At 33.7% G+C, this 72,089-nt stretch overlaps 6 protein-coding genes across 9 annotated transcripts in view; 5 read left to right on the top strand and 1 right to left on the bottom strand.

Moving 5' to 3' along the window:
* Positions 1 to 6,335, top strand: part of LOC109343261 (conserved oligomeric Golgi complex subunit 8) — a 7,897-nt gene extending 1,562 nt beyond the window's left edge. The window contains exons 3-12 of the mRNA XM_019581481.1: positions 650 to 798; positions 927 to 1,004; positions 1,136 to 1,229; positions 1,332 to 1,406; positions 1,551 to 1,847; positions 2,141 to 2,208; positions 2,292 to 2,346; positions 2,524 to 2,662; positions 5,308 to 5,492; positions 5,764 to 6,335. Of these exons, the coding sequence (XP_019437026.1) occupies positions 650 to 798; positions 927 to 1,004; positions 1,136 to 1,229; positions 1,332 to 1,406; positions 1,551 to 1,847; positions 2,141 to 2,208; positions 2,292 to 2,346; positions 2,524 to 2,662; positions 5,308 to 5,492; positions 5,764 to 6,078 (1,455 nt within the window). The 3' untranslated portion in view covers positions 6,079 to 6,335. The remainder of the gene's footprint in view (positions 1 to 649; positions 799 to 926; positions 1,005 to 1,135; positions 1,230 to 1,331; positions 1,407 to 1,550; positions 1,848 to 2,140; positions 2,209 to 2,291; positions 2,347 to 2,523; positions 2,663 to 5,307; positions 5,493 to 5,763) is intronic.
* On the top strand, positions 7,217 to 11,611 carry LOC109343260 (eukaryotic initiation factor 4A-15-like). The gene is made up of 5 exons (XM_019581480.1): positions 7,217 to 7,359; positions 8,280 to 8,356; positions 8,514 to 8,620; positions 9,550 to 9,980; positions 10,614 to 11,611. Exons 2-5 carry the CDS (start codon positions 8,289 to 8,291, stop codon positions 11,247 to 11,249), a joined length of 1,242 nt encoding a protein of 413 aa, XP_019437025.1. The 5' UTR covers positions 7,217 to 7,359; positions 8,280 to 8,288; the 3' UTR covers positions 11,250 to 11,611.
* LOC109342552 lies at positions 16,397 to 17,055 on the top strand. The gene has a single exon (XM_019580519.1). The coding sequence runs from the start codon at positions 16,478 to 16,480 to the stop codon at positions 16,802 to 16,804; it is 327 nt and encodes a 108-aa protein (XP_019436064.1). The 5' UTR covers positions 16,397 to 16,477; the 3' UTR covers positions 16,805 to 17,055.
* On the top strand, positions 30,842 to 36,410 carry LOC109343259 (probable magnesium transporter NIPA9). Of its 2 annotated transcripts, none has more exons than XM_019581478.1 (9): positions 30,842 to 31,121; positions 31,430 to 31,528; positions 31,658 to 31,787; positions 32,223 to 32,311; positions 33,319 to 33,375; positions 33,521 to 33,579; positions 34,392 to 34,512; positions 34,724 to 34,872; positions 34,999 to 36,047. In XM_019581478.1, the coding sequence occupies exons 1-9, from the start codon at positions 31,011 to 31,013 to the stop codon at positions 35,123 to 35,125; spliced, it is 942 nt and encodes a 313-aa protein (XP_019437023.1). In that variant the 5' UTR covers positions 30,842 to 31,010; the 3' UTR covers positions 35,126 to 36,047. The 2 variants fall into 2 exon arrangements, with proteins under 2 accessions (XP_019437023.1, XP_019437024.1); XM_019581479.1 differs by lacking the exon at positions 34,999 to 36,047 and adding an exon at positions 36,054 to 36,410 and having other exon boundaries at positions 30,846 to 31,121.
* On the top strand, positions 37,958 to 44,646 carry LOC109343256 (ATP-dependent zinc metalloprotease FTSH 4, mitochondrial-like). Of its 2 annotated transcripts, XM_019581472.1 has the most exons (8): positions 37,958 to 38,113; positions 39,430 to 39,517; positions 39,724 to 39,738; positions 39,806 to 40,072; positions 41,050 to 41,286; positions 41,387 to 41,511; positions 42,431 to 42,907; positions 43,473 to 44,646. In XM_019581472.1, the coding sequence occupies exons 1-8, from the start codon at positions 38,087 to 38,089 to the stop codon at positions 44,397 to 44,399; spliced, it is 2,163 nt and encodes a 720-aa protein (XP_019437017.1). In that variant the 5' UTR covers positions 37,958 to 38,086; the 3' UTR covers positions 44,400 to 44,646. The 2 variants fall into 2 exon arrangements, with proteins under 2 accessions (XP_019437017.1, XP_019437019.1); XM_019581474.1 differs by lacking the exon at positions 39,724 to 39,738 and having other exon boundaries at positions 39,809 to 40,072.
* Positions 57,188 to 58,230, bottom strand: LOC109343257 (myb-like protein AA). Of its 2 annotated transcripts, XM_019581476.1 has the most exons (2): positions 57,965 to 58,230; positions 57,188 to 57,817 (listed from the first exon to the last, which is right to left on the bottom strand). In XM_019581476.1, exons 1-2 carry the CDS (start codon positions 58,139 to 58,141, stop codon positions 57,221 to 57,223), a joined length of 774 nt encoding a protein of 257 aa, XP_019437021.1. In that variant the 5' UTR covers positions 58,142 to 58,230; the 3' UTR covers positions 57,188 to 57,220. The 2 variants fall into 2 exon arrangements, with proteins under 2 accessions (XP_019437021.1, XP_019437020.1); XM_019581475.1 differs by having other exon boundaries at positions 57,189 to 58,230.

The following is a 72,089-nucleotide window of genomic DNA, read 5'->3' as shown; positions in this document are numbered from 1 at the left end:
CTGATTATAGAGTAATATAGATACATCTCTGCTAATGTTGCAAACAACCTTAGTACATGTTTCTCTCTATAAGAGTTTGTGTTTGATTTGTTGGACTTTAAGATGTGGAAGTTCTTAGAAGTTAGAACTACCACGGCTGAAATGTTATCCTACCAGGTGGGGCTGACTTCATGGATCATTTGTTGCTATTGGCCTTTATCAAAAACCAAGTCCTGGAACTGCCTGATATTTTTATCCATACAAATTATATGGTTAACACAAGTCGTCCTTCTGTCTCTATATGGAATACATTGTTTGCCATTTTGATGATGCTGGCAGTGTGGCCAAGGCCTTTGGGTCAACTTTTCGTGGCTTTGGTGGTTTTTATGGAAGGAAAGAGGTCAATTTTTACTGCAAGTGTACAATCTATGCTAGTATTGGTGCACTTTGTTGGAGTGTAATGCTCATATTTTTAATAACATTTCATTTGCTCAAAAGCTGATTTTGGGATAAGATTAGATGATTGGATTCTTTCAATTTTGTTTTTTTCTTCTCTTTTTAGAGGATCTCTTACCCTCTAAATTTCTTGTAACCCTCTCCCCTTTGTGTTATTGAATTTCTATTTGTGTGTGTATTTAAACATCATTCTGGCATCCTTTTTCCTTTGCAGATAAATGAGATCCCAAAACTGACTTCTGGATGCACCGAGTTCATAGAATCTGCAGAACAAATTTTGGAAAAGAGGAAAATGAACCAAACAATGCTAGCCAACCATAGCACTTTGCTTGACTTGCTAGAAATTCCTCAACTCATGGACACGTATGTTAAAAAGATAAATTCTTTGGCTCTCTTGTTTGTTGTCAAATTTTGACGTAGTAATGACCTGACATGCTGTATGCCAAACACACTCTTTCTGAGAAGCTTTGTACTTTTTTATGTTTTTGCAGATGTGTACGGAATGGGAATTACGATGAAGCCTTAGATTTGGAAGCATTTGTTGGTAAACTTTCAACTATGCATCCAAAGTAAGTTATATACCTCTTCCAGATGTTTAACTGTAATTTATGTTGTAGAATTTTGTTCTTCCCTCTGTATTCTGAGAAAATGCTTATTGAAGTTTTCCCCACCTTTTTACTAAATGTTTCCCCCCGAAAAGGTTACCAGTTATTCAAGCCTTGGCTGGTGAAGTTAGGCTGACTACCCAATCACTTCTTTCTCAGCTTCTTCAGAAACTTCGCTCAAATATTCAGGTTCTTGCACTGATAATATTTAATATAATAACAAATGTCACTAAAGTCATCTGGAAATGTGTTTGGATATCTACTTTCCTATTAATTTGTTTCCTTTGCTAGTTACCTGAATGTCTGCGCATTATTGGATATTTACGGCGAATTGGAGCATTTAGTGAGTATGGAATGCGTTTGCTGGTGAGGTTCAATGTTCCCCCGTAGAATTTGCGTTTTCCCTTGTTGATTGTATTTTACTTTTAAATTTTCAGATTGGTTGCAGCTCCTTGCTACTTCTTGTTTTCTTTCTGCTTCTATCTGACTAAGGCAGTTTTTTATTGTCAGTTCTTAAGATGCCGAGAGGCATGGCTTACTGGTATACTTGAGGACCTGGACCAGGCAAATCCATATGAATACTTGAAAGGGATGATTAATTGTCACAGAATGCATCTTTTTGACGTTGTTAATCAATACCGAGCAATATTTGCCGATGACACCTCAGGAAGTGAGGAAAATTATGATGGTGGGCTTCTTTTTAGTTGGGCAATGCATCAAATTACCTCACACCTTCAAACTCTGAAAGTTATGCTTCCAAAGATAACTGAAGGTGGATCACTGTCAAATATTTTAGATCAGTGCATGGTGAGCTTTTTCCATCACACTGCACTACACTTGTGATTTTGAAATTATAAGTTATCATAGTAATTGTGTAGACTTAAAACAGGTGGTTCAGAAATGTGGGTTATATTAATGTTGATGCTAATTAATTTCTAGAACCCCCTCTCTCCCGGAAAAAAAGTGTGTGGCTGCCATGCCTGTGGAAAATAGGAAAAACTTATGATGATCTGCTTAGTATGGTGAAAATGCATTTAGCTGTATATTTAATTTATATTACAAACATAACATTTTTCTACTTTCTTATTTTGTTTTGACAGTACTGTGCCATGGGACTTGGTTGGGTTGGACTGGATTTTCGAGGCTTGCTCCCATCACTCTTTGAAGAGTAAAACATGTTCCTTTTTATGATTTATTCAGGTTAAATCATTGTTAAAGCATGTTATAATATATGGGATGGCTTCTTTGCAGGGCAGTTCTAAACTTATTCTCCAAAAATATGGGTACTGCAGTAGAGAATTTTCAGGTAATTGCAGTGAGGTTTAAATATCAAACATGATAGTTGCCTGAAATTGATTTTATGCATTGTAATTCTCATTCACTCAAACAAGTCAAAGTCCTGGGGATCCTTTTCTTTCTTCTCCTCAGGAAGTTGCATAAACCATGTACTCATGTAGTGATTAAATAATTGATTTGTGCTCAGTTGGTCTTGGATTCACATCGGTGGGTTCCCCTGCCAGCAGTTGGCTTTTCTGCAAATACTGTTCGTGAAGAAAGTCAGGAAGATGTCACTCCACCCTCTTATTTGATGGAGCATCCACCTCTTGCCGTATTCATCAATGGTAAATCTAGTTTTCTCTATATTTCTTTAAGAAATTGCTTGTTCATTTTCTTTTTCCTATCTTAAATCACAAATTATTGTAGCACATCCACGTTGACACCCTCATTTTAATAAGAAAAGAATATAAAATTGGGTTAAGATCTGTTTTTTTTGGGTACTACCAACAGTATCTCTTCACCCTATGGGTAAGGAACTAATCCCCTTTCAAGGTACGTGACTGCCCTTCCTAACAAGTCTCTCTCTCTCAGGAATCGAACCCTTGACCTTTTGGTCATCCTGGGAATCTAACAGGGCTTTACACCACTATACCAACGCCTTATTGATAGGTTAAGATCGGTTGACAGTAGTGTAAATAAAATCAACTTTGCACCTGAATGATTTATTTTTCTAACAATTTTTCAACTGTTTGATTGACAATGTTATCAGGCTCATAAAATTCAACAGTTGGATTAATTTCTAACGCCTTTGGCAATGCACTCCATTGCAATGTTTTAAAATTAATTTATAATATTTTTAAACCAAAAAAAAACCATATGACTACATACTAAGTGTTGTTCAAAATTTGAAATTTGATGTGCAGTATCTCATATCAATAAGCTAAAACTCAACAGTTGGATTAATCAACACCAATTTCTATAAGTTATTGAGTGGTCTGAATCTTTTAATTTTTACATCAATTTTAACTCCTAACGGCTAAAGACTAAATAGGATGACCAAAATTATACATTTTATCTCAAAACTCGGGAGATGGAGGTGAAAGAAGCTTTGAAAAAGATGAAGAAGACAAAGCAGTCGAACCAGATAATATACCTATGAAAGCCTCAAAAGTTCTAGGAGAACTGGGTGTTAGTTGGCATCAGTGTATCAAATTGCGGACCGCATCACGTGATGTGGCCGCAATATTGCGGTGACCGCCGTAACCGCATCATGCTGCAATTGCAGTGTGATACCGATTCACAGTGATGCGACTGCAACAGACCGCAATGCAACCGCATTAGACTGCATTTGGACCGCATCAATGTCAAAAATATGTTTTTACTCAAAATAATTCACACCGCAACGGCCGCAATCCGCATCACAACGGCCGCAATGACCGCAATCACAGTATCCGTTACTGCAATCGCAATTTAAAACACTGGTTGACACACAAAATTGTTTAATGAGATTATGACGTCTAAGAATATATCGGACGGGTGGAATAGAAATGTTTTAATCCCTATTTATAAGAATAAGGAGATATACAGAATTGTGCCAACTATAAGTGGTTAAGCTAATAATGAAGTTGCTGGGGAAGATATTTGAGCAGAGGTTGAGACAACTTGCATGTATAATTGAAAATTGAATTGGTTTTATATGGGGGAGGTTGACCATAGAGGCTATATACTTACTACAACGATTGATAAAGAGATACCGAAGGACTCAAACATGGTTTTCATTGATTTGGAGAATGCTTATGATAAAGTGCCTAGAGAGGTATTATGAAAAGCTCTATAGAAGAAAGAAATTTGGATTGTCTAAATTCGAGTAATCAAGGATATGCATGATGGGATGAAGATCGACATGATAATACTAGATGGGGTTGTATAGGATTTCCTTATTGCTCTAGGACTACACCAAGGGCCAACAACATTGAGCCCATACTTATTTACATTAGTCTTGGATGTGCTTACCGAACATATATAAGAATAGATCACACAATGCATGCTTTTTGCGGATGATTTTGTCCTAGTTGGAAACTCGAGAGAGAAATTAAATGAGAAGTTAGAAATGTGAGACACGTTTTAGAAGCACATGACTTTCATATAAGTCGAAGTAAGATGAAGTATATGGAATGTAAGTTTAGCAAGGTGTGGACAAACCCTACATAGAGGTAAAGATTGAAGATCATGTCATGCCACAAGTCACTAGATTTAAGTATCTTTGGTCAATCATACAATACAATGGAGAAATTGACGGAGATATAAACTATAAGATTCAAGCGAGGTGATGAAATTGTAAAGTGCTTCATGTGTCATATGTGATAGAAATGTGCCACTCAAATTTATGAGGAAATTTAACCGCTCAACTATAAAGGTCCGCAATGTTGCATGAGATGAGACTGAATGTTCGAATATACAATGTCAACAAGAGAATAAGTTACATGTAGCAAAGATGAGAATCTTGTGTTGGATTAGTGAACTCATTAGATAAGATTGATTAGAAATAAATGCACGAGGGAGAAAGTTGGAGTATCTCCTATAGTAGAAAAGATGGCAAATCACGTATTAAGATGTTTGGACATGTGTGGAGGAGATCGTTAAAAGTCCCAATAAGGAGAGTAGATCAAATAGATGTTCACTCAATTTCTTGAGACAAATGGAGGCCAAAGAGAAATCAATGCTTTGTTAGTATAATAATATTATTGTTTCATTCGTTTTATGAATGTGACCCACATAGTGGGACTAATGTTTGCTTGTTAAATGTTAATGGGAGCACATATTCATGGTTGATGAGTTCTTTTTGTAGGAAGTTTCGGGAATGACACTTAAATGCTTGCTGCCAGTTACTTTATGCCATAATGATTTAATGGATGCCTCATTGCTTATTCCTCCTTCCTCTATTCAAGCCTCTTATCCATTTGCATTGATATATCTTTGGTGGCTGCAGGTGTATCGGCTGCAATGAATGAGCTACGCCCGTGCGCCCCGATAAGTCTAAAACATGTACTTGCCCAAGAATTGATCAAGGGATTACAGGCTGTTTCTGATTCATTGTTACTGTACAATACAACTCGGGTTCTCAGAGCTAACGAATCAGGACTCTTCCTCTCACTCTGCCGGGCATTTATAGAGGTATTTTATATCTGCAACACAATAGAACTTGATTGTTGTTTCTATTTTGAGCTGCTGATCTGCAGTTCTTGATAAATGACTCTATATGGATTACCTTTGTAGCACCAATACTTCAAAATGGTTGTCTTATTGGTATCCAATACTATTGTATCATATATTTTGATACTTTTAAATACTTTCCGTCTATATACCTTTCAGTTATTTATTAATTTTCGTCAATTTCAATATCTGTATCTGTGCTTCCTGGCTGATTAGTGAATTCATTTTATAGGTGGCTTATCCTCATTGCGCAACATGTTTTGGGCGTTGCTATCCCGGCGGAGCAACTCTTATTATGGATGCAAAGAATTTGTATGATGGAATAAGCCGCCTATTGGAGGCCTCCTCTGCAAGAGAAGTTCCAAAACCAGTGAATAATGGAGAAGCCAAGAGCGTAGCTGACAATGGTGAAGTGCCAACAATGGAAAACGGTGAAACGCCTACAGCAACTGAATCTGAAGCCATCAATGCTGATGGGGCGAACAAAGGTGCTACTACTTCAGAGACAAACGAGGAAGACACTAATACTGAAAAACTGCTTGAATAGTGACATTTTAGTGAACACATTGATGTATTTTATTTCTTAAAATATTGCTCCCTGTTTCAGTTTTTTATAAGTCTGTTTTCCTTATTCATTGTATTTTTTTTAAGGGGTGTCTTCAGCTGTAATTATATTGTTGGAAACTTGCATCAAATGAGTAGTTCATAGAAAGTACTGATTGTGTTGGAAGATAGGAGAAGAGAATTTTGACACAGGTTACTTGTTAATGTTGTCATATTGCATGATTAATGACAGATGTTATACGTTCAACTTGCATGAGTAATGACAGATATATAATTTCAGATCTTGATGACTTGTGTTTTCTTCACATTAAAGATGAAAAAGGAAAATTCTTGATGAACGACAAAGGTCTATACTTTTCATATCAGATTAATTTAAAAGTTGTTTTTTCATAGATCAATGATAATATTTAAACAGAATATTTTTATATATTTGAGTTAATTCATCCGAAAGTTCATTAATATTAAATGAGTGAAAATTAGTCGGAGTTCAACTTTGCTTGAAATTTATCTCAAACTAATCCATTATTGAGCCTGATTTACTAGTTTCCTAGCCTAATAAAATCATAACAGGAGTACAACCTACGGGAGAGAGAAATATTGGCTTTTAGGTTATTAAATTTATTGCTAGGGTATAAACTATCGACGAGTTAAGTGTAATTGTCCCCAAACATCCTTGATGCAGGGATGGCAACCAGGAGGTTAGATAATATTTTCCCATTTTCAAACCCGTAATATTTGTAAATAACCATATGAATATTTAACGAATTTTTAATTTTAATTATATATTTATATAATTTATAATAATCAATATGTAAAAATAATTAGTTGAATAATAAAATATTTATATAATAACTTTATGATTATAGTTGAATAATTATAATTTATTATGAAATAATAATAAAATATTAAAATAATAATATATAAAAAATTAATTAAAAAATAAATCTATAAATATGTGAATATACACCTGATGTGTATTATACAACTCCTGGATAAACTATTATTTTGGGTAGCTTGTATGTGTTTTTTATATCCTTATCCCTTGATGACACATAAAGTAAAGGGTAAAAAGGGAGAAAGCTTAAGTAAAATGGTGGAGTGAACAATCCAAGTGTGATTCACTTATTTGTCATTACCCGCTCACCATATCACAAACCGCCCTCTCTCTCTCTCTGTGATTGTCTTCTTCCCTCTAACGCAATCCAAGATCTCACCACTCTCCCAAACCAAACCCTAATCCACACACTTCAATCTCTCTCAAAAGGTTTCAACTTCCTCATTCTCTTTTCAAATTTCTACATCTCACTCATTCCATCTTTGTTTGTTTTAATCGTTTCCCCCTTTTTCCTTCAACTCTCCTAGATCGATTTATGATGTGGGAATTGTCTGGTTTATATGCTCTGTGCGAAATATCTTAGCATTTTTTTTACTATTGCGTTGTTCTATCAGATCTTCTCTTTTAGGCTTATATGTTTAATTGGATTTTCTTCTGCTCTAGTGATTTGCATAATACTAATTGTTTTTCATGTGTGTATTATATTATTTTATTTACAGTTACCTAATGGTCTTAATGGAGCTGTGGACTTTATAATATATATGGACTATGGTACCTTGAAATACTTTTCGTTATGTTTGGTTGATTGAGTAGAAAATTGAACAGAAGGAAAATGATTTTTACAAAAGTTATATATTCATTCAATTTTTTATGTTATATTCTGCAAGTATAAAGTTATTTTTCATGTTTTTCCTCCTTTGTACTTTTCACATACTTAATGGATGATGTGATATCCCATAGATATCTGATTTCTGATATGTTTCGTTTTGTTGTGTTCTTTTTTCTGCTAGTAGTTTTCTATTTCACCCTGGTGATGATATTTTATTAGATTGGGGGTTGTTTTGGATTGCATGCATTGAATAATTGGACTGATCATTCAAATGCTATTGATTCATGCTTCTCCACCTTTAACAGATAAACGGAATATGTAATACACACTGTACTATAGCTAGTTGTTGTTCGATGTCTTAGCTTATCTTCATGTAACACTTTTAATGAGCCATTCATCATGATGCACTGAATCCATGTAAATTGTCAAACAGAGTTTTATGTGACATTATTAATATAGTAGTATTTCAAGTTTGATTTGTAGAATGCAAAACGAATTAATGTGATATTTTTCTTTGCAGCTTGCAATCATGGCTGGGGTGGCACCTGAAGGATCACAATATGATACTCGTCAATTTGACTCTAAGATGAATGAGCTGTAAGTGTTTTATCCTTTCTGAAAATGGTTGAAACACACCAGTGTTGTTCTTTTCCTTTCTCCATATTAGTGGGACCATATTATTGTCGTTCCGTAATGCACACCTTTGATGTCTATAGTTATATGATCATTTTTTATTTAATGTATTGATTGACAGACTTGCTGCTGATGGGCAAGATTTCTTTACTTCTTATGACGAAGTTCATGACAGTTTTGACGCAATGGGGTTGCAGGAGAATCTTCTGAGGGGTATTTATGCATATGGTATGTCCATTAACACATGAATGTACTGTAGTTCCTTTTAGCCTGCCATTTTATGGAACCAATTAGCTATCAGGTGTGGCTCTATGTTGTACCAACTAGCAAAGGCAGGACCATCACCCCTTCAATTATAATAATTTTCACATTGACCATCCTTTTATTTTTGTTTGAGCCTATGCTGCACAAAAAGGGTTCACGCGTACGGAATTTTCTTGAAAACTAGAGTACGGGTACATCTATATAGTATACACACATATGATAAAGCATAACAAAATTGCAAAAATAAAAACACGAATTGAAGAGGAGGTCAAAACAAAGCAAATTGACAGTAGAAAGAACTTAACATGTCCAAAATGACAATAAATTTGTGTCATCATTCTCAGAAAATCAACAGAAAAGGGAGGCCATAACAGTAAATTGAAAGAAAATCAAATACAGAGCGCAGACTCAGCAGAGGGAGACCTTCGTCTTCTATTCCCTCGTGTTTGTTGTGATTCGGCTTCCAACCTTCATGTTCTTCGTCATTTTCCTCTTCGAATCTTCCTTCGTCTAAAACATTGTCGTCTTCCTTTTTGTCAAGTTCGGCACACTGTACCTGTTCCCAGTTCGTTTTTGGTTGTTCATGGGTACGAACTGGGTATGTACCCATCACGAACATGTGCCCACTGGGTGGGTTTTCACGCCCATTTCATCATACCAGTGCAACCCACTTTTAGCTATATGCCACTGTTAGCAATTCTATATCCTGTTTGAGAACTTTGGTTTTTATTATTTTTATTTACATTGAATAAGAGATTGACATTGGTTTATATTAAAAACACTTGCGCTTTTCATCATCTTGAATACTTGCCTTCTCTATTTTTTATTTTTACTAATTACTGAGTGTTCTTCCATGACAAATTGGACAACTATGTTGTGTAACTTCTGAAAAGGTTTTGAGAAGCCTTCCGCAATTCAACAAAGGGGAATTGTTCCTTTCTGCAAGGGACTTGATGTAATTCAGCAAGCACAATCTGGAACTGGAAAAACCGCTACATTTTGCTCTGGAGTTTTGCAGCAGCTTGATTACAGCCTTGTTGAATGCCAGGGACTGGTTCTTGCTCCCACTCGTGAACTTGCACAACAAATTGAGAAGGTCATGCGAGCACTCGGTGACTATCTTGGTGTCAAGGTTCATGCTTGTGTGGGTGGGACCAGTGTTCGTGAAGATCAGCGTATTCTTTCAAGTGGGGTCCATGTTGTTGTCGGTACCCCTGGTCGTGTATTTGATATGCTGCGTAGAAATTCCTTGCGTGCTGATCATATTAAAATGTTTGTGTTGGACGAGGCAGATGAGATGCTTTCTCGGGGTTTCAAGGATCAGGTTCTTTCCCTTTACTACTGTTCAATGCTTTTATTTGAATGTTTAGCAGATTTATAGATAATGGGATGTAATGGCTACTATTAAGCTCATTTCTATATATGTAAAACAGTGTATATATTTCATGCAACTTCTCTGGGCCTTTGAGGCAGTTTGAAATATATCTCAGCCCTTGCATCCTTCACCTAATATAGTCAGCTGCAATCTGTTAGCTTGTTGAAAAAAATATATTAATAAGTGACTATTTGAAACTGAAAATATTAGGAGGTTGAGGTGGTGTGACATTTATCCATCACCTTTTCAGTTTCTTCGCGTGTCATTTTTTCGTCTACATATTTTGCTGCATATTTTTAAAAATAGTACATTTTACTATTTGAGATGTTATTTTTAATAAAATAAAATTTTCTGTGATTAAGTGTTAGCTTTTTATGTTCTTACAGGCAGGAAGCTGCAATAACAGAGTATTGCTGGCTATTAAAATTTTACTTTTTGCATTGTGGTATGCACTAGTAGTTAATATGCATGCTCCATTAAGAAAATAAGACAAAAAGTATAGAAATAATTTCAACTTGATCTGCCTGTCTTGTCGTTTGTTTTTCCTCCTGACTTGTTACCTTCTGGTGTTTCCCTCTTCAGATCTATGACATTTTTCAGCTGCTACCACCAAAGATACAGGTTGGGGTTTTCTCTGCCACAATGCCACCTGAGGCCCTAGAGATCACAAGGAAGTTCATGAATAAACCCGTGAGGATTCTGGTAAAACGTGATGAGCTTACCCTGGAGGGTATCAAGCAATTTCATGTCAATGTTGAGAAGGAGGAATGGAAACTCGAGACACTTTGTGATCTCTATGAGACTTTGGCAATTACCCAGAGTGTTATCTTTGTGAACACTAGACGCAAGGTCGATTGGCTGACAGACAAGATGAGAAGTCGTGATCATACAGTTTCTGCCACCCATGGTGATATGGATCAGAACACTAGGGATATCATCATGAGGGAATTCCGTTCTGGATCTTCCCGTGTTCTTATCACCACAGATCTTTTGGCTCGTGGTATTGATGTCCAGCAAGTCTCACTTGTCATTAACTATGATCTGCCTACTCAGCCAGAGAACTATCTCCATCGAATTGGTCGTAGTGGTCGGTTTGGGAGAAAGGGTGTTGCTATAAACTTCGTGACCAAGGATGACGACAGGATGCTGGTTGACATCCAAAAGTTTTATAATGTGGTGATTGAGGAGCTGCCAGCCAATGTTGCTGATCTCCTTTAGTTTGCTTTCTGCTTCATCAGAATGCATCTATTATGAAGGCTGCAATTAACGTTTTATTTATCGTTCTAGGGCCTCTCTCAAGCATGACTTGAAATTGCCCCATGTTGGGGGGATTAAGATTTTGTGCATTTGAAATTGGCTTTCTATCTAATTTTGGGTCCATCAGAGAGTGTTATTACAAATTTTGTGACTTTGTTTTGTACCTCTCGTGTCTTAAGCAAAGATTGCTGAGTGCTGTTATTAGCTTTGGATTTTTAAATACTTCAAAGTTTTCTTTAATATCTGTGTGGTGTGTGTGTAGAGTTGGAACTCGTTAAACTTTTCTGGTGGCAGCATATACTGGACTTGTGCCCCATTTGCCACCCTGTTAAAGTTATTCATTCTTACATATTATCATGCATTAAAGTTTTGGGTGAGGTTCCTCTAAAGCGTAACTTGAAGAGAGTGAAGTCCCACCAATTTTGATAAGGTTTTCATGTAGATTTATAATTTGAGGTGTAATAATGCCCCTAATCATTGTATCATATCTAATGCTCTATATTAGTGCACAATATCCTCTAAAGTGCAACACTTATGAGGAGTCTTATCAGTTCTAATATAGATGTGAAAACTCTACTGGCTGGTTGAAACTGAAAATCGCTCTCCATATTGGGACAATGTAAAAATTATATTTATTATGTAATCATATTAGTCAAAATTAGTAAAAAATTGATCATACTGATTGACTTTATTTAAATTGTTTTGGTCATATAAGATATTTTTTTGTTTAAAATTACATTTTTTTTTATTAAAGTGACTTATTTTTTTACTAAAATGTTGTCACTGAAGATTAAACACACTATTATCTTTATTTATACTTGTTAAGTTTGGTCTACTATAAAAACAAAAGGTATAAGTAAAAATATTTGTATATATCCATTAAACTATTATACTATCTTATCAGTGATATTATGTGTAATATTAATAACTCTAATAAATCTAATATATTGTTGATGGATGCTTTCCTCCCCTTTTTGCACATGGTCACACCTCTATTCTTTTTCTGTGAAACCTGTGCCACTTCTTTTGTGTACATCTTTTTTGGGTGTGATTAACTTGCAAATTGTAAGTTAGTTTGCATCCAAGCAAACTATTGGATAACCGTTAGATGGAAAGAGCATTAATCTGAGCCGTTAAATTTGTGGTCGGTTCCCCATTATATATAAAAGTTGGTATGGTACATGACGAGTTCAATATAGTACAAAAGTCGGTATGACACATGACAACTTCAATATAGTACAGAAGTCCTGACGGATTCTGAAGTTGAAGTCGTTTTTGTCCAAAATGACTTCATGATTAAAGTCGTTATCAGAAAACACGATTTTAGAAAATAACAAATTACACAACAACCTAACTGGTAAAAGACATTTTGTATCTTGGTGAACTTGAGTTCAATTCTCATGTTCTTCATTTTTCATTTGCTTTCTATACCTCAGAATCCGTGAACTTGGTGAACTTGAACTTGGTGAACTTGGACGGATTAAAGTCGCCATTTTTCATTTGCTATCTTGGTGAACTTGGACGAAAACGATTTCAACCTCAGAATCCGTCCCCTTCTAAACCGACTTCTATACTATATTAAAGTCATATTGTACCATACCGATTTCTATATGTTAGGGGTAACCAGTGACAAATTTAACAGTTCAAATTAATGTTCTTTCCATCCAACGGTTGTCCAAAGAGTTAGTCGCACCCATCTTTTTTTGTTTAGAATTATTTGCCAGGTTCATCCTCTTTGTCAAATTATCAGCCAAAAGTGAGGTATGCCATTTTTTTCTCTATTACCTCCTATATGTTAAAATGACGAAATGGCGAAATGGAAAGCTGGGTTGGAGTTAGGGATAGCAAAATGGGCTTGGCCCGACGGGCCAGCCCTTTCGGATAGGTGTTTTTAGCGGGCCGGGCTGAGGGTTTTAGCCCAAAATCTCGTATTCAATCCATTTTAGAAGCTCGTTTTTTGACGGATCATGGAGGGTCAGGCCGGGCTGGCCCGGAGGGCCAACATTAAGATTAAAGTTCATTTGTCTATCATGTTGCTCATTGCAATTAAGATTAAACTTTTACAATTTTAACTTATGTTTAGATGTTTAAGCATATAATTCTTCTTTCTCTTTGCAAAATGAATATTTAATATCTCATTATGTACTTATCTATTATATTCACTCTTATCCAATTATTGTACTTGTTATAAGATAAATGTGGAGTTTCACTGACAATTAGGGGTATTTGAATCAAATTTAAATATTTAATTAATTAAAATGGAAAATTGGAAACTCAAATAGAACTACTGATTTTGATTCCTTTTGGAAAATTAATTGAATTCGTCTGGGTTTTAATTTATATTTTTAATGTAGTCGAATTCAAATTAAATTGAGTAATATATATACTTTATTGTGATTGATTTATAATATAATAGTTTTGATTCTTATACACTTTTTAAAACTTAGGAGTTATAAGCTCTATTATGAACTAGAAGTCTAAAAGTTTAAGACTATAGTGGTTTATTGTTTAGAATTTACAAGTTTTGTACTAATGCAATATGTTATTATGAGATTGTGTCTTTTGTTTGTGTTTTTTTGTTTTAAAGGACATTTATGAATTGTTTGAATTATTTATTTTTGTCTAAAAGCTTTAACGTGTGTTTTGAAAAAAAAAACAAAATGGGTCAGCCCGTCGGCCTGCCAGCCCTGCCAAATATGAGTCGGGCTGACATTTTGAGCCCTTTTAACAATAATGATCGGGCCGGGCCAGCCCATATTCTGAAGGGCCAAAGGCGAGTCAGGCCAAGCTAGCCCGTATTGCCACCCCTAGTTGGAGTACATGAGGTCACACCTGCTGCACAGTATATCACATTATATTATTTATTTTTTATTATTCAGAAAAATAAAATATTAATCAAATATATATTAGCTTTATATTTTATAACAAATGAGAATAAATTGATATATAAAATAATATACATTTTAGGATAAAGAATGTTGAGAGATAGTGTATGAGCCATGGTACTGGTATAGTGGTACAATAGTTCAACCGGTGATTCAGTAATTAAATCGCATGCCGTTAAATCGAACCTACCTACTTATATTTATATATATAAAAACTTAGAACAAAAAAATTCCAAATAGGTAGATACTCAAATTTATAATCCATATTTATAATCTACTCAAAATTCACATAACCAAACAACTTTAAGTCTTTAACAAATTCAAAGTCTAAATTACAAAACATATATTAATCCAAAAGTATCCTTAACAACCGCAAAATATAAATAAATGACACAAGTTCATAACTCACTCTACAAAACAAAAAATTTGGAGTTTTAATATTTAACACAAATGAGTCAAAGTTGTCTCATATCGATATTATATTTTTCCACCAAATCTTATTTTCAGACACTACTACAAGATTACACCAATGTCACTGAGATTACAAACGATTGTTAGGAACCAAAAAGTGTAATCTATGTATGCCTTGGAAGCATGTGCCTTGAAGTGTTGAAGAAAGGTTGAGAAAATGGGTTACCTTGTAATGGATTTTTAAGCTTTTAAGTTTTTTTTTCAAAAAAAAAAATATATGTGTATAAACCGGCCGGTTTAGTAAAATACTGGCCGGTTCACCAATTTTGACCGGTTTTGATACTTGACCGGTTCAACACCTGTACCGTACTGGTTAGGGGTCTGGTTCACCAGTTTTCCGGTTGAACCGGCCGGTACGAAATGAATTTTACAACATAATGAGCTAATCCTTCAATTACTTTATATTTGGAGAAAAAGATGTATATTCTAATAACGTAATAGTTTCTTACACTGTCACTGTATCATTCTCTATTCATTTTTAATCATAGTTGACTTTTAAATTAAAGTAATGCTAATATAAATGATACATTGACTCTGTCTAATTTTTTACACCATCGGTACATACATATTACCCTCTTATATTTAATCATCGTAATTTTACTTTGAAGAGTGAGATGGTTCAACAAAGTTGATCCATAAGATCATTCTCGTTTATGAATCATATGTGAATAGTGAACTTTTTTTGCATAAATATATTCTCATAAAAAATGCATTTTCATTAAAAAGGTCTTATGTTATACAATGCCAGAACAAAAAAACTCATCACCAGAATAAAATTCAGCACCAAAAAAATACAATGTCATCCTTCACCCCCTCCCCCATAATTTTTCCTAGCAATTCATGACTCTACGTTCTTTCCATTTCCCCAGTAAGTGGAATGTTTTTCGTTAAAAAATTGCTAACGAATGAGAGAAATGGATAAAAAATGGAGACAAGAAAACATAAAGGATCTCTACACGTTATACATTATCTAGCACCACTAAGTATTTTAAATTTAAATATGCTATCACTTTCAAAAAATTATAATCATAGTCTTTAGTCAACTTTTACATACCAACTTGTAAAATTGATCATTGAAGTTGAAAATTTTGCCGTGAAAAGGGATTTTCCCTTTTGCGGTGCGTGCAAACTTCAGTTCCAGACAAGTCAAAAGCAAAACCCTCGAAATTTTAAAACTTTGCCAAGAACACAATAATTCCACTAAACACTCCATCTAGACAAGAAATAAAACATTGAAAAATGTTACTTGTCTATTAGCACAGCTCAATAAGCTTCATATCTTTACTACTAATAAACCAACCAAATATATTCGTCTAGTAAGCCCTTACTTTTCTCAATACATCATGTTAAAAGTTAAATATTTGAATTTATGATACAATACTTATTGGAAGGAACAACTACACATGTCTAATTTAATTTTTTATCTATATGGTAAAAGAATACTCTTAGTTATACCGATATATATATAAGAAGTGACTCAGTGAGAACAATACACTATTATAATTATCATATGATTAATAATTAACCTTTAATCTCAATCACCAATAATTAATCATAAAACCTAAATTTATTGTTATCACAAGAGGACCTATATATATATATACATTAGAGGATTGTTATTGCAAATCAATTCTCCACCAAAAGTATATATATATATATTATATAAATATAAAGAAAGTACAAATAAAAATTTAAAGTGAAACTAAGCCAGCCAATGTCCAACCTAACAATGATAATTGGACCCCACATTACAACTTCCCTTCTAATAAAAAAGGCCTCAACCTTGAACAAAGACAAAGATACTTCAATCTTCTTCTTACCTAGCCAATTTCCATGGAGGACCACAACAGATCAAGGTCCTATGGAAATGACCAAATGATGCAGATAGATAACTATTATGGAGCATCTAAACCTTATGATATCAGGTCTTACAGTGCTTCCCATGCACAAACTCAAATGGGTCCTAGTGACTTGAAGTTGAAGAAAGGAAAAAGCATGTCCAAGTCTTGGAGCAGTTTGGCTGATCCTGAGTTTCAAAGGAAGAAGAGAATTGCTAGCTATAAGATGTATTCTGTGGAGGGTAAGGTCAAAGGTACCTTGAGGAAGAGTTTTAAGTGGCTTAAGGTTAAGTATACACAAATGGTTTATGATTGGTGGTGATTTTTGTTTTATATTTTAGAGTGTTGTTTTGTTCTTTGTTTTTGTTTAGAATTGTGTTTACAAATTTGAGTTTTCTGATGTTGAGGAGAATTGTTTATTGATAGCCAAGGCTTTTGTTTATATATTTGATTGATTGTTATATATGACTTTGTGATATATGTGCTGCTGTTTCTATTTAATTAGACTTCATTACTCTTGCAAGCTTTTGTTGATAGATTAGTTTTGCAAAACAAAATAGGTTCACTCGAACAGAGATCTCTAGTGATAAAGCATGTTCCAAATCATGTCCCGCACCAATGATAATAAAACAAAAATAGAAGAAAAAATAAGTAATAATTAATTTTTTTAATTAATATGACATGTTTTCATTGGTGTAACACATAGTTTGAGACAATAATTTGATTATTTGCTTCCCATGCCCCTACCCTCAGTCAGGCTATATTGTGCAAAATGCAATATTGCTGTTCAATTGAATAAAGGTTTGTCATAAATACTGAATAGTTTGTTTTTATTATGACTGATTCTGTAACATAGAATTCTATCTTAACCGGAAGGGGATCACCTGTCTCATTTGGTGTCCTATTTGGTGTCTCCATCTAATCAGAGAATTTTATTTGATTAAAAATAAAATTTAAATAACATAAATTAATATTTTTACGCTATTCTATAATCTTTCATTGGATTGGTACATGGGGACAGGAATTTTTGGGGACAGAGGATCCCATCCTATCTTAACCTAACTTGTTTTCAGAAACTAATTGCAGAGTAAAGCTTATATGATAAGCTTCACTTTGTTATACAATTGTTGTATTGACACCTATAGATGTAAAACTATGCAATCAATAAAATACTACTTCAACCTTATCTTATATATGGTATCAGATCCAACTTGGGTAGCCAGCTTTTTTCTCTTGATCCATCATGACCACTGAACATTTGATAATACCATTGACACAAACCCTTCTACTCCACTCATTGAATTAACCTTTGCTTCAAACCTTCCCGTCAAAATAAGTGGTAAAATCTACCCACATGGTATAAATAGATCATACATATGTTAAATGCCAATAATCCAAAAGACTGTGTTACTCGTGATGCCCCTGATTATATGGTATGTGCGTATTATGATACTCGTTCTACGATCATAAATTATTATTATAGATATCCATTGTGAGTATTTTTTAGAGTAGATACAAGTGGATGTTTTTTTAATCATTGTGCTTGAGTCTAAGAAATGAGATTGTAAGCATTGCAAAGAAGTTAATTTTTGAAACTGTTTGGACAAGTTTGTTTGGGTTGAGCTGGGCTAGTCATAACCTAACTGATTTTAAGCTTCATAAAACTGAATGAGACTTCAGGAGATAGAAGTTGTTAATTTTATACTTAATTTTAAGGAGATAAATGTTATATTATTATATCGTGAGAAATAAAAATGTTATATCACATTATTTCTTTCCTTTACATTTGATGTACTTCTCTCTCCATATCTTAACCCCATAAAACCATACCTCTATTTTTTGGACTTGAAAAAATCATATGATCACTCTCACCTAAAAACCATACATAGATAAAAATAATAACTACTTTGTTGTTGCATGCTTAGATATTTGTATATAGATAGAATATAATTATTATTATATATAGGTAAAATGGTTGTTAATTTATTTAATTTTGGTCGAGTTTAGACTCAAATAACTGAAGTTGTAGAAGTAAATAGTTATGGTCTAATGTAGGATGTGATCACCTGTCTCCATTCTTATCATACTTAGTGTCCTTATCCAATAAAAAAATCTTATTTAATTAAAAGAAATAATAGAAATTAATATTTGTATATATTTTTATGACTTTTGATTAACTTGATACATGGAGACATGATTTTCTTAGGATAGAAAATCATTGTCAAATGTAAAAGGAAAAGGTAATACTCCGAATAATATTGCAACATGGGATGTTTCTATAATCTCATTACTAACAAGCAGCAAATTGTGATATTCAAAAGTGCTTGATGTATTTAGCCACAACTAGTAAGAAGTTAAGAAATATATTATTTTGTTTGTGATATATACTAAATTCTCCTAATATTTTAGTTTAAAATCCATCCCAATACTAAATACAGAAAAACTAATATTAAAATAGTAAATGTATTTGTATCTTTGAAATATAATAAACATTCAATCATTTCTTTGTTGGGTATTAGGAAATTGATATCATGTGTTAATGGATTAATTAGGATTTCAGAAAGGGAGTCACATATTTTTTCGGAAGCTTCGTACCACTCAAAAAATAAAACATGAATTTAATATATATTAATTTTATATTTTTTGATCAATGAAAATAAATAGACACAAAAAATTGTATACATCTTAGGACATAAAATATGCTACTTTGTGGAAGTTATGAGAGGTTATGGTATAAACGAAGGGTTCATTATAAAAGCTTACTAGTTGTATATCATGATCCTATCTATTAGGGATGACAAAAAATGCACTTGTGGATACCACTAGGTATAATTTATACATATATTAGCACATGTCAAACTGGTATTCTCAAGTTTTAGAAAAGGATTCTTGAAACAACCCACAATATATATGTACTCACATGAGTCTAGTAGTACTTGTGCACATGGGTAGCAGTAATATTTGAAATTACTTCGTTATTTGTTGAGTTTGAATTTTTAAATTTGTATCATTTAATTTGGTAGTGTATATTACATACTATTTTAAACTAATATTGTTTTTATAGTCTTTATTGGGCTAACAAATACTTGAAATACAAAATGTCAAAAAAGTAATTAACTCTCTAGAGAAATTTTCAATATTCATGAATATCCGAAGATACCCGATAAAACATGTAGAAAATCTGCAAACGAGTATCCGCATGGTACCCATTCAAGTATGGGAGGATACAAGTAAAATCTCCACACAAAAGTGAAACAAAACCATATTCTCTCACTTAGCCACTGGAATTGGTCACCAAAAAAGTTGCATCAAACACTCTTTGCATTATTAATCATTATTAAAAAAATGCACTTTATCATCTTGGCATGTCTCTATTTTCACGTTGAAGTGTGAGTTGTCATTTCAATCTTAGTAAAATCTAGATCAACCAAACATAATCTGACAACATGAAATGGCTCTTCAACATCTTCAGCAGCCATGCTCTTATGAATTACACCGAATCCTTATTACAAGTATACAGTTTATAGTGTTTTTTATTTATTATAAAATATTTAAAGTATTATATTTTTCGCATATGCTTGAGACATAAATGGAAGTATAAGTGATTAATAGATAAAACGGGTCCAAATATATTGATATAATATATAAACTATAAAAAATGTGAGTACAATATATGTATAGCAACAGTAACATGTAACAACCTTGCATTGGCTTGACATTAGTTGTGGCATGAAGCAAACACAATAATTATTGGAATAACTTTAGTGGCAGGAAATGTGGACCACATGCAACCACACTGAGTAGATTCTATTACTTTCTTATGAAGTTTCATGGAAATAAATAATGTTGATAAAAGATATTCCTACAAAATTAGATTACTTTTCTATTTATAAGGGAATTAAATTATTCTTTTTATATTATAATATTAATGTGATTAATTTCATCTCTTAAACTTTGATGGGTTATTATATGCTGTTTGGGATTGTTTCACTTTCCGAGTTTGGTTTGCTATGATGTTGTCCCATAAAAATCATGTCATGGTTGTCTATGTTATATGGTGGATTTGGAAATGGTGTAAAAAACCATGTCATAGACGAGGATACTTGGCCTTTTAATATGATGTCTCCACACATCACAACTACATGTAGAGCATTAAGTAGGTGGGGCTAGGAATAACAATGGGATCGATCGGGGTTGAGTTTATACTTACTCAAACCCAAAATTTAAAACTTGAACCTAATCTCAAACTAAGCGGGGTTAAAAACAATATTACCATCCCAACTCAGTCAAGTTTGGGTAATCCAAACCCAAAACTATTATATATATATATATATATATATATATTACAGCTTAGAAAATAGATGTTATCTATATGCGACAACATAACTTAAATATACACCATCCTATAATTAGGGATACATATTATTAACGAAATAATGAGGTTAATCGTATGACTCAGTTTATTACAATATACATATAATAAAATATTACTCCTCAATGAATTAGTCAATTAGATGAGATTCTTCTTGGTTCTTATGGCTCGGGTTTGGGAGGGTTCAGATGGGGTATTACTTGTACTAAATTCGAACTCGAAAATTATATTTGGGTAAAACTCGAACTCAATCACAATAGATTTTCCCTGTTAAGTTCAGGTTGAGTTCGATCAGATACTCACAAGTTTGGTTTTTTTTGCCATCCCTAGGTGGGATATGTGTATTATATGCCTTTAGATTGGGTTAGTCTGAATCAGGGCAAGATTAAGGTGAACATTATACGTTGATGGCAGTTGGATTGTGAATGTGCCTCGAATGGGTTGGTCTGGTGTTTTGTGCAATCATGATGGGCATTGGATCTCGAACATCTCATGTAGTGCAAATGATTGTAGTCCTTTCCAGATGGAACTAATTGCTATGGAGGAAGGCTTTCGACATTATTCAAAACTAGGATATAAGGATATTGAGTGTCAGTCTCATTGTTTGGAGGTGGTGCAAACTTTGAATAAAGATGTTGAAATTCAGAATCACTAGTTTCACAACATGATAAACATGGTCTAGATAATGTAATGTATGTCACCCTCTCTTATATTCCTTTATGGCTTAATGTTGTTGTAGACTCATTATCGAGACATAATGTTATCTCATGTTTGGAAGTTCCCTCCTTCTTAGATTCTTCAGAGCATCTACTGTGACCTACTTATGTAGTTTAGTGTTCTTCCTTTAAAACATCTTTATCGTCAGATGTATATTGCAATGACACCAATTTCAAGATAAAAGATGATAACAATAGGAGTGAGTAATTTTATTATGATAACAAATTCATATTTACATGTAATATTATTGAATATTGGCTAAAAGAAAAAAATGATGAAAAGAATTTCTTGAGCCAAACAAAAAAGAAGTGGTTAGATATCATCTTGAAGAAAGAGAGAATTTCTAGCCAAGTAAAAAAAAGTAACTATGGTGAAACCAACATTAATGTTATTTTCCCTTTGGTCACATTATCTTCAAGAGTTTTGGCTATAAATAGGAGTGTTTCATATCATTGTAAGACACACCAAATATTTAGCTTAGTGCATATTCTCTCTTCTTGTTATCTTGTTCTAATTGTGTGAGAAATACTTGAGTGAGAATGAAATTGAGTGTACTTGAGTTTTTTTGGGAAGTGAGTGAAACACTTGTAGTTCTCTTTTATCATAGTGAAATAATCATTGTTGATCTTCAGCTGTGGACGTAGGCAAATTGCTGAACCACATTAAATTCTCGTTGTCATTTTCTCTATTATATTTTCTCCATGGGTCTTCCCTCCAACAAACTAGTATCAGAGCTCGTAGAGCTCTTGCATGCTAAGTCGTATGATCTAAAAGAAAATTCTTAGTATGCTCTGTGTTCGCAGCATTGTCTTACACATCAGAAAAGAATTGTTCTTGTTACTGGAAAGATATAATAGTGTGAAAGTGCATGTCTAGGAAAGTTCTGTGTTAGGAAAGACCTGATATTTAAGCGTGTATGTTAAGACCCACATCTCTTTCCTGGGAACTTTTCTGATACATGTTCACAAACTATGATATTGTTCCAGTATACGGTTATCATGGCGAGTGCTAAATTTGATTGGGAGAAATTTAATGGAGAAAATGATTTCAGCCCATGGCGATTGAAGATGAAAGCTCTACTAGTTCATCAAGGCTTGGGCAAAGCCTTGGAAGGTAGAAACAAGTTACCACAGAGTCTGACCGAGGACGAGAAGGATGAAAACTTGGAAAAAACAATAGTGCAATTTTGTTGTGCTTAGGAGATGAAGTTCTACGAGAAGTGTCAGATGAAACTACAACTGCTTCATTATGGTTGAAGCTGGAAAACCTGTACATGACGAAATCACTCACCAACAGGCTGTATTTAAAGAAAAGAATATATACTCTTCAAATATAGGATGGAAAGCCCACAAAAGATCATTTGGATGAATTTAACAAAATTATTCTTGATATAAAGTATATTGATGTTAAAATTGAAGATGAAGACCAAACAATTCTTCTATTATGTTCCCTTCCAAGTTCTTACGAGCACTTCATCGACACCATGATATATGGTTGAGAAGATCTGACCTTGGACGAAGTAAATGAAGAAAAGAGTATTAGATTCGAGATCCAAAGACCCAGGTGATAGTCTTTTTGCTAGAGGAAGAATTGATGAAAGAGGGAAATCTAGGTCCAAGTCTAAAGCAAAACCTAGAAAGTATAAATGTTTTTAGTGTCACAAGGAGGGGCATATAAGAAAGAATTTCCCAGAGCACAAAGGCAAAGAAAAGATTTATGAATATGGAGATGTAGTTGTAGCAAATGGCTATTATAGTGCATATGCACTAATAGTCTCAGAGCACAACTCAGAAGATGACTGAATACTTGATTATGGATGCTCATATCACATGTGTCCCATTAAGGATTGGTTTTCCACGTACCAACCCTTAGATGGGGGCAAAGTCCTTTTGGGAAATAATGCTCCCTGCAAGGTCATTGACATCGACACAATTAGAATCAAGATGTTCGACAAAATTGTAAGGACGTTGACAGATGTAAGGCATGTTCTAGAATTGAAGAAAAATCTGATTTTCTTGGGAACACTAGATTCAAAAGGTTATAGCTACAAAGGTGAAGGTGGAGCTATAAGAATATCTAAAGGCTCTATGGTTGTAATGAAAGGAAAGAAAGAGAATAGTCTCTATATGTTACAAGGAAACACAATCACATGTGTTGTTATTGTCTCCTCAACATCTGATTATGATGTCACAAAACTATGGCATCTAAGAATGGGTCATGTCAGTGAAAGAGGTCTAGCCGAGTTGGCCAAACAAGGATTACTATGCGACCAACAAGTCGGGAAGGTAGATTTTTGTGAACACTATGTTTTCAAAAAACAATGTCGGATAAAATTTAATACTGCAGTTCATCGAACAAGAGGCACGTTGGATAATGTACATTCTGACTTGTGGGGTCTTTCCCAAGTACCTTCTCATGGTGGTAGTAGATACATGTTAACATTCATTGATGTCTATTCAAGGAAGGTGTGGATCTTCATTTTGAAACAAAAAAGTGAAGCATTTGTCAAGTTCAAACAGTGGAAAACCTTGATCAAAAAGCAAACCAGGAGAAAGATCAAGAGACTGAGAACTGACAATGGTCTAGAGTTCTGCAGTAGAGAATTTGGAAATTTTTGCAAGGATCTTGATATTGTCAGACATTATATCGTGAGGCACACGCCACAACAAAATGGACTTGCAGAACGAATAAACAGAACCTTACTTGAAAGGACAAGATGTATGTTGTCAAATGCTGGATTGCCAAAAGAATTTTGGGCGGAAGCTGTCAATACAGCTTGTTACTTGATCAACAGATGTCCATCAATGACCATTGGTTTCAAAACTTCAGAAGAGATGTGGTTGGGTATTCCGGCAAATTATGAAAAATTGAGGATATTTGGGTGTCCTACATATGCTCATAACGAAGAAGGAAAACTTGATGCAAGAGCATTGAAATGCATTTTTCTTGGATATCTTGATGGTGTGAAAGGATATAAGTTATGGTGGCTAGAGAAAAGAAAATGCATTATTAGTAGAGATGTTACTTTTAATGAAACTGAACTGCTAAAGCCTCATACAAAGTCATCAAGTGAAAATGAAGATTCTAATATCTTGGAGAAAGTGGAGTTTGATGTGGAGCCAACAAAAGAAAAAAACACTTGATCAAGAAGAAGAAGTCCATGATGCATGTACTGACACTGATATCTCTCAATTACAACATTATCAGTTGGGTGGGACAGGAAAATGAGACATATAAAACCTCCAGAAAAGTATGGCTATGCTGATCTGGTGTCCTACATTCTAAATGTTGCTGATGATATCAGTAATTGTGAACCACAATCATATGAAGAAGCTATCAACAACAAAGAAGCTTGCAAATGGATTTCTGCCATGATAGAGGAGATTGACTATCTTCATAAGAATCATACTTGGGTTCTTGTGAAGCAGCCGAAGGCTCATAAGATTATTGGATGCAAATGGGTCTTTAAGAAGAAGGAAGAAATCCCTAGGGTTGAAGATGCAAGATTCAAGGCGCGATTAGTGGCCAAAGGTTTTACACAAAGAGAAGACATTGATTTCAATGAAGTTTTTTCTCTTGTGGTAAAACATAGCTCTATTCACATCCTACTTGCAATTGTAGCTCAGTTTGATCTAGAACTTGAGCAACTAGATGTCAAAACGACATTCTTGCATGGTGAGTTGGAGGAACAAATCTACATGAAACAACGTGAAGGATTTGAAGTTCAAGGATGAAAGATCATGTTTGCTTGCTGAAGAAATATTTATATGGCCTAAAGCAATCTTCCAGACAATGGTATCGACGATTTGACACCTTCATGCTTGAAAGTGGATATTCCAGAAGTGAACATGATAGTTGCGTCTACTACAAGAAGCTTGCAAATAAGTCATTCATATATTTGCTTTAATATGTTGATGACATGTTGATCACTTGTAAGAACATGTCAGAAATTAGAAACTTGAAAGCTCAATTGAGCTCAGAGTTGGAAATGAAGGACTTAGGAGCTGGAAAGAAAATTCTGGGAATGGAGATTCAGATGGGTAGAAAAGAGGGGACACTCTTTCTATCACAAAAGAAGTACATTGAGAAAGTGTTGGAACGCTTTGGCATACAAAATGCTAAACCAATCACTACTCCATTGGCGACTTATTTCAAACTTTCAATGACCTTGTGTCCACAAACTGAGAATGAAAAAAATGAGATATCAAGTGTACCTTATGCTAGTGCAGTTGACAGTCTCATATATGCCATGGCATGCACTAGACTAGATATTGCTCATGCAGTAAGTGTGGTAAGCCGATATATGGAAAATCCTGGTAAAGTTCACTGGAAGGCTATGAAGTGGATTATGTGTAATGCCCCAAAAATTACTCCAAAAATCTTGCTCAAAAATAGGTAAAAAAAATTTTGAATCATATAAAATTTATTTCCTTATATTCGTTTCATTTTCGGACCATCACTTTAAGTAACTTACAATGTGGAAAATAAAACACCATTATCTAATGGTAATAAAAATATAACTTAATATAACTTTGAATCATACTTCATTAGAATATCACAAAATGCTGGTACAAAGTACAAGGCGAAACCTAATCGTCGTCCAAATAAAACTACTCCAAAATAAATACCCTACACAAGTACACTAATCAAAAAGCACAAGGGCCTGTGTAGGTATCACGGTTTCCCTCAATCCTCCATGTCCCCTCCTGGGACATCGAAAAGCGGTAACTCCGAATCCTGATCGAGCGATCCATCTGAACAAAACGCGAATAGAAGACAACTAGAAAGAAGAGGGAGTAAGACATCTAATGATTATTACTCATTGACGGCGTGGAATTTCACAGAATATTACATCCAGACAGACATGCATAACATACACAATATATATATCACATACATATATGCAAATGACGAATGACGTTATAACTCAAACCATGAGGATTAATATCAACATGCTCAATGTATGAATGTTATGTTTATTTCATCCATCATTACACCAATATCCTCCCAATAAACTATTCGGAAATAACCGAGAGTCAGGTCCCGTAACAAGCAGATTTGAACGCTCCAAACTATTCCTCTTAAGGATATATGATCGATTTGTTCCAAAGAACTGTCCATTTCAGGACGGTGTCGTATCAAACACTTTCCGGGCATCCCTCTCATCGATCCTGATTGTAAGGAGGGGTTATCAGAGATCGTATAGTTTGCACTACGAGAATTATCCGATCCAACAGAATACCTCATCTAGGAATACAAGGGACTCGTCTCACCTAGACTCACCCTCAAGACTTTGCTGACGAATCACCGCCATCGCCGTCCCTCTCAACATCTCGGGGCTCGTTCGTCTCCCGTAAATTTCCTATTCCACTACTTCATTATCCATAATGAGTATGCACACTAACCGAGGTTAGCCAATTAAATCTTTTAATCATTCTTTTATATGATCGGCCCAACCTAAGACATCTCCCAAAGGAATGCTTCATATGGGACCCGATCTTACGTCATCATGTAATAGAGGAATAATATCCTTACCACTACGAACCATAGCTGAATATCCTAGACAACCATATGGCCAAGCCTCTTACGATCAGACGACCTTGCTGCATGGTATCATGTAATCCTTTTTGGGCATTTCCCTAATCACAACATCATTGTCGGAAACCTTGCCCTAAATAGGCATAAGAACAAAGGTAATTGTATAAGTTTGTCGATTTTGGGTACCAGACTCAATCATCTGAGTCACGGTCTTTCCCAAGTGTAAATACACTTCACACCCAAGCTAGGGCTATTGCCTATGCAATCAAACAATCAGAAACAGTCAAAACTATTGTATGTCTCTCGCTCAAGCGACAAACTCATCAAAACAGACTCAATTCTCTTCCTAAATTCTCGCCCAAGCGAGGGACTGTTGCTCAAGCGACCAATCCATCAAAAATTAGTCAAAATACATGTTTGGTATGTGCCCTCTGGCGCCAAAAACACCCAAAACGGGCCCTATAGCAGCTAGCCTCGCCTAGGCGAGGGAGAGGCAGGAAATGAGGCCCAAGTTGGCACCTGGGTGAGCAACCCCTCGCCCGGGCGAGGTGGTCCAGTTCCCAAGACCATTTTCCTTGCCCTTTTGGGCTACCGGGTCGAAACTCTTCGTTGTTTTCGATCCCTATGCATTTTAGTTTCTCAAGTGGTGTTCCTTCATGGATAACTACCACAATACTTGATATTTTAAGCTATCATAAGCATACAACTTAATAAAGTATCCGTACAAAACCCATGCACACAAATATTTGATTAAGTACGTGTTTTCTTAATGCATAAATATAACTCCAAACTTTTGAGATAGTTTAGGAGGTCTGGATGTATTCTCCCTCAATGGTTTTTCAAAAAGTAGTTTGTGTAAGAGATAGGTGAGTGATTTTATGGATTTTGTGTAAGAGAATATGTATTTTTGTTTGTTTAACAAGCAAACCTCTTACATGAAAGTGATGTGACCCTTCCGACGACACATTCTCGATTAAACCATGCCCGAGTATTGTTGTCTAATACCCAATCGGATAATAAAAATCTCCCGATTTCGGTTTACGGTTAGAACTTCGAAACACGGAATTCGGATTGAAAAATATTTAGAAATGCGTTCTGAATGAACTTGATATCTATCTTGACTCGAAATAATATTTTGAAACCAATGGCATAATCGGAATTCGATTCCGAGTTACGAAACTCAAAAACAGGTAATTGGGCCGAACTCAGGCGAATTTGGGCCCAACAGCAGCTCAAAAATCTTTCGTCTCATAAAATTACGAAAATTTACCACAAAATAGAAAATCACAAAACAAGACTAATACTTAATTATGGTTTAGCCTAAATCCATACCGATTAATTTCTGAAATTAATCGTTGATAAAATAAATAATTAATAAAACATAAATAGAAAATCCACGGTGTTACATTATGCGCTACCTAAAAGGTGCCACAAATATAGGGCTTTTGTATGGTAAAGTCAAAGATGTTGGAAGCAAGATCATTGGATATGTTGACTCAGATTATGCTGGAGATCTAGCTAAGCGAAGATCGCTCACCGGATATGTCTTTACACTGTGTGGTTGTACTATTAGTTGGAAAGCAACACTACAATCAATTGTTGCTTTGTCTACAACTGAAGAAGAGTACATCACAGTAACAAAAGCGGTAAAGGAAGCCATTTGGGAGAAAGGTCTAATTGAAGAGTTGTGTATACAACTCGAAGAAACAACCATCTATTGTGATAGTCAAAGTAGACATCTGATAAAGAATCTAATGTATCATGAAAGAACTAAGCATATTGATGTTCAAATGTACTTTATCAGAGTCATAGTGGAGAGAGGAGTTGTTAGAGTGGAGAAAATACTCACCGTAGATAATCTGGCGGACATGATGACGAAGCCAGTTCCAATTACCAAGTTCAGACATTGTCTGAACTTGATTAATGTTCAGAATCTCTAGTGAGCATGAAGAAGAGTAGCAGGAGAATAACTATGATAGTCTGTTAACCAAGGTGGAGATTTATTGAAAATTGGCTAAAAGAAAAAGATGATGAAAAAACTTTCTTGAGTCAAACAAAAAAGAAGTGGCTAAAGATCATTTTGAAGAAAGAGATAATTTCTAGCCAAGTAAAAGAAGTGACTATGGTGAAACCAACATTAATGTTATTTTCCCTTTGGCCACATTATCTTCAAGAGCTTTGGCTATAAATAGGAGTGTTTCATATCATTGTAAGACACACCAAATACTTAGCTTAGTGCATATTCTCTCTTCTTGTTCTCTTGTTCTAGTTGTGCGAGAAATACTTGAGTGAGAGTAAAATTGGGTGTACTTGGGTTTTTTGGGAAGTGAGTGAAATACTTGTAATTCTTTTTTATCATAGTGAAATAATCCTTGTTGCTCTTCAGCTATGGACGTAGGTAAATTACCGAACCACATTAAATTATCGGTGTCATTTTCTATATTATATTTTCTCTATAGGTCTTATGATCCAACAAATATAAGCATGGTTAGCAAGACACATGTATACAAACATATCAAAATATATTATAGGTGCTCTCATATAATTTAATGAGAACAACATCTCTAATTAATTTAATCATTTATGTAATGTATGTCAATCTATAACAAGTCTCATATAAGAGCATCTCTAGCGATAATCCTTAATCAAATAAGGACCGTTCCTAAATTTTGGTATTGCTTATAGTGATATGTTTTTTCCCATAAATAGAGAACTATTCTCTAATTGGAGCATGGTTCTTATTATTTCTACAAAGCCCTTAAAATAATCAAAAAAATGAAGAAAGAGAAAGGGGAAAATATATTAACCAACAATAAAAAGGGAAGAAGTGCAACAACTCTATTTTTTTTCAAATTCAGAGAAAGTGACATTTAACAATACTTGTTTAAGAGAATGTTGTTAAAAGTAGAAAATAAATATTTAAGAGTGCTGCTTTGATTGAACAATGTTAAAAGCAGACATTTAACAGCGCCCGTTCGATTGAGCATGATTAAAAGTAGAAGATAGACATTTAATAATACTCATTTAAGTGAGCGGTGTTAAAAGCATAAAATAGACATTTAACCTCGCTCGTTTAAGTGAGCATTATTAAAAGTGTAGAGTTGACATTTAATAGCCTCCATTCAAGCGAGTGTTGTTAAATGTATAATTTTAAACATTTAACAATGCTCATTTGAGTGAGTGCCGTAGAAAGTAGATAAATGGTGAGGCCCATTTAAGGATAAAAAGTGAGTTGCATCACTTTTAATCACGCTCAATCGATCGGGCGCTATTAAATGTCTGCTTTTAACATTGTTCAATCAAATGAGCATTCTTAAATATTTATATAGAGACCAATTTCACCAACTGATACAATTTAAGAGTCAATTAGAAGAAGAAAAATAGTTCATGATATCTACTTATAAAAAAACATAAAGTTTATAGTGGCTTTATGCATTTTTCTCTATTTATAAATAATTAGAGAGCATATGTGGCAATAGAGTTGTTGTAATGTAGATTGAGCATACTTTTTCCATGAAGCATATAAATTTATTATCAATGTAACCTTTTCAATTTGGGATTATTGTTATATGAAATTTACATACTACTAATGGTATCTTGTAAGTGCATTTACATACTACTAATAATATCTTCTAGATACATGAATAAGTATCGTTTTCAGTAATCGAATTAATAATCTTGTAGCGGGATCTTATACAACTGCACATCCATCTTCTAAGTATGCTATTATTAGGCCTTACTATAAGTTATAGATTATTATAGATAGATTTAATACAACACGTAACAGATCGTGAAAGGAGATCAACCAAACATAAGAGGTGTTGGGTTAGCAGTGCAAAGAGGAAGAAGAAAGAAAGCTTTAAACTTCAAAACATTTTGCATTTTCAGACAGTGACATGCCATGTGGGAATCAATCATATTAACGGTGGCTGCCACCGCCGGCAACAACATCGGCAAGATCCTTCAAAAAAAGGGCACCATAATTCTTCCTCCTTTCTCTTTTAAGTTCAAGGCATGTCTTTTTTTCTTATTTTTTATATTTTATTTAAACATATGGGTTTCTCTTAAATTATAATTTTGTATATATTTTTAAGTTCTATTTATTTGCTGCCAATAAAGTTGCAATTTATGAGATTAAGATTTTGTTTTTAATGTTTTGTGATGATGAAATTGGATATTTTTCATGCATGTGTAGTTGTTTATGATTTGAGTGAGAATATTGAAATGCATTACATTCAAAGATCACATTTTTCCCATTGAAGCTTAGGTGATTAAGAAGAAGTCCTTGTTTGGTTACTGATCTCAATTGTGTGTGTTCAGGTCATAAGGGCTTATGCTTTGAACAAAACATGGCTGATAGGTTTTTTAATGGATATATTTGGAGCATTGTTGATGTTAAGAGCATTGTCTCTGGCTCCGGTAAGTGTTTTAGCCAATGGCTATATGTTGAAACCAAAATGATGCTGAATTTCGATGGTTATCTTTTTAGTGTTTTGCTTTGAATTTTGACATTGGTGATCCTGCTGGTTTTTCTTTTCTCAAATACAGGTCTCTGTCATCCAACCAGTTTCTGGGTGTGGACTAGCAATTCTTTCGATTTTTTCTCATTTTTATCTCAAGGAAGTCATGAACGTTGTCGATTGGGTGGGAATTACCTTGGCCGGTTTTGGTACAATAGGTAATGTCAGTTCTTAATTTCCAAAGAACATTGACTTTAATTGATTTCGGTTCCTTAAAACACAAAAATCTAGACCCTAGAGTAATTGGTGTTTGTGTGTGTCATAAAACAAAAATTGCATGTGTCTTATGTTAATTATGATTTGATTAATGATCTTTCTATCTATTCATGTAGTTCAGAATTTTGATCTACATAGTACATACTATAAAAATAAATGTGACCATTTGATTTGTCTGTATACTATTGGATTCATGTGACTTAAGCATCTGAGCAGTGGACTGAGAAGTTTTTTTTCATTTTAATAGTCGGATCCTAATAAATGAAGTATGCAATCGGTTGCTGGATTCAATCCACGAAACATGTCATTATGTTGATGTATGATTCTATATTCAGGTGACACTATTGGTTAACCATAATATGCTTTTCTATATTTAGGAGTTGGTGCTGGAGGTGAAGAGCAAGAGGCAGTTGCTCTATCTATTTTTCACATACCTTCGCTGGCATTTGTTGTTTTCATCTTGTTTGTAGGTACCTTGTCTTATGAATGAACTTTTGGATAAATTTGTCTTATGAATCAGCTTATTTTATAGTCATGTACTTTTCTGCATTATGTGTGGCATTGTAGCAAGATGTATTCTATTATTAACTGGAAGAGTATGCATGTTGTGGCTTTGAAACACATTTTGGCATTTAATGTGGTGTTTACAAGCGATTCAATGTTTGGTATCATGCTTAAGTGACATATAATTGACACATGAAATTGGATATATTTTTTAACTTATGATTGTTAATCAAACGAGAAAAGCCTAATTTGCTTAATTGCTAATCTGGTGTCCTACTCATTTTCATAGGAACGTTATTTTCCTGACAAATTTAGAAGTCATCCTTAATAATCAACGTGTAAAGTTATATATCTATAAAATCAGTTATTTGAATGACCAAAACCTCATTTCATTTCATTGCATTGTGATTCTTTTTTTCTAGTTAAAATTTTTCATATGAATATTATTTTCACGCATTTCATTCATCATGAACCAATATGGAAGCATTTTGTTGGTCTCTTGGAATGTGTTAAATGCATTGTGCTTGTCCTTTTATTATCATGGTGACGTGGTAGCATTATTATCAGACTGATAGAACTGATATTATTAGTAGAAAAAGGAGCCAAACTCTGATTACAGAGAAAGGAAGCAAAAAATGTAAAGAACAAAAGAAATGGGTAGAACAACGAAGAAATCAGAGAAGCCAAGTCCTGTCAAAGCTTTCCCAAACCTTTCTAAGTTCAAAATGATTCATCAGCCCCCTCATTTACCTATTTATTCTCTATACTAACTGCCTTTTTATTTGCCCATTTACTCTCTTCACCCCACTATTATTCTCATGTTAATTGTGAGTCTTTCACAGGCTATATTAGTTATAATACTTATTGATGGTATTTTTTATGTAAACTTATGAGGTCACCAGTGCAACAAAGTGGTATTACTATCTTCTATACATTGTTACTGTTTTAATTGTTAGACATGCTTTACAGATATTGCTTAATGGATGGCTTCGGATATACAAACGTCAACGGAGAGAACAAGAAATGGTTGTAATTCATGTTTTAATCTTTCTTGAATACCTTTATATTTACATTTTTATTTTCATTGTGGAAACACCTGCATATTTTGGTTTAATAAGCTATCTTATCATTTGCTCTTCTTCCATTGCCTGACATTTTTGAAGTTGTGCAGGTGGAATATGATGTTGTTGAGGAAATCATTTATGGCTTGGAATCTGGCATTTTGTTTGGGTACTTTTGCTTCCTTCTCTACTCTATATATGTGTAATCCGTTCTTATATGAACCATGGCCACATCTCAATATCAGCATGAAGATTCTAACAATTAAAATGAGTTACTTTGTTGATATCATTTTCATGAGTCAACTTATAGTGTTTTTCTAGGATTAATTTTTTGGGATAAAAAAGGTTATTAGAGAAAGGTAAATAGTGCAACTAGGAGGATCTTATCCTAATACTGAAAATGGAAAAAGGGACATGGCCAAAGACATTCTGACATGCAACAGAACTGTATGATCTCTGTGAGAACTGGAAGTTCCTTTAAGACAACAATAGGTACAGTAGAAGTGAGAGGTCATAAACATAGCCCTATTCCATATGTAAGGGAGAAGAGCACTTTTGAAAATGTGGTCATTGTGCTCCAACCAAATATGTTGGAGAGGGAACCACATAAACCTCACTTTTCTACCAAAATTTGACCGTCACATATTTACTGAAGACTTTGAAAAATATCTCAATAAATTGCTATATTACTAATATATCAACAACTAAGTTTTGACACTTTTACATCAACTGTGTGTATACTGTTACACAATGTCATGTCACAAGCAGTTCATGTAGCTTATGATTGTGAATTTTTTTCTTTAAGTATACACTTAGTTTAATTAGATTGTTGGTTTACTGGAACTGACAGAACATAACATCTTTATGACATGTTGGCAATGAACAAAACTCATACTTTGAAAATACTATTTAGTATTTACAAGGAAGAGAGAGAACTTGACTATAAATTGTAACTCAATTTTTGTTAATGTCTAAGTGCAGGATGTCATCTGTAATATCAAAGATGGGATTTCTATTTCTAGAGCAAGGTTTTCACAAGCTGTTGGTTCCTCTGTGCCTCATGATTAGTGTGTGTTGCAGTGGTACAGGCTTCTACTACCAGGTATTATGACGAACAATTTTCTCATTTTTTTTGTTCTTTGAAAGATATCTTTTTAGGCATTATGAGACTAACCTTCCGGCCCTTTGAGCCTTGAGGGGAATTTATCCTTTTCAACAAAAATGGTCTGACATTTGTAAGAGTTTTTTACGCTGTCAATTTCAGTTATGATAATCTCGGCTGATTAAATATTCTTGTCTTCCCCACCATGCAGACACATGGTCTAAAGCATGGAAGGGCAATTATAGTTTCTACATGTGCAGCTGTGGCATCAATCTTGACTGGTGTACTTGCTGGAATGCTTGCATTGGGTGAGCGACTTCCGTCTGCCCCAAAAGCTCGCTTGGCACTTCTTCTTGGATGGTAATATAAGATGTTTTGTTTTGTCCGCTATTTGAGCAATTTAAGCTTCAACCCTTCATATTATTTCCTCATAATTGAAAAGCATATGTTTACACACATAAAAATGAAAGGACTCATAAATAGCAGGGTATTCAGGCCTCCCGGAATAGGGTACAAGTTGAAGTTTTACATTGAAAGTGTCCATGGTAGTGATGGAAAAATGAAAATGGTCGCATCTCAACAACAACAACCAAGCCTAAATCCCACTAGGTAGAATCGACTATATGGATCGAACAACACTATAATGCTCTATGGTTTTTCTTGCCCTTCCTATGTCTTTAGAAATTGGGCTAATATCCATTTGATATATTCTCCTTATTAGGGCTTCTAACAATCTCATTCACACTTGCTTAAACCACCAAGGCACAACTCTACTATCTTTTCTAAAATAGAGCTACCTCAACTTTATCCCTGATAGGCTGATACATTCATTTCTCATCCTATGTTGTCTAGTTTGTCTATTCACCCAACATAACATTCTCATCTCTGCTATATTGAGTTTATTCTCTAGTTCACATTTATTGCCCAACATTTGTCCCATATAATGTTGCGAGTTTTATAACTGTGCGATAAAATTTTCCCTTAAGCTTGAATGATAACTTTCTATCACATATGACACTTGGAGGCTGGAGCACTCTGTCATGTTATCTTCTCCGCTTGAATCCTTTGGTTTACATCTCCCTCAGATTTCCCGTCGTGTTATACAATTGACCCAAGATACTTAAATCTAGTGTCTTGTGGTGTGATATGGTATGAAGCACTCTACCATTTCCCCATCCATAGAGAAAATCTCATCCCATAATCAATAATACAAACCCATGAATCTCATCTCATATTGATCTGATAAATAGACCGGTAATTTTAATTTTTTACCTTCCTTCCCTTCAAAGGTTCCTAAGACAGAAAAGTGCAGAAATAAACTCCATAACTTCAATGCCTTCTTTCCATTTGGAAAAAGCTCCATCCAGTTTAGGCATTACAAACATTTTGTTTCTTTCATGTAATTTGCTGTGCAAATCTTCATGTATTGGTTGAAAAACTTCAGCAAGAGAACGTAATTTGAAGATATTGATCAAATGAGACAGAAATCTTCATTGTATATGTCAGAACTATATTCATGCATACAAAACATTATGATGCAGGGTACTTATTATTATGGGTGTGATTCTACTAGTTGGTTCAACAAGGTTAGTGAGATTCTTTACATGTTCTTCAAGAAGCTCTAAAAGAAACAATTTAGATAAGAATTATGGCTCTTGAAGACCCGGTTCTTCCGGTACAACGGAGCCAAGTCCAAGTGCTGTCGTTCAAGCAACAACATTAAATAATTTACTATCATCATCTTCCAAAGAAAAAGCTTGAGTTAACAAATGTTCCTTTGTTAATTCACATGATTTCTAAGCATTTAGTTACTTTATGATCCAACTGCTAAGGCTAGGGGTGTATACTGTATATCTATATCTGCTGTTTCATCAGAGTGCATGATTTTTTTGGGCTAATTCTTTCATGCTTGTGACATTCTTGTGACATATTTCTTTGGGCTAATTTTTTTGGATGAAATATTTCTTAACATTCTTGTGACACAGATAGTAAAAGACTAAAAGCTATTCCTGAACTTCCAATATTTTGATTTTTGAGGATTGTGCATACCAATACAAGGAGTTTGTTTGATTTGCATGGAAACAATTTTTAATACAATAAGTTTATTCATGTGTTCTATGCGGTAGTTGTAGCTTGTGTTATATTCGAATAATGTGCACTTCATCCTCTAGAAAATAGAAAGCTTACTTGGGGCAAAAATAATTTTTTGTAGCAGAATGTTGCAAAATGTCTGTTAAAGGGGATAGATTCTGATCCTGATAAGTAAATTAGGAAGCGGATAACAGAAGTTGAGTGAAGGGTGGGATAGAGTAGGCTGGCGTACTATGGCCTATGACCCGGCCTAGTCCGACTCTGCTCGACTCATTCAATAAAAAAGGTCAGGTTAAATTAAAAAAAAAAACTGTATGTTTAAAAAGGCCAAGTTCAAGCTTTTAAAAAAACTATCGTGTGAAAGGTTGGACTTTTTGAGGAAGGAAGAAAAGTTGTGTGAAAAAATAATCAAAAACAGAAAAATGTGTCATGGGATAAATTTTTAAAAGAATAGAAGAATGCGTGAATAATTGAAGAACAAGAATGGGAATGAGAAGGTTGAGCGCAAATGAGTTAATCTATAATGAATATCACATGAAAATGTAAACCTGTCAATTCAGAAATGAACTGGTTGAATAAATCTGTATACATTTAACATATATGGTTATGAGATTTGGATCCCTTTATAATTTTTGTCTCTCAAGTAATTAAGTACAAGAGAAATAGACAGTATATTTAAGAGTTTTAAGAGTATCTTTGTGAGTTGAATTTTGAAAGGAGACGAAAAAGATAAAAGATTTTGGGGTCGTTTCATCAATATATCTCATGACTCTTGAATTTTCTCCTAGACCATGGATCTTATTAATATTTATGAACTTTATTTTATTTTATTTGTATAGACCACATGATAGATAAAAAAGTTACATGAAACTAAATCCATGATAATAATTATGTGAACCAAATAATAATCATAAAATTGTATAACTAACTTTTCTAACCACTTATTAATTATCCAGCTGATGATAACTAAGATCTGACTTAACTACTTCTGTAATTAAATAAAAATAATAAAAAAGGCAAAATATACAATCTCATTTTTTTATCTGCTTCTAGAGATAGAATTAGTTTTTGATTTAATTTGGGATATTTGCTTACTACTTACAACTTATTAGTCATTAGAATGGATTAAGGTATAAAATATCTTTTTTATTTTAGAAAAAAAGACCTTTCATAATTATGAATAAAAATGAGAATATGTGGAGACGAAACTATATAAAAACAATCAATAAAATCTTGATAATATTAATATTTTAATTCTAATTAAATTTAATTTTAAATAATGGGATCGAAAATTATAAAATGTACTAATATTCAAACTTGTTACATCTTAGCATACAAGTTTTTTTAAATAAAAGTTCTATGAGACATGGGGTAGAAAAACAAACACATGTACAAAGCATATAACGTTGTTGCAGAGTTTTCAATTGAAACAATCGTTTTTTGAAGCTCAGCTTCATCATTTTCCTCTCACCTCTACATAAGTATGGCTTGGAGACCCTTCATAACACAGGTCAATTTATTCATATTCCTTCACCATTAATTTTTACATTGTTTTTGTTGTTGTTCCCAAAACCCTAACTTGGTTGTTTATTTTTTTTTTTAATTTTGTCATGATTGGCTTATTTATTTCCGTACACGTTCTCTTCTATCCTTTTTCTAGATTCTGTTAACTTGGATGGATAATGGGTCGAATGTGCTTTTTTGGGTTTTGTTTCTTTATGAAAAAGTTTTAAACTTTGATTGTATCAGAGAGAAAAGCTTAAGAAATAAGAGGGAGACATGATATGGAATTATTGATATGGAATTATTGATATGGAATGGACTCTTTGTGTTTTGAGAATCTATCTTAATTTTGACAGCATGGAAAAAGTAATATATATTTTTAAGATCAGTAATTTCTGCTGAAGATTGTATCCATATTAATTGCAGTTTTATTCTTTCCCCTTTTATGTTATATTGTGATTTGTGAATGAGGTTTACTTTATTGATCATAGTTTCACATAATGTTTTGGTCCCTACACATAGGTAGATGGAAATCATTGATTTTCATAAAGAAATAGGAGAAAGATAGGATATGAATGGTGATGATTTTAGTGTGTTCGGATTATGCTTTAGAAATTTGAGTTTCAATCAAAAGTGAGCTTGCACTTAAGTAATTTCGGAAGAACCAATATTGTTTGCATACATTCATTTTGCAAGGTTATTATTGTTAGTGTAGTAGTTGAATGTGTATAACCGAGTTTTGACTAACGGGGAAGTGAAAGTTTGTTACTTCTTCATCCATGGTTTGGGCACCAAATCCAGTTACAGGTTTCTGGCAGTTGATTTTGTCAAACATGTTTGTAAAATTGAAACTCAGTTTTTACACCCCAAATTCCAAAACATGGTTCGAAAGTTCCTAATGAATTCCCAACAGACCCTACTATTCATCTTATCTTATTTTACTTCATGGGAAAACGGCATTAGACACTAGGTTTGGAAGAAAATTTGTGAGAAACCAATGATGGTTGATGCAAGGATATATTTTGTGCCTTGTCTCACAATGGAGTTGCACAATTATTTTTGTTGTCTTTTAAGGCTATGTTTGGGAGTTGGTTTTTGGAGGGTAATGGAGGGAAGGGAAAGGCTTGAGAGCCATGAAATACATTGTGAGATGACTTTGAAGCCTTCTTTTTCCCTTCATTCCCCTCCAAAACTCAACTAGCAAACAAACTCTAAAACTCACTGGCAAGTCAACTCTCACATACATGATATCAATAGGCCATGTATAGTCTATATCTTGTATTCGTTTTAAATGTCACTTACCTGTATAATTTATTTTTACAGGTTGCTAGGCGTCAATCCGAATTTGGTCTGGTCAAAAGTTTGTTTGTTAGAAGCTATTTTTCTGTCAATAAGTTTGGAGACCGTGCAGGTATACATCCGTTGTTCCTCTACCATGCATTAGTCTTATAGTTAACTTCATGTTATTTGCTTCTGTAAGTATTTCTTTTGGTTTTCTTGTTTATAATGTTGCTTTATTTTTCATAATTATGTTGTATTGGGAATTAACATTAAAATTTGTGATTCTGCACAAAAAAAAAATTGTTGGGTTCAAATTGTAAAATTATTCAAGCCTGATTTTCTTTGTATATGGTCAAAGAAACTGGATGTTTTCCCCTTTTCGCCTTCAGCTTTTGTTTATTTCACTTTCAAATTTATGCAGGGAATAGACTTTTGTGCGCACAAGAGAGATTCCAGTCAAGCTACATTAGCAATTTAGCTCGTCGAGTACGGGATGCAGATGAAGCCAGCGAAGTTGCTCATCTTAAAGAACTATACTATCGCAATGATCCTGAAGCGGTGATTAAATTATTTGAAAGTCAGTCATCTCTGCATTCTAATCCTTCGGCACTTTCTGAATACGTTAAAGCATTAGTCAAAGTTGATAGGCTGGATGAAAGTGAATTACTGAAGACATTGCAGAAAGGTGACTATTTTGTTAGAACTGCTTATTTTCTTGTCGCTATATTTGCTTATGCTTGTGCTTTGTACTTTCTGTCATATATATGTTTACTGACCTGTTAACCTTCCTCAATCATATGATGTTTTCCCCAAGCAATCATATTTTGTTCTCTTGCTTCTACCTCTCTTCGGCTTTACATTTAGGGAGTCTCCTGAGTGGCAGATGTTTAGATTTATGTCTCATAGGGTGTACAAATGGCCAAATTATGTCCATCATAATCCACTAACCTCTTGTTTTTCTTAATTCATTCATGCACACAATGTGAAGATTTTTATTGCAAAGCATGGTTGCTTACTAATCTTTGAAAGGAAGTATTTTTTCCTTGTTGTAGTCTTAGGAAAAAGTCACATGGCATGGGTTTATTTCAATTTCATTTAGAATCTTCATTTGATGATTTGTTGTGATTTGCTGTTAAAGATTCTTCTAAATGTATCTTGAATTCCTTGATTATCTAAATTTTGAGGGAAATGATTATGCCATCAATATTTTATTTCCCTCAGTCCGGTGAATAAAGTCTTTCTCTCAAATGATAATTTAGTAAGTTGTTTGTATTGTGCCAGTTATCCATTGTATGATGGCACTGATCATCTATAACATTTTTCAGGGGTTTTGAAGCTTTCCGTGTCTTTCTAATTTTTAGATTAAACAAGAATCATACTTTTCTCTGCATCAGGAACATGATGCATCTTTTGACCTTTTAGGTAGTGCTAGGACAAATATGATTTTCTAAGACTACATGAACAAACTATGATGGAAGGCTGCAAGTATATTCAACCACAATCGTATAGAGATATTTTGGAGATTGCAAACTCCCAAATTTGGCATTTCAATTGCACACTTGTCTCAAAAGTGTTGTTCGTCTTCTTACTTCAGCTATTTGGACATTTTTTAGCACATCTTTTAACTATAAGGTTATAACCAGAGGTGTTGTGAAATTTCAGGTGTTTCCAATTCCCTGAGGGAGGAACAAAGTATAGGTGGACTTACTGCTTTTAGAAATGTGGCGAAGTCTGCAAATGACAGAGCTCTTGGAACTGCAAGTTCCCCAATTCATATGGTGGCTACAGAAGTTGGGAGTTTTAAAGATCAGTTATGGCGTACAGTTAGGTCCCTTGCCGTGGTTTTTTTATTGATTTCTGGTGTAGGAGCACTCATTGAGGATAAAGGAATCAGTAAAGGTTTGCCATGTCATTGTAACTTATAACTTGGTTAGAGTCATTCATTATTGAATCTGAATTTAGTGGATGCATTCTTTGGTTTGCTTTTCATGTTTCCTAGGACTTGGCATGAATGAAGGAGTACAACCCATCATGGAGACAAATACAAAATTTAGTGATGTAAAAGGTGTTGATGAGGCAAAGGCTGAGCTGGAAGAAATTGTTCATTACCTCCGAGATCCGAAGGTAGACATCACCGGCATAAATTCATGCTCTCCCCCTTGCATACATTTCTTGCATCAAACATGAGAATTTTAACTTATATGTGTAGATATAGTATATACTATTTTAACAGAGCATTAGCAATTTAACCTAAATTAATTCATACATGTCCTGGGCTATTGTGACCTTTTTGATATAGCATTCTCCATGTAATTGTTGATCATTCTACCTGTAGTAATGTAATTCGGACTGTGGGGATGAACTGGCTAAGTTACAAGTTTGCGAAAAAATGATAACAGTACGTCATTCATAAATGATATGCCATTCTATTTGAGTAGACATTGAGAAATTTGTTAATGAAATCAGATTATCATAGGTTTCTTTTTATAGATGCTTCTGTGTCACTAGTCATTACGAACCTTGGAACCCTAACACCAGTAAGCACAGTTGCTGTATCCACATGTGAATAGTGCTGCTTACTGCAATTTTACTGTTGACTTTCAAATGGCTGCATAGCACAGTTTGTGCCGGAGCAAATTGGGTTAGTGGAATAGAAATGTTATATGTACAAATAGAATTTGACAACTTCGCTAACAACAAATCAAACTATCTCCATCTCTCACTTTTCATCTTTTTATCTCTACATGTATTTCAAGAAATCCATCCAAAAACCAAAAAAACATAATTGTTGGTAGAATTGGGTTTTTACTTCAACACGTTCACTTATTATAAAATATTTGTTTCATGGGTTGTGAATTGTGATGATTTCTTATGAGAATCTAAATTTGGGTAACATATTCAATTGATTGCTTTAATGGGATATTTAGATCCTTTGTTCTGCTTTATTCCTCTTGATGTCACACCCCTTTTTCATGCATTTTTTGTTACATTTAGTAATACTTTTTCCTTACCATCTTTGTATGACTTGTTTCGCTTGTAATAGCGCTTTACTCGTCTTGGTGGTAAGCTCCCAAAAGGAGTTTTGCTTGTTGGGCCGCCTGGCACTGGAAAAACAATGCTGGCAAGAGCTATAGCTGGAGAGGCGGGGGTTCCTTTTTTCTCATGCAGTGGTAGTGAATTTGAAGAGATGTATGTTGGTGTTGGAGCACGAAGGGTGAGAGATCTTTTTTCTGCTGCAAAGAAGAGATCCCCTTCTATAATCTTTATTGATGAGATTGATGCTATTGGAGGAACCCGTAATCCGAAGGACCAAATGTACATGAAGATGACATTAAATCAGTTGCTGGTTGAGCTAGATGGATTCAAACAGAATGAAGGGATAATTGTGATTGCAGCTACTAATTTTCCCGAGTCATTGGATAAGGCTTTGGTGAGACCTGGACGATTTGATCGCCATGTTGTTGTTCCCAATCCAGATGTAGAAGGAAGGCGGCAGATTTTGGAATCATACATGACAAAGGTATGCTTTTCTCCTTGCAAAGTATGCTTCTTATACTGTAGCTTGGGCTGGATGGCTTATGATTCTTGTTTTCGGAGGTACATGAATAGTTATCTCACTAAATTGGTGCAAAACATCGATGTTGTATTCTTTCTTTGGGCTATGGATGGCTATCAACCAATCCTTTTGTGCATGAGCTCAGACCCATCTTTTTAGTTAATATAAATCGACCCTTATATTTATACACTTTCCTCTTGCATTAATTTTATACAATAGTTCTTCCTATTCTTTCTTCCTATTGTATCACATTATCAATCACATTCAACATTTTCTCTCTTTTTTTTCCTATCTCTCTACTTTCTATACCATCTACACCTTTTTCAAAGGTGTAAGATGATCATTTTTCTATATAAATTGGCGTCAATGAATATCCAATTCTTGTATAATTATGATCTTATTCTTAAAATACTTGTTGGTAGGGATCTTCTTTTATCTAGTAAAATTTGTTATCATTATGTGAGTTGAAATAGCTTGGCCAAAGTTGCCTCCATGTAATGATGGGTTTCTTATTTCCAATCAAATACAGGTTTTAAAAGGTGGTGATGTTGATCTAATGATCATTGCTCGAGGAACACCTGGGTTCTCTGGTGCTGACCTTGCAAACTTGGTTAATGTTGCTGCTCTCAAGGCTGCAATCGATGGTGCCAAAACTGTGAGCATGGCTGATTTAGAACATGCTAAGGACAAGATCTTAATGGGAAGCGAACGCAAGTCAGCTGTCATATCCAAAGAGTCACGAAAGTTGACTGCTTTCCATGAGGGTGGCCATGCCCTTGTGGCCATTCATACTGATGGGGCCCTTCCTGTTCACAAGGCAACAATAGTCCCCCGGGGGATGGCTCTTGGCATGGTTACCCAATTACCTGACAAGGACGAGACCAGTATGTCCCGTAAACACATGCTTGCCCGGCTTGATGTTTGCATGGGAGGCCGTGTTGCTGAAGAGCTAATTTTTGGAGAAAATGAAGTCACTTCCGGCGCATCATCCGATCTTAAGCAGGCAACTAGTCTAGCAAGGGAAATGGTTACTAAATATGGTATGGGCAATGAAGTTGGACTTGCCACTCATAATTACAATGACGATGGGAAAAGCATGAGCTCAGAGACTAGGCTTCTTATTGAGAAAGAAGTGAAGCACTTCCTTGAGAGGGCTTACCATAATGCAAAAACTATTCTAACCACTCACAAAAAGGAGCTTTATGCACTTGCAAATGCTCTGTTGGAGCATGAGACTCTTACAGGAAATCAGATAAAGGCATTGCTTGCCCAAGTTAGATCTCAGAAGCAACAGCAGTCACATGTAGTTGAAGCACAGAGCAGTTCACAATCCAATACACCACCTCCAACTTCAAACCCCGCAGCATCAGCTGCTACTGCAGCAGCAGCCGCCGCAGCTGCAGCCACTGCTGCCGCCAAGGGTGCTGCTGCCAAGGCTCAAGGTGTTCAAGTGTGATCTTAGCAGGAAAAGACACTGGTTACATGCAGGAATATAACCATATGACCAGATTGAAATGTGCAGATAGTAGTAGTTTATTGTGTTTTGAGATTCATGTCAACTTCAGTCAGTGGAACTTAAATGATGTATCTAGGGATCAGGAATCAAATGTGTCTCAAAATTGTATGAGCTTTAAAGCTCGTGTAGAATAGAACCATTGATTTGTTTTCAATAATTTATCATCTTTATATAAATAGTTTTTTTTTTCAGGTTATAAATTAATATTAATTACCTTGTTCACTTTTATTTACCTTCTTCCATTTCTGTGAGTAACCGATTAGCTTTATTTTGAACTAGCAATTTACCCTGTAATGCACAGGATAAAATACTACTTATTATAAAACAATGAGCGAAAATGTATGCCCTAATAACATAAAAGTTTTATATACTGTCCGTCAATCATTTCCTATTTATTTTCAATAATTATTGATTCTTCAAAAGTAGTACAAATGAATGATGAATAATATACTGATTGTGTGTAAATCTTTATACTAACAGCATATAGATATTATATTCTAAAACAATTTAGAAATGAATGATGGTTATAAATATTACATTGGTCCCGCTAATGGGATGACAATTATATCATACTTATCATTAAGAACTCAATTCTTGAACCTAATAGTTATGTTATTTGCAACGTGGTTCATTACTCAACCATTTAAATAAATGAGTTATAGGTTAATAATAATATTTATACTTAAAATTTTATAATATTTACTATTAAATATGTGAGTTAATTGACACATGGTTTAATTAGTGAACTATTATATTAAGATGTTGGTACTCTGAGCATTGAATAAATTTGAGGGTGGGGATAAGATTTTTTTCATACATCGATTGGCAATTATAATGAATTGGAACTAGGAGTTTAAAACTGAGGAGATTGATTGACATTTTAGACATTGCAACATTTTTGTGTAAGGTATGTTTCTTTTCCAGTACTGGAGCGTTTAATATTAGATACAGATTCTGATATATGACACTAAAAAAAAGTTAATGATGTAAATTTTTTCTATTATTTTAGGGTCTATATTATTTTTATTATCTCTCCCTTACGGTCTAGTGTTAGTGTTGGAGAGTTCAATTATACAGAGTAATCATTTTGGATATTGAGTAAAAGCTAAAAAAGATCTAGCATGACTAGAATTGCAGCATTATGAAATCTTTGCTCATGAGAGCTTGGCTTTGTGTAAGAATTAGTCTTCTAATAAATAGAGAGGTGATTGACCTGCAAATGAGTAATTGACTTGATTCATATTTCTCTGATTTAAAAAAATATGTTACTATTTTTTGATTTGTTACTATTCATATAAAAAGAAAGATAATTATGTAGCTCTTGAATTTAGGTTTTGTATGACTGTTAGGAAGCAATATATAATTTACATGTGCTATCTATTGCTTACACAGTTCCAAATTAAAGGTTATAGTTAAAACACAACGGTGAAGGTTTATGGTTATGAACATGAAAGATTAAAGATAAAACACCAATTTTGACACTAGAATGTAAACTTAAATCATTTATTTTCTTAGAATATCAGAAAATATCTTATAATACTTTTGGAAAACCCTAAAATGTCTTTTGAAGAGTTCTAAAGATTATTTCTTATTTATATTTTCTAATTTGTTTCTTTGTTTAATTACAACTAGGATTATACTATCAATGTAAACAAGGCTTTTTGACTCTGTGTTTTTTATTAGAGTATCATATATCACATTATCATATACCAAGAAATACATACACTTGCTCACTTGCACCCTTACTATGCATTACGCATGATCCTTATGAGCCATTAATTTGTTCCACTTAATCCCTCATTACCTGTTGGGTTTGGGCTCCCTTCCTATGTTGAGAAAGACTCAGTTGGGCAAAGCCCACTTGTCTCACTTAATCTAATAGATAGAGTTAGATATGGCAAGGGAGTCAAGGCAATTTATGCAAAAAGAGGCAATTGAAAAGTGTGAGAGAAGATAAGAAAACTCAACCCGTACGAACTCCGAGCAGTCATGGGAAACTCGCTACTGCATCTTCGTTCACCGTTGAATTGAGCTGAAATTTCGACAGAAGGTTTACAACTTATAGTACTTCATTCTGAACGGTTGGATCGGTGAGACGACGTTCGAGGTGGTAGAAATCGAGTTGTTACAACATCTGTGTTTCTGGGTTTTTTCTGGTTCTAATTTTTAAGCTTGTTGCTCTGTTGTATGCTGTATTGTTGAGCACGTTTTGTGCTGTATTTTGGAGACACTTTTGTATTCCTATTTTGATTATAGTGGAGCTTGATTGACTGGCTTGTTCCCGTGGTTTTTACTTCTCACTTTGGGAAGGTTTTCCACGTTAAAATTCTGGTGTCCCTTGTATGTTACTGCATTATTTGATATTGCTCCTCATAGATTCTAGCAAGTTGAGGAAATTATTATCCGCTGTATATACTCTGTTAGAGTTTACATTGTTATTGTGTTGTATTTCCCATCAGAGTGGCATCAGAGCTCTTCGGGGTTTGAGGTTATTTGACTTGTTTGAGTGATAGAGGCAAATACACAAAGAATGATATGTTTGAGTGATACTAACTATCACTTATGGAAAGGAAAAATAAAAGATTTATTATTTGTGAAGAATTTGCATATTCATGTGTTTGCTACTGAGAAGCCAGAGTCCAAGTCTAAGGAAGATTGGAGTTTTCAAAATCAACAAGTTTGTGATTTCATTCGGCAATATGTAGAAGACAATGTCTACAATCACATTGCTAATAAGGAAAATGCAAAATCTTTATGGAAGAAAATTGAATCATTGTATGCTTCTAAATCAGGGAATAATAAATTATACTTGATGAATTTAAGATACAAGGAGGGAGCTTCTATTTCAGATCACTTTAATGATTTTTAAGGGGTCCTTGATCAATTATCAGGAATGGGTATCAAGTTTGATGATGAAGTTTTGGGACTATGGCTACTGGATACTCTACCAGATTCTTGGGAAACATTTCGAGTTTCAATTACAAATTCAGCCTCGATGGTATTGTCTCTTTGGAGAGTATAAAAAGAAGTATTCTTAATGAGGAGATGAGAAGAAATGCACATGGTACTTCATCTCATTCTGAGGTGTTTGTCATTGAAAACAGGGGGAGAAGTCATAGAAAGGAACCGAAAGGTGATAGAGAAAAGGGCAGAAGTAAGTCCAGGTCCAGATACAAGAATGTGGAATGTCACTATTGTCACAAAACAAGTCACATATAGAAGAATTGTTTTTAGTGGAAAGGGGAGAACAAAGACAAGAAGGACAAACAAAACGAGAAGAATCATGGTGATGATGATCGTGTTACTACTGCTACTTGTGATGATCTTATTATTCTTTGTGACCGTGATTTGGTTAATCTTGTATCATATGAGAGTATGTAGATAATTGATAGTGGTGATACACTGCATGTTACACCAAGGAAAGAGTTCTTCACATCTTACACTTCTGGTGATTTTGGAGTATTGAAGATGGGTAATGATGGTGTGTCAAAGGTAGTTGGGATTGGTGATCTTTGTTTGCATACCAACATGGGAGTGTAGTTGTTGCAGAGAGGAGTTAAACATGCTCTAGACGTTCGTTTCAATTTGATTTTTGTGCATATGCTTGACGATGGTGGTTATGATAATCACTTTGGTTCTGAAAAATGGAAACTCACTATAGGTAACTTGGTTGTTGCCAGAGGGGAGAAAATTTCTAAACTGTATTGGAGAAAAGCTTTGGTTGCTAAAGAAAGTATGAATGCCATGGATATGGAAGCTTCTTTGTGGCACTACAGACTCAGCCATATTAGTGAAAAAGGGTTCAATTGTTTAGCAAAAAAGGATGTACTTCTAGGATTGAAGAGTGCAGAGTTGGAGAAATGTTCTCATTGCATGGATGGTAAGCAGACTAGAGTATCCTTTAAGAAGCATCCGGTGCACTTTACTTTGTTACTTTTATTGATGATTGTTGAAGGAAGCTTTGGGTCTATGCTTTGAAGACAAAGGACCAAGTGTTTGAAAAGTTCAAACAATTCCATGTTTTGGTTGAGAGACATTCTAGCAAGAAGCTGAAATGCATTTGTATTGATAACAGTGGTGAGTATTGTGGACAGTTTGACATTTACTGCAAGTAGCAAGGTATTAGACATGAAAAGACTCCTCCTAAAACTCCTCAGCTTAATGGCTTAGTGGAGAGGATGAACATGACTTTGGTTGAAAGAGTTAGGTGTATGCTTTCTGAAGCAAAATTACCTAAACATTGTTAGGGTGAGGCTTTGTACACGGAAGTGCATGTTATTAATCTTAGTCATGCAGTTGCTCTGAATGTTGAGGTGTTAGACAAGATTTGGTTTGACAAGAATGTCAGGTATGATCATTTGCGAGTCTTCGGTTGCAAGACATTTGTGCATGTTCCAAAGGATGAAAGGTCCAAGTTGGATGTGAAGACATGACAATGCATCTTTATCGGTTATGGTGAAGATGAATTTGGCTACAGGTTATATGATGTTGTTGATAAAAGGTTGTTAGAAGTCGTGATATAAAGTTCATGGAAGATCAAACCATTGAAGATATTGATAAGATGAAGAAGACTAGACCCGAGAAAGATAGTAGATTGTCTGATATTGGTCCATTTTAGACGCCTATACATGATTTGGATCCATTTGAGAATAACGTTCAAAATGGTGAGCAACATGATTATGTTGGTGATCAACAGCTTGGAGATGATTTAGATTTTCCATTGATGTTGGTGAAGATGAACATAAGATGCCACAAGATGATAATCTTGGTGATGCTCCTGAACCACCTCAAGTTCAACTTCAGATGTCTAATAAGCAGAGGAAACCATCTACTAGATACCCTTCTGATGACTATGTTGTTGTAACAGACAAAGGAGAACCTGAATATTATCATGAGACCATGTAGAATGAAGAAAAGAAGAAGTGGATGGATGCAATGCAAGAGGAAATGAAGTCTTTGCATGATAATCACACTTTTGATTTGGTCAAATTGCCAAAGGGGAAGAAGGTTTTGAAAAATAGGTGGATTTACAGGGTGAAGTAAGAAAGTAATTCTACATCTCCAAGGTATAAAGCCAGATTGGTGGTTAAAGGTTTCAGACAGAGAAAAGGTGTTGATTTCAGTGAGATTTTTTTCTCATGTGGTGAAGATGTCATCCATTAGAATTGTATTGAGTTTCGCTGCTACTCTTGATTTGAAGGTAGAGCAAATGGATGTAAAAAATGCTTTCCTTCATGGTGATTTGAAGGAAGAGATTTATATGAAACAACCTTATGGTTTTCTTGTTGAAGGGAAAGAAGACTATGTGTGTAGGTTGAGAAAAAGTCTATATGGTTTGAAGCAGACTCCACGATAATGGTACAAGAAGTTTGAGTCTGTTATGTGTGAGCAAGGCTACAAGAAGACTACTTCTGATCATTGTGTCTTCATTAGAAAGTTTGCTAATGATGATTTTATCATCATGTTATTGTATGTTGATGGCATGCTTATTTTTGGGGAAAATATTTCCATGATTGACAGGTTAAAGAAGAAACTAGGCAAGTCATTTGTCATGAAAGACATGGGAGCTGCTAAGCAGATTTTTGGTATAATAATCATGCGAGATAGGCAAGAAAAGAAACTTTGGCTGTCACAGAAACACTATATTAAGAGAGTGTTACAGAAGTTCCAGATGGAAAATGCTAAGGTGGTAAGCACTCCTCTTGCTACTCATTTTAAGTTGAGTGCTTAACAGTATCCTTCAAATGAAGCTGAAAAATCAGTTATGCAACGGGTTCCTTATGCATCTGCTGTGGAAAGTTTGATGTATGCAATGGTGTGTACAAGACCAAATATTGCATATGTTGTTGGTACAGTTAGTAGATTTCTGTCAAATCCAGGTATAGAGCATTGGAATGCTGTGAAATGGATTTTGAGGTATCTTTGTGGTACTGCTAGCCCGAGGCTTTGTTTTGGAGGTGATAAACCTACTCTTGTGGGTTATATTGATTATGATATGGCTGGAGACATTGATTCCAGAAAGTTCACTTCAGGTTACTTGATTAAGTTTACAGGGGGAGCTGTAGCATGGCAATCCAGGTTGCAAAAGTGTGTTGCATTGTCCACTATAGAGGCAGAGTTCATTGCCCTTACAGAAGCATGGAAAGAGTTGCTTTGGGTGAAGAAATTCTTGAAGGAGCTTGGTTTTGTCCAAGACAAATACTTGTTCTTTTGTGATAGTCAAAGTGTCATTCATCTTGGGAAGAATTCAACTTTTCATTCTAGGTCCAAACACATTGATGTGAGGTATCATTGGATATGTGATGTTTTGGATGCTAGGTTGTTGGAATTGTCTAAGGTTCATACAGATAATAATGGTGTTGATATGATGACTAAGGCCTTAACAAGGTGGAAGTTTGGAACTTGTTGTGAAATCGCCGGTTTGGCAATTTTCTCCACATAGTTGTGAGGGGGAGATATGTTGGGTTTGGGCTCCCTTCCTATGTGGAGAAAGACCTAGTTGAACAAAGCTCACTTGTCCCACTTAATGTAATAGATAGGGGTCAGATGTGGCAAGGGAGTCAATGCAATTTATGTAAAAAGAGGCAATTGAAAAGTGTGAGAGAAGATAAGAAAACTTAACCCATAGGAACTCCGAGCAACCGTGGGAAACTCGCGACTGCGTCTTCGTTCACCGTTGGATCGGGCTAAAATTTGGACAAAAGGTTCACAACTTATAGTACTTTATATCGAGCTGTTGGATCGGTGAGACGACATCCGAGGTGGTAGAAATCGAGTTGTTACAGCAGCTGTGTTTCTGGTTTTTTTCTGGTTTTTCTTGTTCTCATTTTCAAGCTTGTTGCTCTGTTGTATGCCGCATTGTTGAGCACGTTTTGTGCTGTATTTTGGAGACATTCTTGTATTCCTATTTTGATTATAGTGAAGCTTGATTGACTGGCTTGTGTCTGTGGTTTTTACTTATCACTTTGGGAGGTTTTCCACGTTAAAATTTTGGTGTCCTTATGTGTTACTATATTATTTGATATTGCTCCTAATAGATTTTAGCAAGTTAGGAAAATTATTATCTGCTGCATATACTCTGTTAGAGTTTACATTATTATTGTGTTGAATTTTCCATCATTACCTTCAATCAATTTGTCTAATTCTTTAATAGTTTATTTTAGTATGTTAACTCTTAATTGGAAGCTTTAGCGTGAGAGAAGTGTTAAAATATGTTAGTTTTTTTTATTTAGTTTTTTATCCTAGAGCATTTTAATACATCTTAAAAGATTTCTTATGATTTACTACTTGTTTACCTTCACGTATTTTCTTATTTAATTAGAAATGAGATTTTACTGTATTCCCTTGCAAGTAAGGATGGCAAAAGGGAGACGGTATGGGTAATGCTTTCTTGTTCTCGAACCCATAATTTTTGCAGATATCTATATGTGTAGTGAGTATTTACGAGTACCCAACGAGTTTTTAGTTTCGATTATATATTTATATACTTTATAATAGTCAATATGTAAAAATAAATTATTACCTGAATAATATAATATTTATATGATAAATTTATGATCATAGTCAAATAAGTATAATTTATTATGAAACAATAATAAAGTAATATGATATATAATATTAAAATAATAAAAACTATAATGTATATAAATTTAATTAAAAACTAAATATTAAATTTAATTAAAAACTAAATATGTAAATTTGTAGGTACTTACAGAGCGGATTTCATAAAACATATTCTCATTCATAAGTTATTATTGTTAGAGATGGCAACGAGTGCGGATGGGCGCAAATAGTGTTTCGTCATGCCCAAACCCGCAATATTTGCGGGTACTCGTGTGGGTAGCGGGTATTTGCGGTACCCAACAAATTTTTAATTTTAATTATATATTTATATAATTTATAATAATCAATATGTAAAAATAATTGTTACATTAATAATATGATATTTATATAATAAATTTATTATCATAGTCTAATATGTGTGATTTATTATTGAAATAAATATAAAAATTTAAAAATAATAAATATATATATAAATTTAACTAAAAACTAAATATATAAATTTGTGGATACCCACGGGGCTGGTATCACAAAACTCACTCCCACCCATAAGCTATTATTGCGGGTAACCATTATAAGTATTTTCATAGTACCCACCTATAGAATTTTTTTGCTATTGCTAATTATTACTGATATTTTTACAGGTACCTTGGATTTTTTGGCGACAAAACAACAACATACGAAGGTAGCATACAGCATATTTCTCCAACACGTGCCACATGCCGTAACCATAAATTTCGTTAATGTGAACACTGAACCTTCAACGGTCAACACTAACTTGTTTATTAATAAAACAAAACACAATCCAAAAACTTTCTGTCATGCATGTTGGTTGTTCCCACATAACAAAAAACTACTAATTACAGACAACATTTAATATAAAATCAACAGACTAAGAACAGTATTATTTGAACCATGTGCATAACGAGAAATGTAATTTTAAGGGAAGGCAGGCCAAACTAAACATATATAGTGAAAATCTAATTTGAAAAACTATTTCTCATAAATTTTGTGATATCTTATAATATGATTCAGATTCACAGACTATATGTACTTTGCCTATAAACTATTAGGTGTTATGAGAAGTTATCTTAATTAGTCTATCTAAATCATATCACATTTTCAAAATATTAAAGACAACTTTCACTTCCTCATGTTGGAGAATCTATATTGTGACATTATAGGTCCGAGATTCAGGAGCAATGATCCTGTAAAAAATGATAATCAAATCAAAAAAATTTTGTGTACATATTAAACATTGCAAAATATCAATAACAAAAATCACTTCCTCATGCATAATCCTTTTAATCTGAAATGCATGAGCTCCCACCAGATGGTTTAAGGATGAAGTAGGAAATTATGATAAATTATAAAATACCTGTAATTAAATTCACTACAATTGTTGTTCTATGTAGTCATTTTCACTTTATAGTCCTAGCAGATAAATCCATGTGCCAGAAAGTTCAGGCTTCAAAATATATCCACAATTTGAAATAGTATATGGTCATTTCTTAACAAGAAGACGTATCCTGAACTCGTGCCAACAGACACTTTAGTTTCCTAAAAAATGTGCAATGTCAGTGGACAGCCCAATAAAACAGAACCGGTAATGTCACTTTTCAGGGAAGTGGTTCATTTTGTGAATGACTTCATAATATATATTTTGTGTGACATCCATTTTATGACTACATCATGATTGAATGAGGTTATAATATTTTATTTTAAATTATATATAATACATTTCTTTTTGTTGGTCATTCTAATAAAATTCTTTAGAAACAAAATATAGAAAATACATGGTCAATTGTCATAAATAAAATTAAGAAGAATTTATATAAAGATGAAATATATTATACTTAATCGAGTTTGAGATTAGGATTGAGTTCAAATATTAGGCCGATTGACATTTAAGGTCACATATCCCTCGAGTCTAGAGATAAGTTTGGGTTGTTAAAAAACTAAATTGTTGTTTTAAAAATTGACATAAACTTGCTTTGAAAATGGGTAAAAATCATTTAACAATTGTTTTTCTTTTAGAAATGATTTAACAATTGGTTCAAGCTTATTGAAATTCAGAAAGTGGTTAACAATGTTAAATATGGTCTCGACAATCGCTTATGGATGTGTTTCCTTGCTCCAACAAGCCGGATGTCTTTAGATTAATTACTTAAGAAACTATTTTAATAACTAACTATAAGTGTAACACTTTTTGTTCCTAGCTACTAAAATATAAATTAGATATTTAGTTGAAAATAATTTTATACTGCATTTTATGACAAAAATAAACTTAAGGATGTTTTTAATAAATTACCAAAAATAAAATTATATATAATTGATGAAAACAATTATATTTATATTTATGAAAATAAAATAATTATACATTTGCCTCCGATAATTAATTGTGAGACATAAGGTATGAACATCTGAATTAAAAATATAATGCACAATTTTCATTTTCCCCTCCCTATCAAAACTTTGTATATAAAATTAATTAGAAATTTGAAAAAATAACCTATAAAGTAATACTAAAATTATAGGAGGAGCAACCACACCTAGAATTTGATAATCATAGAAGTTAATTTTTTATCTTTAACATGCCTTTATTTTGTTTCCACTAGAAAACATATTTCTTTTTCACAACATCCTCCATCACATAAACCCAAGTTCGGATAAAGATTTATTGTCCTAAACTTTATATTAAATTATGTCTCTTATCAATAAAAATATAATATGTTAATTAAAAAATTATTATTTTTTCTATTTTTATTTCAATATCATTGATGTGAGATATAGTTTAGAATGTTGAGGGACAATAAATCATTCTCCCGATCAATCAAATAATTAGATATGAATAATGGTAGACCAATTTTATTAGCCCAAGAAACCCAAACCTAGAAGCAATGCACATTGATTAGTAATTTAGTACAGTTATTATTTCTAAGAAACAACACTCAAAAGTGAATTTGAATCCATTTTGATGGCTAACAACTACGTTTCAAAACCCACACTAATTATACTTTATTTTCCAGCTTTATTTTCTATTGTCCCTCTCCGGATAAAGACATTAAAAAGATGACACGTAAAAAACCCCAAAATATAGGGATATAAGCACGATTTCAAAGTCCATGTTCCCATGACCAATAATGGTGTGAATTTAATTGTAGCGGTTTGCACCGTACAAGCCAACTGGCATTTACACAATACAAGTCTAGATTTACGAGGCATTATTTTTAGGTATTTTTAAAAAGTTAAAGATCAATAGTTGAATTCTTGGGAGCAACACTTGATAAGAATTTGAGAATGACAGTTACGCACTCTAAAAATGATTAATTCTTTATCATATGGTGAGAGAATACCCTTAATAGTAGAAAAAAATGTGGTTTCATCCCTCATGACCTATTCGGTCCTTTTCCAATGAAAAGAAACCAAAAATTCGAAACTTCAATTAGTCATATCTCTTTACTATGTCATCTTATTAGTATCCCTTCATCTTTTCAACCTCACAATTCCATATCACATGCACAAACTAATTTCTTCCTTTATTCATACTAGTATGCTGACAGTCACTTTGTGTCTGCTGACTCTCATTTTTAATTTTTAGTATTGAATATTTAATTGTTATATATTTCATTTTACAGAATTATATCATTTTTTCATACATGATATTATAATTTTTTGATAAAAATATAAAAATGAGTTGTGATATTATTAAAAAATGCATTGGTAATTTGATATATTTAGGGAATGTAACTTCCTCTAACCTTCATTATATTTTTTATTATATGAAAAAATATTATAATAATTATTAATTATATAAGTAAAAATTATTTCATGTAAGTAGTTATAATATGTTTTGACTTTATATAGTACTAGCGTGTTGACAGGCATTGTCGTGCCTGTCAACCCGCTTTCCTATCGTTTGTAATGTATAGTTTGTATTTTATAAATTCAAATATAATTTTTTGCGCTAAATTTACGGTTGAATTTATTCAATTGGTCCAATATTCAATTTTTTAAATACACTTTTAAAATAAGAAGATAATAAGGATAAAATAAGAAAATAATATTATATGGTTTTTTTGGTAGAAATAAAAAGATATTGAGGACAAAATAGGAAAACACAAATTACACCATGATGGGTAATTATTTTGTGTTTTTCCTTTATTAATAGTATAGATAAATAATAATAATCTTATGAGGATCATTTCGTCTTTTTTGTCACACCAGAGAATTATATTAATCTTAATTATCTTTCACATTAATGATCATTTTGATGTGGATTATTATATATACAAATTTTACAGTTAGCAATACCTTCCAACGATTTTTATGAAGCCCATATAGTTATTTGCTTGAATGACGTATTAAACATATTTGGATTTATAGACTATTGAGTATTCATTATCTTATCTAATATTAAGTTAGTTTTATTTATTATTTCAACTGTACTACAACCAGCCTCTCCTCCATGGTCCCCTCCAAGGTCTTTACTTTCTTCTTTTTTTCTCCAACACTTTCATAAATTAAATCGCAAAAATCACTATGTGATATAAATATATAATTACCATTTTGTAAACTAACCAAATTAAAATATATCATCATAGAAAGAATATTGGAGTGAAGGTGATGTTACTAAACAAACTCCAATAAGCTGAACATATTGCATTTAGGTAGTAAAAAGTAAGAAGGAATCAACAACTTCCTTCCATTTTCTCTACACACCTAAATCCTAATGAGTAGGACATTAGAATACATTACAAAAGCAAAACACCAAATATAAATTAAAGCAATAATATATCATGTTATATAGAAATAGTAACAACAAAAGGTACCATTATCAAAACGTAGAGTGAATAATTCTATACTTATTTTGGTCCAGTTTAAAATTTTCGTGTACATTTATTTAATACAGAAAACTAGTTATTAAATATCATTAATATAACTAAAGTGTGCTAAAAATTAGTGATAAAAATATTACAACTGACAAATTTGTTTCACATTTAATATCTATGAAACCATTTTGGGTTTTAAAAATTTTCATCAACCAAATTAATATATTCCAAAATTTTAAAAGATAATAAAAGTACAATAATTAACAAAAAAAAAACAGCATTTTCAAGTAAATAACACCTAAATTAACAAAAGAAAGAATAAATACCGATTTCTGTTGGTCATGTTTTTTCAAGTAAATAACAGTATTTTTAGTCTCCAATCACCTCCTTCCTCATGATGGAATCCAACCTTTGCAACTTCAGCTGCTGCTTGAACTTGTTAATGAAATCATCAGCCTTCGCATCAACCTCCACGTCCTCCTCCGCGGAGCCGCTAGCTTTCTTCTCCCTCATGGTGGCCGGCCGGCGACTCTCCACAACCTCATCTTCCTTGAAATGCGAGAATGCTGATTTCGAGCTCGCCGATTTCTTCATTTTCTTCGGCAGCTTCACCGTGACCTCACCGGACGTTGGCTTTGTATCCGACTGTGTCCGTGCGATATAACCACCTTGCTCCGGTAACTCGTGTTCTTTAAGATTATGCTGGAATAATATTTTACCAACAACATCATCTTCTTCATTTACTTCATCTTTTTCCACCACGGCCATGTTATACACGTGTTGTTGTTGTTGCAACTGGTCCTCAGGTTCATAGGTTATTGTTGTGTTGGAAACGTTGGTGTCATTTGTTGTAGCGAGGTTATGAGATAAAGGTTCAGTAGGGAAGTAACTGTATAGGTTTATAGATTTAAACCTTTGAAGCAAAGAAGGAGATCTAAGAAGTTGTTGTTGCTGTTGTTGTTGTTGTTGTTCATGGGTTTGAAATTCTTGAGTGTTTTGGTTATAAGGGTCTTGGGATCTATAAGAATAGGGAGAGTAGTAGTTTATGGATTTGAGTCTTTGTAAAACAGACGGAGATCTAGCAAGTTGTTGTTGAAAGACATGATTTTCTTGAGGATCTTGTTGTTGTTGTTGTTCTTGGTGGTGGTTTTTGTGGTTATTGGCAAGAGTTGAAGTAATGTAAATGGTTCCAATGACAAGTTGAAGGACCACAAAGAAAACAGTGGGAGTGAACCAACTGAAAAGTGCAGCCCAGAATGTGGGTGAGGATGATACTGATTCTTCAAGCATGATGATGATGAATGAATGAATGATAATGGCTTAGATTTGCAAGAAGGGAAAGGGGTTTTGGTTTGGTTTTTGTACTTGTGGCTTTTGCTTTCAGCTTTTGCTGCTTTTGTTGCAAATAATAGGTCAAAATGAAGAAAGAAGAAAAAATAATCATCTTGAGAAAAATACTTCATTTATTTATATTTTTAATAGAAAAATGATATTTCATTATATATAAAAGTGTAAAAATATTTTATCATGTATATTTTTCTTTATTTTTTTGTAATATTTGTTTCTTCATCTCTCCATCAATGGATATAATATTTATTCAGAAGAAACATCTACAACCCTAATCGTGTTTCAAATATCCTCATTCATTAATGAAAATATGAGATGTTAAATAAAAATTTATTATATTGTTTTGTTTTTATTCTATGGGATAAGATTTTTTTGTTACTACCAAATGTATTATCTTATCTTTTTGGTAAAAAATTAATCTTTTTTGGAATTTGTGGTTGTTCCTCTCAACCAGTGTCGCTCTCAAGAATTGAACTCTCAATCTCGAGATTTCAATAAGTTCTTATCCAACTATACCAATATCTTATTGATACTCGAGATAAGATTTGGAATATAGTTTTCCATACCAAATATTTGTTTCAGTATACTTGGATTATATTACCTATGCAGTGTTTATTATTTTATTAATTGATGTTATAAATATTGAATAATAATACTTGGCATGGTCATAGATATAAGGATATTTTTTTGGAGGAAAATTCGCATCTCGAGAAACATTGGTGGGATATAGTGGGTCTGCACAAAGGGACAAAATGTTAGGGTAGATTTTATGTAACGAGGTAGTTGTTGGATTTGTAGAAATCAGGTTTGAGAACAATAAAAAGCCTTCAATTGAAAACATTTTACTCCGTTTGATCATTTTTCAGTTATGTTTGGGCCGTTAAAGAATTTAGTTGGAATCATGTGATAACTTCTCCCTCGTGTAATAGTGTGTGATCGGAAGAAAGTTTGAGTCATTAATTGTGAGATTGTGATTCATGAAACTATGAACCAATGTTATGTGGACTAGGTGGTCAGTCTGATCCCCGGATGAAATTAAAAATGACTTCTGTGAGATCGCTTTGAATCGGAGAAATCCAGGTTCGACTATGTTAAACTCAGTTAAATCAGAATAACCTTAAAAGCGAACAAACAATTACTTAAAATAACAAATCATAACATCATTTTTATATTTTTTACTCTAGTCCAAAAAAATGGAAAGATGTTATTTCAATATAATTATATAAAATTTCGTATTTATATATAATTATTACATATATAATTATATATTTGTATATTTACATATAAAATTACTCGGTTCGACCGAATAATTTAACAATTTAAATTAATTAAACCTAATAAGTTAAGTCTTCCATTTAATGTATGGGGTTTTACGTTTCAAAAAATTAAATTATTTATAAAATAAATAAACCAATAAAAAAGGATAGTTCTGGAGTTACTGTTTTTTATTATTTTTATATAGGTGAATGCTCTAATTCTACTTTTGATAAATATGTAGTTGTTTTTCTCAACAAGTTTCGTTCCTAAAAATCAAAACTTTTACATTTAACCTAAATACTATACCTGAAGACCAAGTAAACCTTACTCCACAAGATCAAATAAACACATTATTATATTACCAAGGATTTTGAATAGTCTAAATAATATTAGAGGGTAAAACCTCATATTATAGTTCTATGATACAAGTTATTAAGTTTGCGGTATTACACACTAATTGATTTTTAGTGGAAAAAATTTCTTCTTGCCTAACCTCGATCTACCCTTATCATCCCAAGCCCCCCACCACTCCTCTCTCCCACCACCTCATTGCAATAATTAGTTTAATTCTATTATACAAGTTGTTAAGTTTGCTCATTTACATATTGGTTTTTATCTGCTTTTTTTCACTTTTAATCTCAAGGATTGTATTTTTTTTAATAAAGCGGGTGGCAATACGAAACAAAGGTAAACTTGTAAGTTATTGTTTTGTTGGTAAGTTATAGTACCATTTTTTAGTACTACCAAATATATATCATTACCATTTTTTTGGTAAAGAACGTAACTAATCTATTTCAAGTATGTGAATGTCCTTCCAACAAGTTTCGCTCTTATGTATTATATATCATCAGATCAATAAGCATCTATGATACGTAGGTAAGTTATTGTTATACTTCTTAAAAAGATGGTACATCCATGTATGAGAAGATGAAGAGAAGGGAATAACAAGTGAGGAAGAAAGGCTTGCACCTTTAATGGTGAACCGAATGTTAAAAGAAGAAGAAGAAAGAATGGCAAGAAAGTATCAATAATATACCTCACACTTTCTTATTGAATTACTTGAATAAATTGAAATACAAAAAGGAGCAGATTTATAACCTACTGGTTCTAACAGAGAAGAAGAAAGAAAAACAGACTTTCCAAAACTGGAAAAACTGCCAAAACAGAAAACAGAATTTAACTACCAAAAGTGCCTAAAAAGGAAAGTCTGAAAATAAGAAATTTAAAGACTTTAAGATGTAGTTTGTTGATCTATTCTTATCTTCTTCTCCTCTGATTCACAATTTAACACGCCCCTACAAGCTGGATTATGGTTATTAGACATTCCAAGCTTGGCAATGAGACGATTAAAGGGCCCTTTATGAAGAGCTTTGGTTAAGCAATCTGCCAACTGATTTTCTGTAGAGATAGGAAGAAGATGAACCTCACCATCTTGAATTCTCTCTCGAATTGAATGGCAATCAATTTCAATATGCTTCGTTCTTTCATGGAAAACAGGATTAGCTGCTATATGAAGGGCAGATTGGTTGTCACAATAGAGCATGATGGGGGGTGACATGATGCACTTGTAAATTAGGCAGTAGATAACTGAACCATCTTGCCTCACAACCAGCTAAAGCCAAAGCACGATATTCTGCTTCTGCAGAGGATCTAGATGCAATTTTCTGCCTCTTACTTTTCCAGGAAATCAGGGCATCCCCAATACGAAAGCAAAATCCCGTAATTGATCTTCTAGTATCGATACAAGTACCCCAATCTGAGTCACTGAAACTAGTCAATTTCGTTGTGTTCTGAGTTGGATAGAAGAGCCCTTTGCCAGGGTCATGTTTCAGATACCTAACAATTCTCAAACCAGCCTCATAATGTGTGTCAGTAGGGTTGGCTAGAAATTGGCTCAAGTGGCTCACTGAATAAGAGATATCGGGTCTGGTGTGAGTTAGATAGATTAGTCTCCCAATCAATCTTCTGTATTTCCAGGGATCAGTTAGGATATGTCCACAATTCCTATACAATTTTGTATTTGGATCCATAGGTGTTGAGCATGGCTTAGAACCAAGAAGTCCAGTGTCATTCAATAAATCCAGGGTGTATTTTCTTTGACATATGTTGATCCCCTTTGATGATCTAGCCACTTCTATTCCAAGGAAGTACTTTAGCTCACCCAAATCCTTGATGCTGAACTGTTTGTTCATAAAAGATTTAAGCTGTGTGATTTCCTCCAAGTCATTCCCTGCAACCATTAAGTCATCAACATATACAAGAATTGTAGTAAAACTGTTATTTGTGGATTTTGTAAACAAAGAGTAATCAACCTTGGATTGAGTATACCTGAATTTTGTTAAGATGGAGGTGAGCTTTGTATTCCATTGTCTACTGGCTTGCTTTAAGCCATAGAGAGATTTCTGCAGTTTGCAAACCAGACTTGAATTTTGCACACATAAACCCAGAGGAGGCTTCATGTACACTTCTTCCAGCAAGTCTCCATGTAAGAAAGCTGTGTTTACATCCATTTGGTGGATGTACCAATTTTTAACAGTAGATATAGCAAGCATAGTTCTAATGGTTGTCATTTTTACAACAGGACTAAATGTTTCAAAATAATCTAAACCAGCAGTTTGGTTGCAGCCCTTAGCAACTAACCTAACTTTGTATTTGTTTATGGTTCCATCAGAATTATGCTTAATTTTGAAGATCCATTTCCACCCTATAGCCTTTTTGTCTTCAGGAAGCTTAGTAAGGATCCAAGTTTGATTGTTATTGAGAGCTTCGAGCTCACAATCTATAGCAGATTTTCAATGCTCATGTTTTATAGCCTCTTCATATGAGTAAGGCTCAATGTGAGCATTGATGTTCAGTATGAGATGTCTAAAGTTTTTGGAAAGACCATCATAAGACATGTAATCAGAAATAGGATATTTGGTTCCCTGCTTATTTGTAGCAGAGGCTTTTAGGGATAATAGGCAGTGGTAGTCTTGTAAATGAGATGGAGACCCCTTAATTCTAGTGGATCTCCTAAGACTTTGGTCAAGATCACCATCGGTAGGGTCAATGTTATTGACAGGGACATCAGTAAAATCATCATTAATGTTATTTCTATTAGATCTCCTAATGCCATGGTCAGGATCACTATCAGCAGGGTCAGTGTTATTGGCAGGGACATCAGTAAAATCATCATCAATGTTGTGTGTGTTTTGGTCATTATTCACCTCAATTTCAGTCTGCATCAAATCAACATTGGTGTTATTGTTTCTATCAAAGACAATGTCATGTTGTGTAGGATAATCAAGAAAGTGATCATGTGTCATATAAGGGGAAGTAGGTGAAGAATATTTACCTCTGTCCTTGCTGTTTGCATTATCAATAGAAAAAGGAAAAACAGGCTCATAAAAAAATTACATTCCTGGATATAAATGTTTCCCTATTCTTTACATCAAAAACTATGTATCCTTTTGTGCCTGTTTTAAAACCAAGGAAGATACATTTTCTAGATCTAGGATCTAGCTTCTTTCTATGTCCTGTAAGAGTGGCTGCAAAACATAAGCATCCAAAAATTCTAATGCTCATTAAATTGGGATCATGTTTGAACAGAATTTGATATGGTGATCTATGGCTTAGAAAAGGGCTATGATGTCTGTTAATTAAAAACACAGCATGATTAACAGCAAAACTCCAAAAGCATTTAGGAAGATGATTGAAAGAGGAGAGATCTAGCTACTCCTAATATATGTTGGCGTTTTCTCTCCACTATCCCATTTTGTTGGGGAGTTTCAACACAAGTTGTCTCATGTTGGATCCCTTTTTGGGCATAGAAGTCAGTCATCCTGAACTCAAGGCTATTATCAGTTCTAATGCACTTGGTTTTGATGCTGAATTGGGTTTGTACAAAATTAATAAACCCTTTTAACAGGCTAGAGGCTTCAGATTTGAGTCTCATAAGATATATCCAAGTATGCATTGACTTATCATCAACTATGGTTATAAAGTATCTATGACCACCTATGGAAGGAACAGATAAGGGACCCTATATATCAACATGAATTAGATCAAAAACATTTAAAGATTCAGATAGACTTTGCTGAAAAGGTAGTTTCTTTTGTTTAGCATACAAACATGTCTCACATGGATCAATAGAAGGTGAAGAAGTGGTGTGTGTGTTTTGGTCATTATTCACCTCAGTTTCAGTCTGCATCAACTCAGCTTTGGTGTTATTGTTTCTATCAAAGACAATGTCATGTTGTGTAGGATAATCAAGAAAGTGATCATGTGACATATAAGGGGAAGTAGGTGAAGAATATTTACCTCTGTCCTTGCTGTTTGCATTGTCAGTAGAAAAAGGAAAACATGCTCATAAAAAATTACATTCCTGGATATAAATGTTTCCCTATTCTTTACATCAAAAACTATGTATCCTTTTGTGCCTGTTTTAAAACCAAGGAAGATACATTTTCTAGATCTAGGATCTAGCTTCTTTCTATGTCCTGTAAGAGTGGCTGCAAAACATAAGCATCCAAAAATTCTAATGCTCATTAAATTGGGATCATGTTTGAACAGAATTTGATATGGTGATTTATGGCTTAGAAAAGGGCTAGGCTGTCTGTTAATTAGAAACACAGCATGATTAACAGCAAAACTCCAAAAGCATTTAGGAAGAGATGATTGAAAGAGGAGAGATCTAGCTACTCCTAATATATGTTGGTGTTTTCTCTCCACTATCCCATTTTGTTGGGGAGTTTCAACACAAGTTGTCTCATGTTGGATCCCTTTTTGGGCATAGAAGTCAGTCATCCTGAACTCAATGCCATTATCAGTTCTAATGCACTTGGTTTTGATGCTGAATTGGGTTTGTACAAAATTAATAAACCCTTTTAACAGGCTAGAGGCTTCAGATTTGAGTCTCATAAGATATATCCAAGTATGCATTGACTTATCATCAACTATGGTTATAAAGTATCTATGACCACCTATGGAAGGAACAGATAAGGGACCCTATATATCAACATGAATTAGATCAAAAACATTTAAAGATTCAGATAGACTTTGCTGAAAAGGTAGTTTCTTTTGTTTAGCATACAAACATGTCTCACATGGATCAATAGAAGTTTTCATATGAATAAAGGGAAACTGTTTTTGCATAGTCACTAATTTGGCATGAGATAAGTGACCTAACCTTTTATGCCATACATCATTCTTGTAAGTATTATACTGATTTACATAGGGAACATTACTAATCAAACTATTGTTATTAACAGTGTATAATCCTCCCCTAATTTCAGCTGCACCAATCATCCTCAAGGTACTATGTTCCTGAATTATACATTTCATTTTTTAGAAAACTAGCTCACAATTAAGAGATATGGTTAGCTTGGAAACAGATATAATGTTAAAATTAAAACAAGGAATGAACAGAACATTAGACAAGAAGAAATTGTTTGAAAACATAACAGTTCCTGCAATTGTTGCAACAACATTGCTCCCATTGGGTAATTTCACATGAATATGGGGTATTTGTCTGAAAGATTGGAAATTTGACATTGAATAGCAAACATGGTCTCTTGCACCAGTGTCAAGTATCCAATCTTTTGATATTGATAAGTTATTTGTAGTGTGTGATGTACCTGTTGGGTTGGAACTAATCTGATTGGTAATGTGTAGAGGTTGAGAATTGTTTTGTTGTTGCTTCATCAATGCTAATATTGCTTGTTGTTGATCCATTATGAATGGCATTGATCCTGAATTATCTGGATTTTGTTCAGCATCAACACTGTTATTGACACCATCCTCCTCATTGCTCATGATGTGATTCACATTGTTATTGTTTCTGAAGCTATGAGGATATCCATGTTTCCTGTAGCATGCATCTATTGTATGACCTAGTTTGTTGCAATGTGTGCATATTTTTGTCCCTATTCCAGAATAAGTTCTTCCTCTTCCTGATGTAGAACCTCTAAAACCCTTTCCTCAGGCTCTTCCTCTCCCATATGCTTAATCTGTATTGCTAGTCAATACTCTGGGCTCATCATAAGGGTTATTTAATTGTCTTTCTTGCTGGACAAGAAGGGAAAATGCTTTGTTGATGCCAGGGAGAGGTTCCATAAGCATAATTTGGGACCTTACGGCAGAATATTGTTCATTCAACCCTTTCAAGAACCTTATGACATAGTCATTTTCTCTGTAACCCTTCACAATAGGAACCACTGCGCTCTTGCATTATTCGTACATACAACATGGAATAGGTATGAAATTATCCAGTTCTTGCCATAGGCGTTTCAATTGAGTGTAGTATGCATCAATTGAGAGGTTACCTTGTCTTAATCTGTAAAGGTCCTCTTGAATATCACATATGCGGAAGATGTCTCCTTGATAGTATCTTTCTTTTAAGTCACTCCATACCTCAAATGTTGTTTCTAGCCAAAGGACACTATCTGCTATGGAAGGTTCTAAAGATTGGTTGATCCATGATAAAACCAAGGTATTGCATCTGTCCCAAGTAGCAAACAGAGGATCATCATTAAGTGGTTTTGGCAATTCACCATCTATGAATTGGAGCTTGTTCTTGGTCTTCAGTGCCATAGCCATAGCCTTTGACCAAGAATGGTAGTTTCCTCCCCTTAGAGGAACTGATACAAGTGCTGAGCCAGGGTTCTCATTCGGATGTATGAAATAAGGGCTTGATGGATCACTCAAGACATTGGTGGCCATTTAGGGATTTTTCGAGGTAAGGATGATTGGAAAATATGAAAGGAGATAGAGGCGCAGTAGAGCTTATAGCTCTGATACCATCTTAAAAAGATGGTACATCCATGTATGAGAAGATGAAGAGAAGGGAATAACAAGTGAGGAAGAAAGGCTTGCACCTTTAATGGTGAACCGAATGTTAAAAGAAGAAGAAGAAAGAATGGCAAGAAAGTATCAATGAATATACCTCACACTTTCTTATTGAATTACTTGAATAAATTGAAATACAAAGAGGAGAACCAGATTTATAACCTACTGGTTCTAACAGAGAAGACTTTCCAAAACTGGAAAAACTGCCAAAACAGAAAACAAAATTTAACTACTAAAAACTGCCTAAAAAGGAAAGTCTGAAAATAAGAAATTTAAAGACTTTAAGATGTAGTTTGTTGATCTATTCTTCTCTTCTTCTCCTCTGATTCACAATTTAACAATACTAAAGGAAAGTTGTAAAATCTCAACCCTTAATATCTTCATAACATTACAACAAGAACTTTTTGGACGCAGTGTATTGGCAAAACCAAGTAATTGCATTAAACTTAATACAAAAGAAACAATTGTGACTCAATTTTTTCCTTATGTGCTCAAGTATGCACTACAGGGTGTAATATTAATTCCAACATGCAATTAGTACCAGCTAGCCAAAATTACAAATTCAACTATCCCATAATACTAGTCACAATCGTTAACAATCATTTAGCTCACAACCATATCAGGAAAGAAATAACTAGTGGCGTAAGGTTCTTTAAATTTTAAGGTCGAGAGTTCGTTTCCTGTAAATAATACTTATTAGAGGAGCAGTCACGAACCTCATAAGAGATTAGTTCTTTACCCAAAAAGTAAAGGAATATCCTTAGTAATATAAAAAAAGAATTACTATAGCCCTAATATATTTAGTGCACAATTTTATTTGTTGATTTTAGTTGTACTTGTCGTGTCTAAGAAAATAATTTGATAGGAAAAATATATTTTATTTTGATAATTTTTACATATTGAAAGAGATTCATCTTCCATTATTGACTCAAACACGCTTGATACAATGGGAAAGTGAAGCATAGCAAGTCACCCATTTATTAAGTTAAATTTGCAAATATTACTCCATTCGTCCTATTATTATTGTACCTTTAAAGTAATGAATATTTATCAAGTTAATCATTCAAGATGTTAGCTATAATAAAAAATAATATTGGACTAAAAATATCTGAATCAATAATATCTCTTGAAATTGTCATTATTTTTAATTTAAAAAATAGTTTGAATATTTATATATGGTTATGTAAGATAAATTGTTATTTTGCTTCTTCAACTTATTTTATTTTCTCAATCTCGTCTCTCAATTTTTTCTTTTCTAAATTGCTCATCTTTCAAATTTGTTTATTCTATCACATTAGTAATTTCGTCAATCCTTTTTGTAACATTGTTTGTTTGGGCCTAAACGATATGGTTTTGAATATTTTATCTAGGTCTTGTTTTTATTTGTGGCATAACCACATGTCCTCCCCATATCCGCCATCGCCGCCCCAAGACTCTCAATCGATCCAACATTTTACTCCCTTTGTAGTAACAACCTCCATCGACATAGAGGAGCTGCAACAACAATGCGATATGGGAAGCCAAAATGACTAAAAATGATGTTGCTTTAATAAGAAAGAGAAAAACGATGTTGTTTAAAGGCCACACCAGCAAAGTAACGGGCAGTTTTGGCTATATTAAAAAACTGACTCATGGAATGGCTAACGTAAGAGCATAAACAAAATTAAAGGATAAATTAATTAATTTGATCTACCAAAATAACAATTTTCCAATATAAAAAGAGGGGAAATCAAAATTTCAAATGTTTATGACGATTGAGCTTTTTCCTTTAGCCCAACTAAAACTTTAATCATACCCTCTTTATAAACCAAACTTAGCACCTCACTAATACTAATCAGAAAAGAGAAATAAAAAAGAGGCAAACCTTGTTTTTAAAAGAAGGGAGAAAAGATGAGAAGGGGGAAGGTAGTCAAACCAAGAAGAGGTTGAGAGGAACTCACTTGCTTCTTGTTTTACATAGCCTTAGGCTTTGTTTGGGAGTTAGGAGGGAAAAGAAAGGAGAGAGATGAGAGGGTAAAGAGGGGGAGGAAAGGAAGGAGAAGTAGAAGGGATGACAAATCCAATTAAACCTCTCTCTTGTTCGAGAGTGTGTAATTTAGATAGGAGAGGATGAAAGGTTAATGTAATACAACAATACTATTTTACTTCCCTCACCCTTTAAAAAATCAATATATGTTATGTATTATATGTTATAGAATAATATTAGTAAGAGTAGTTAGGTAATTTGGCTTACTTTCCTCCCAAAACACCCCAATTTGGGGGAACTAGCTATTTTGGTATTTGAAGGGTTTGAGGGGGTTTGAAAAATCCTTCAAAATCCTCCCCTCTCCTCCACTAAACTCCCAAACAAGGGAATCCCTATCCTAAACCCTCCCATTCCTTCCCTCCCCCTCCAAAATGGTACTCCCAAACACACCCTTAAGGTCAATTTTCTTTCTTCTTCCTTGTTTTGTTTACATTGTCAATGTTTAGTGTTAAATGTATGCTTGAATCATGTTGAAATAAGAGTATATTAGATTCCTATTTTTGTCTCACATTGTAATCCAAAACCTAATTCTCAAATCAATTTAACCCTAGCCACCAGTTTAATTTTTGGAAACCTAATTCCCAAATTAATTTCACCATAAAATTCCCGAATTGATTTCAAACCCCCAATTTTAATTCCTAATTTCTTAGTTCACTGTATAGTTTTTTAGTTTTTTTTTGTTTTATTTTCGTTTTTTATTTTATTTTATTTTCATTTTTATTTAATTATTATTTTTATTCTGTTTTTTGTTTTTTTATTTCTTTATTTATTTATTTTATTCTGTTTATTTATTTATTTATGTATGCTTTACGTGTTGTGTATGTTTAGTTATTTTTTGTTATTATTAAAATTTGTTTTTGTTTATTTATTTATTAAATTATTATTTCTGTTTTTAATTTATTTATTTACTTGATCTATTTGTTTTATTTTCTCTTTTATAAATTAGTAATATGTTTTGGTATATATGTAGATGCAATATAAAATAACTAAATTAAATCAATAAGGGTAGTGTACTATGAGACTTGTGCCCTGTCGTGTTACCCTAAATTGACATTTTCAAAATAACTTAATTAAATCAATGAGGGGTAGTGCACTATGGGATTTGTGCCCCTGTCGCGTTATCTTAAATTGACATTTATAAAATAACCTAATTAAATAATTGAGATGTAGTGCACTATGAGACTCGTGCTCTGTCGCGTTACCTTAAGTTGACATTTTCTTAACTAAATCAAAGAGAGGTAGTGCTCTATGGGACCAATGTCCTGTCGCATTATCTTATCATATTATTTAAAAACAAAAACAATAAATACAAATATATCGACTAATCAACTATTTTCTGAAAGAACTACGTACCCTTGATTTTTCTATTGCAGCTAGAGATACGTAAAAACACTTATTTCCCTGTCAGATACAAAAAAAATGTTTTTGTCTTTCCTTATTTTGTTTAATAAATATGATGGTAAAATTAATGTTTTGAATAAATATCCACAACTAATCTAGGTACTAATTTTATAATGGACGGTATGAGGTGCCTAATACATTCCTCATCCGTAACTGACTTCCGAACTCAATTTCTATTTTTGAGCAAATCAACCATATTTTCAAATTTTGGTTTTTCATGTTTTCCCTCTAAAAAACATCGATGACGACTTCGCTGTATTTAATTGCATATTTCTCATCCCATCTACAAAAACGGGGAACAACAATATGGCGATTCCACTAAGGATCTACTGAGAGTCAAGCCTTATAAGATTAATTATGTGGATATTTAGTTCATTATTTTAATTTTTATCGTTCCATTTTTTTGTTGTTATTTATTACTTATTTGTAAATAAGTCTTATATATAGAATTTGTGTTTTGCTGACGTGTACAAGTTCTGGGGTTATTATTGGTTTTTGTGCATTTGTGTTATCAAGGTTTGTATACTCCCTCACACACTTCACTATCATGCATGGTTACTTTCGGCTATCTACCGGGCCTATATACCTATTGTTAGGGATACATTGGCTTATCCTCATTGGGCCTTTGTGCACATTTCGGTATTATATTGATTATCACTCGGATTGTTATTGAGTATTACAGATATGCCCCCCATGGTGTCTCGTACATCTTCGTGTCATATTTGTGATATCTGGGTCGTCAGCTTCCACTAGTGACATCATTCTGGAGACCTAGTTGAAGTCTAGTACCACTAAATTCTACATATATGGACATTAGAACTTCACCCTAGAGTTTGACTTTTTAGACTAAACAAACCTTGTAGGATCAAACACCTTTATGTAGAACACGGGAGTATGCAAAAAAAATTTGTTATTATATTATTCGGCATAAAGTTGTGAAAACCTCTACTCCGCACTCATAAAGTGACTCACTGTCATATGAGCCTGAGTGAATTAAGGTATCATTGCACTTTGATATCCTTATACCACCATGGAAGGCTCACAAAAAACATTTGATAATTCCATCCACATGCATATCATGCACCCATGAAAAAAATCATAATAACATCTATATAAATGTAAAAAAAATCATAGCATTCACATGCATATTATGCACTAAATAAAAGCAAAAAACAAAAAAAAAACATTATAACATTCATCTGCATGTCATGCATTTAAAAAAAAAATCATTTCATAATAGCATCTATAACCATATCATGTGTAAAAAAATAACAAAAATGTGTTACTTGCATTCATGCATTCAATCATTCATTTTCATGCATGTCGCGTCCCTAAAAAAATTGAAAGAAAAAGAAAAGAAAATAGAGGATTCACGCGACATTCATGTCACCGCAACATTCATTATATCACTTATGTGAAGTGCATTCATAATCATACATCCATTACTTACACATATGTGAAAGGACTAATATTACATTCGGTTTTTTAGATCTTTTATTGAACGATGTCTCATTCTATATATCACAAGATCATAAATTATCAACAGAACAAATGCAATCATATTGTGGGGTCTGTGTGCTCTCTCTATGATTGTCGTCAACCACTGCACGATCTAGAGGGGTTATAATCCTAGAAAACGGTTGTGGGGTGGTCAACATGTTATGTGGAAAGTTCTTCGTTCGATAATGAAAACAATTTCAATAACTCAAAAATAATTTTTTTTAAACAAACTCCTTGCGAGACACAAATTTAAAATTGGAATCATTGCGTGACCTTGGAAAAACAACTCTAATCAAAGTCATATTTCCAACACTAGAGCTCAAACAACAATGAAGTTTAACAATTCATAAAATGAAGGAATCTAGGTGTCAACATAGAGGACGAGACGAGGAGAAGGGTTCTGTCATTGATCCTTATTTCCAACTCTCCATCAGTGCCTTGGAGAAAGACAAACTGTTCGTAAATCATGTCATCCTTCCTGACGAAGACAATGAACCGAGCGAATGATTGACATAGCTGCATAGTAATTATTTGATTATGTTGTAATTCATACACCTTGAATTTTCTTTGGACGTATATTTATGTTACTTGAGACAATATCTTAGTGAATTTGCATGATTATCTAATGATTCTTCTCTATTCATCCATTTCTATCATCTTCATTCTCACATACTTACCTTTCTTCTATACCATTGTGAACATCCATATTTATGTCCCATTTCTTTCCATGATGTTACACAAATGAACACATGTATCACAATTTTGTAGAGATTTTATCCAGTTATAAGGTACTTGAACATTTATCAATTATTCTTTTGCGGTACCTGATAATCATCCCATTGAGTTTGATGATGGAGAAGATGGTCGAGGAGTAAAGGAAGA

The sequence above is a fragment of the Lupinus angustifolius genome, chromosome LG03 (genome assembly GCF_001865875.1).
Source record: "Lupinus angustifolius cultivar Tanjil chromosome LG03, LupAngTanjil_v1.0, whole genome shotgun sequence".
NCBI classification, from domain to species: Eukaryota; Viridiplantae; Streptophyta; class Magnoliopsida; order Fabales; family Fabaceae; genus Lupinus; species Lupinus angustifolius.
This window is presented reverse-complemented; position numbering and strand designations above follow the sequence as displayed.

Coding starts and splice junctions, on each gene's coding strand:
- LOC109343260 (XM_019581480.1), top strand. CDS start 8,289: ATGGCTGGGGTGGCACCTGAAGGATCACAATATGATACTCGTCAATTT. Junction 8,357..8,513: donor GACTCTAAGATGAATGAGCT/GTAAGTGTTTTA, acceptor ATTGATTGACAG/ACTTGCTGCTGATGGGCAAG. Junction 9,981..10,613: donor CTCGGGGTTTCAAGGATCAG/GTTCTTTCCCTT, acceptor TTCCCTCTTCAG/ATCTATGACATTTTTCAGCT.
- LOC109342552 (XM_019580519.1), top strand. CDS start 16,478: ATGGAGGACCACAACAGATCAAGGTCCTATGGAAATGACCAAATGATG.
- LOC109343259 (XM_019581478.1), top strand. CDS start 31,011: ATGTGGGAATCAATCATATTAACGGTGGCTGCCACCGCCGGCAACAAC. Junction 31,122..31,429: donor CTTTCTCTTTTAAGTTCAAG/GCATGTCTTTTT, acceptor GTGTGTGTTCAG/GTCATAAGGGCTTATGCTTT. Junction 34,873..34,998: donor TTGGCACTTCTTCTTGGATG/GTAATATAAGAT, acceptor CATAAATAGCAG/GGTATTCAGGCCTCCCGGAA.
- LOC109343256 (XM_019581472.1), top strand. CDS start 38,087: ATGGCTTGGAGACCCTTCATAACACAG. Junction 40,073..41,049: donor ACTGAAGACATTGCAGAAAG/GTGACTATTTTG, acceptor GTGAAATTTCAG/GTGTTTCCAATTCCCTGAGG. Junction 41,287..41,386: donor GGATAAAGGAATCAGTAAAG/GTTTGCCATGTC, acceptor CATGTTTCCTAG/GACTTGGCATGAATGAAGGA.
- LOC109343257 (XM_019581475.1), bottom strand. CDS start 58,141: ATGCTTGAAGAATCAGTATCATCCTCACCCACATTCTGGGCTGCACTT.